The 57,204-nt window shown below is 44.5% G+C and overlaps 1 protein-coding gene and 1 long non-coding RNA gene across 3 annotated transcripts; one reads left to right on the forward strand and one right to left on the reverse strand.

Annotated features, from left to right (window-relative positions):
• Positions 1-10,192: 10,192 nt before the first annotated feature.
• On the reverse strand, positions 10,193-52,182 carry LOC140896875 (uncharacterized). 2 transcript variants are annotated; one of them, XR_012154630.1, is made up of 3 exons: positions 51,895-52,182; positions 48,665-48,786; positions 10,193-10,397 (listed from the first exon to the last, which is right to left on the reverse strand). It is a non-coding gene; the product is annotated as an uncharacterized lncRNA (long non-coding RNA). The 2 variants fall into 2 exon arrangements; XR_012154629.1 differs by lacking the exon at positions 10,193-10,397 and adding an exon at positions 11,442-12,024.
• HRH3 (histamine receptor H3) lies at positions 35,305-40,158 on the forward strand. The gene is made up of 3 exons (XM_073309185.1): positions 35,305-35,557; positions 37,997-38,163; positions 39,262-40,158. The coding sequence occupies exons 1-3, from the start codon at positions 35,305-35,307 to the stop codon at positions 40,156-40,158; spliced, it is 1,317 nt and encodes a 438-aa protein (XP_073165286.1).
• Positions 52,183-57,204: the final 5,022 nt, after the last annotated feature.

A 57,204-nucleotide genomic window follows, 5' to 3' on the forward strand; every position in this document is an offset into this window, starting at 1 on the left:
CATTGAGAGGTAGGTGGGTGCCATTATCCCTGTTTATACAAATAGGGGAAGTGAGGCAGGAAGATGTCAAGGCCAAAAGTTTCTAAGCTGGCTGCCTAAAGCTTGTCACCTAAAAAAATCCATAGTTAAGCACCTAAATTAAAGTGGTCACATTTTTAGGGGTGCTGTGCACACTCCACTCCCACTGGGTTTCAGTGAAGGAGACGTCAGTGGAAATTGCAGATCCTCAAAAACTCTCAAAACCAGGTCTGTTATTTAGGTACTTACGTTCAGGCACCCAAGTTTTAAAATTTTGGCTCCCTGACTTGCCCAGGATCATGGAATATAACCCAGGAGTCCTGCTGACTCCTACCTATGTCCTCTACAAAGATGGGGCGGGGCGGTGATATTTCCAGCTGGGCCCAATTAGGGCTTGGCTACACTTGCGAGTTAGAGTGCATTAAAGCAGCCCCGGGTGCCCTAGCTCACTACCCGTCCACATTGGCAAGGCACATAGAGCACTCTGACTCCGCGGCTAGAATGCTCCTGGTACTCCACCTCGTCGAGAAGATTAACGCTTGTTGTGCCTTGGCTGAAACACCCGTGCATCCGTGTGAACCAGGTGTTGCATTACTGCGCTCTGATCAGCCTCTGGAAACGTCCCATAATCCCCTTAAGTCAAGTGGCCACTCTTGTCATTGTTTTGCTGCAGGAATGTGGATATGCCCTTTGAAAGCTCTATTTCTGACAGCTGGCATGGTTATCTGCTCCGAGACAAAGCAACCATTACTGTGGAATGCTGTGTGTGAGAGAGAGGAGGCGGGGGGGGGGGTGTCTGCTGCTGTCTGAACTTACAAGGCAGCATGGTGACATGCTCTCAGCCCCCCCAAAAACCCACTCTCTCTCCCCGCACATACACACAACACTCCCTGTCACAATCCACCCCACCCCCACCCCCCATTTGAAAAGCACGTTGCAGCCACTTGCATGCTGGGATAGCTGCCACAATGCACTGCTCTCTGTGGCCGTTGCAAGAGCTGCTAATGTGGCCATGCCAGTGCGCTTGTAACTGTCAGTGTGGACAGATTGCAGCACTTTCCCTACTGAGCTCTACAAAGGCTGGTTTCACTCAAAGCGCTCTACATTTGCAAGTGTAGCCATGCCCTTAAGCTAGGAGTGGGTTCAAGGTTGGACTCAACCGCACCAAAGTCTAGCAAGCTGCTCTTCTGAGATTTTGGCCCCAAACACTAGATATCCCATCAGAACCATTCTAACAGTATTTCTGCAAGCTCAACGTTCCAACCACTTCTGAGCCAGAATTGGAAAATAGGCATCTTTGGTTTGGGGCCCAACCTGGAGCTAAAATTACACAAACAGGGGCAGCTGTGGAGATTTGAGTCAGAAAAAGCACACACACATGCACACGTACCCCCAAAGGGGTTTGGAGTCAAGGTTCCAGTTTCAATCCATCTCTCGTCCCCAAGACCCTCTTTAGGGCAGGAGTCCCTGAAGTTGCTCCTATCCTACCACAGGAGAATAATGCTTCTGTAGCGAAACATGCATTCTGGGGCGTGGGTATGCCTACCAGGCCGGTAATCAGCATTACCAGTGGAAATGTGGTTTTGCTTGGGTGCCAAATGATTCAAACCAATATACCATTAATGTAGCATCTTTGACCACATGCCAGGTTTACCTACAGTAAACAACTCTCTGCCCACCAAGTGGTTCCCTGTGTTACTTTCTATGGGGTATCATGGTGAGGGGCATTTCCCTTTACCACACACCTGTCCTTTGAATGACAACCTCTCTGCTTGCTGCACAGCTCCTTTCTTATCCCGTGGTTACTCGCTGAAGCATCTGGGAGCTTGCCTTGGATTAATTAGTAATTGAAGAAGCATGGTTCTATTATATTCCTACAATCCCAGTTGTGCAGTGGGACCTGGCCTGGAAAGCTTAGAAGGCACGGGGTTGTTTATTGATGCTGCGCCAGTTAAATGTCTTTAGTCAGCGAGGTTATAGAAGGCACGTTGTGAGCAAGGAATTTGTTAACTATTTTTTCACCTTGTTCCACAGACTGGGGCTGGAGCCCAGAAGTCAGGATTCCTGGTTCTATTCCCAGCTGTGCCACAACTCTCAGGGTGCAAAGTTCAACCCTGAATTCAGTTCTAAACTTCTCAGAAGTTCAGGGTCAGAGGTTTTGGCCTTTTATAGATACAGACCTGTTGCAAATTTAAGATCCAGATGCAAACTACTCCAGAGTGCTTAAATATAGGGGTCCAATCGTTCCCCTGCAGAATACAGTAACTCCTATGGGAGTAACTAAAGTAATATCCGGGGGTGAGGGGGAAGAGCCTTTGCACTTCATTCATCAACACTGCATATTACCCTGCTCAGTGTGTATAACATCCCATGCAGTGCAGAATGTGGAACTTAAACATTGCAACGTAAGAGTCAAATACAGCTGCTAAAGGCTGTGCCTTTGGTTAGTTGGCAAATAGATTTCTTCTTCATCCTGTTTCAGATATTTCATCACTGTGACTCCCTAGGAAAACATCATGATTATGAAAATAAGAGGGGAGACACATAGATGGATTATCGTAAAGAGGACAAGCGGAAGAGACCAGTGGCAGAGCTAAAACTCAGCTGGCTTCCAGTCACTGTCATTGTCCCCAAAGGGTATGTCTAGACTGAAGTCACTGGCTGTGATTGCAGTTCAAGACAAGTTGATATAACTGAGCTAGCTTTAACCTAGCTAGTTTGAGTCCTGGAGCAGCAAAGCCATGATAGGGCAAACTTCAGAATGGATTAGCCTCAAGAGTGATTAGCAAGGGTTCTGGGCAGGTTTGTATAGCCTAACACAGAAGCTCATGCAGTCAGCTTCACTGGTCCAGGACTCAAGATAGCTTTATAATCGAGCTAGCTCAAATAGGTTAGTTCAAGCTGCAACCACACCCAGTGATTGCTGTCGAGATATGTCCAAAGCCTTTGGAACAGATAAATCACAGAGCTGAATGCTGCAGGAAACAGGGTGATAGTTTCTTTGTGCATCGGCTCTTCCTGCTGGCTGGCTTGTGCAAAGACCATGTGGCCAAATGATTCACACTGAAATCAACAAAGTTACACTGGGGTGAATTTAGTTTATGATGTCATTCTCCCAGAGGGCAGCTTGTCCACCCTACTTCTTGGAGAACAAGTGACCATTGTTCATCTCTTGAACAGACAAAGAGGGATTTATGGGTGTGGGGGAGTCATGTATTCTAGGTAGAGTTGCCAACTTTCTAATTATAGAAAACCAAACACCCTTGCCCCTTCTCCGAGACCCCACCATGTCTCTGAAGCCCTTGCTCTGATCACTCCATCTCCCCTCCCTCCGTCACTCACTTTCCTCCATCCTCGCTCACTTTCACCAGGCTGGGGCGGGACGTTGGGGTGCAGGAGGGGGTGAGGGCTCCAGCTGGGGGTATGGGCTCTGGGGTGGAGACAGGGATGAAGGGTTTGGGGTGCAAGAGGGGGCTCTAGGCTGGGGCATGGGATAGGGTTGGGATGTGGGAGGGGACCTTAGGCAGCTCCCAGGAAGTGGCCAGCATGTCTCTCTGACTCCTAGGTGGAGAGGTAGCCAGGGGGATCTGCGCACTGCCCGGGAGCCATGCAGAGCCAGGTACAGAGCCTGCCTGCCCTGCTGAGGCCAACTGAACTTTTAGCAGCCCAGGCAGCTGGGCTGACCAGAGCTACCGGGCTCCCTTGTCAACTGAGCATTCCAAAGTGGGGTTCAGGATGGGGTTCAGGGATGGGGCAGTGGTTTGGGCTGTGGAAGGTGGTGTGGCTCTGGGCAGTGCTGACCTCAGGCAGCTCCTGGAACAAGGCCAGCATGTCCACCCAGCTCCTAGGTGGAGGGGTGGCCAGGGGCTCCAACGCTGCCCCCACCCACAGGCATCACCCCTGCAGCTCCCATTGGCTAGAGTTTCTGGCCAATGGGAGCTGCCGAGCTAGTGCTCGGGGCAGCACCTGTGGGCAGGGGCAGCATGTGGAGCCCCCTGGCTGCCCCTCCGCCTAGGAGCTGGAGAGACATGCTGGCTGCTTCCCGGGAGCCAGACACTGAGTCTGCCTGCCCTGCTGTGGTCAACCAGACTTTTAGTGGCACAGTCAGCTGTGCTGACCGGAGCTACCAGGGTTCCTTTTTGACCAGTAGTCCGGTCAAAAACTGGACACCTGGCAACCCTAATTCTAGGGTCTCTTTAGAACTTCTCAATGGGATGTTAGCTTCTAATTCACAGTTGTCGTTGTTTATTCTAGGTAGCTGTAACTGGGCCAGAGCCCTCCTGAGCACTCCCACATGGCCAGAGGTCACTCTGCAGTAACCTGACTCTTTAGTAAGCAGGTTGGCAAGGCCCAGGCCCACTATCCAGTAAGCAGCAAAGTTCCCCTGTTGCAGTACCTTATGGAAAAATCCTATAGACTGAATAGGGATAAAACCAATTCAGTTATATAAAAATTTAATAGGGTTTCAGAGAAGTTAATTGGAGTTTTATAGAAATTAACATAGAAAGGTATAGTGCTCTATAATTTTTCTAATAGTTCAAGATTTATTTAAAAAAAATCAGTGGGTCAGAGCTTGCCTTAGCCAACTCCTTTAAAACTCTTGGGTACATGATTTAAAATGTTTATCCCTGATAGAGGCAGTCTAACACCTTGCTCAGTTACTAATGAACTATAAAGTACTTTATCATCCCCATGTGATATGAGTCCAACATCCTCCTTTCCAGATACAGAACAGAAATATTTATTGAATATTTCTGCCTTTTCTGCATTATTAACAAGTTTACTATCTCAATTTAGTAATGGGCCTACACCATTGCCAAGATGTCTTTGGTTCCTAATATACTTAAACTCCTTATTGTCTTTAGCTCTACTCGCTACCGATTTTTCCCTGAACTCTTCAGCTATCCTTATCAGTATTTTGTCCTTCACAAATTCTAATTTATTTTGATTGCTATTTCCACCTTTTTCTATTTATTATATACTGTTTTTCTGTTTTGAATTTCTGCCTTCCCTTCCCCTCTGAACCATAATGGGCTTTTAGCTAAAGTTGTCCTCTTTTTTTATGTGGCATTATGGCTTTTTGGCCACCTAAAACTTTTCCTAAAGAACTCCCAATTTGCATTCCCATTTTTTTGTCTACATTTTTTCTCCTAATCAGTTTCGCTTAAAATTTTCCTCATCTTGGGGAAATTAGCACTTTAGAAGCACCAAGTATATTTACTGCTGGTTGGGATTGTCTTCTGTTTGCCCATATTGCATCTAATGAGGTCATGATCAATGATCTCGGGGCAACCAGTGACTTCCAGTCCAATGATTAACTCATCTTTATTCATCAAAATGAGGTCCAAAATAGAGTTACCTTGTGTTGCGTGCACTACTCTTTGTGTTAGAAAATTATCTAGAATTTTTAGAAATTCTAATGTTAATAATTCTACAGGCTGGTTTTTTAAAAAAAAACCTCAAGGAAAGTTCTCATTGTTAAATTCTACAGGATTTTTTTCATGAGAGCAGATAGAAAAATAGACAGGAAATATGGGCGTGAACAAAAATCCCAGATTCAGTCTCTCTCTTACTTGAAGTTTGGATCCAGATCTGAAGTTTGGTGCATGCACCAATTCTTCTTCTTCAATTTTAGTTTCTGTGTTACAGCGGACTGTATTTACTTTTAGCCCAACAAGGAAGTTTGGAGCAGAAGGAAAAGAAAAACCTTCATTGATATTCACAATGATGTCTCACAAGTCCAGTATTATTTTTGTCTAAGTGAGTTGCTTTTAGAAAATGTGAGAAAACAAGTTATTAGGTAGAAGAATGGCTGTCAGAAGTGAAGAAACAACTCTTTGGAGAGGGGGTATTACTGTTTTAGTTAAACTATCAGGAGCCATTTAGATTGCCATGTGTGTATCTGGTGACTGAAAAGTGAAATTGACTGAGCCAGGTCACCATAGGAAAATGTAATTTGGAATCTTAGCTACATTAAATGCAGAATTAAATCTCTAGTAATCAAGGCAGGTAGATTGATTTTGTAGTTGACAAATATGTAACAGCTTCCTTTATACTGACACTGAATGAACAATCAAATCCTCTTTGTCCTCCATTTTCAAGCCAACTAAAACTTCCCCCTGCACCTGAATGCCCCAATAAAATCCCTTGATCCCCTAAACTCTATTTCTGAAAATGCATTCAACATTCATTAAGCTACGGTCACCAGGCTTTACAAGGATATCATCACCCTAGTGTCTACATGGCTGGATTCAAAGCAAAAATATTTCCTCAAGTTTTGGGTACAAATACACCATCATTCCAGGCAGCATCACTGTCCCAACTTTAAAAGCTGAGACAGGAGAATGCCTTGCCAGTTGGCTGTGCGCTAGGGGTATCCAGTAGCGAAAAGCCTGAACAAAGGTGTGTTTTACAACACTGTCTGAATGTGGCCAGCTTCAGGTTTAGAAATATTCTTGGTAGGAGCTAACTCAACAGGGTGGGGGGAGATTAGATTTGTTTTTTGTTTTTTAAATCAAACAAGCCAGAGTTTTTTCTCACCTCAGCCTCTATGGTGGCATAACATGCATACATTTATCACACATACAGTTCTGGAAGCTCGTTTTGAAAGTATATGCTCCTCAGTTACAGAGAATAGGGATTCTTCCTGGATGATGGAGGTCGAGATTTTGGCTTAAAGCGTGTTGTTTATGTGAAAGTGATTAATGTTTGACAATACACAATTCACAGCAAGCCACTAATTGACCACAGTGTGATTCAGTTTCAGGCCTGCATTCTCTGAATTAAAACATCATTAAACAAAATAAAAGATTTGGAAAGCAAATGCCTTGGTGACCAACCTCCCACTAGGGAGAAGGCTGGTGCTTAGGTTGCAGACAGCAGCATTTTCAATGCTCTTACAGCTACATTGTGCTTGTGTGATAGCAATGAACTGACGTAGGCCTTTACCTGGGCTTAGAGGAAACAGCACCATGGGCTACTACTGCATTCTGTATACTACTACTCAGCCTGGGGGGCGGACTGTCAAAACTCATTTTTCAAGTAAATGGTCTCTAGTTGGGAAAATCAGTGACTGGTGAGGAAGTGACTCCACAATGCAGTCAGTGAGGATTTCCAGCAACGGGGAGACAAGTCAGGGATTGCTCCATTGAGGGGAACCCCTTCCCCCCTCTCCCCCCTGAAAATAAATACTTTGTAAACAGCTAGAGCTAGATCCAGCACAGCTTAGGGATGCAGAACCCAGGAGGGGCCATGGCTTATGCCATTTGTCCTTTTCATCTTCAGGTTTCTGGGCTGGTCCAGGGGCCGGTGCAGTTCCCAGCACAAGTGGAGCATTTGTCAAACATGTAACAGCTTCCCACTGCTACCAGTGTGCTTCACTGCAAGTCAGAAAAGCTGGAGTACAAAATATTCTGGCTGCTCCCATTCCTATTCTTGGATGCCCCCAGCTGGTGACTGCATGGGAATGGTGCAGGGCTATCTATACCTGCCTTGTGCCACTCCATATGCCAGGCGTTATTCCCCAGGGACCAGTCAAGCCAAGTCTGAGACCTCTTTACTGTGAGATCACAGTACTCAGATGTTATTTACCTGTGACTCTTCCTTTAAGATTTAGTGGATCACTCTTGTAGTTTGTCTGACAGACACTAATACTGTTTGTTCAAACTGCGGATTAAACTACTGTTCTGATCTAGTCTAGGTTCTTATCTCTTAGGCTCATCTCCCCGGGATCTGTATTTCCATGCTTTGACAAGGTGCCTGGACACCTGTACTGAGAAATCAAGCCTGCCTTTTTTAGTTATATAAACAACACATGTATTTAAGCACGTATCAGTCACACAGTATAATGTAGAACTGAGAGCAGTAACTAGAATCCATTTAATTTTTATAGGCAAGAGCCTCAAGGCCAGGCTTGCCCTCAATTGGATGCCAAGTTTTTCTGTGCCAGTCTCAGACAGAGACAGGACTACCTCAGTCAGCTTCTCCTGAGGAATAAATCATTAAAGGACAATCACAAGCAGACCCCAGAGTGGGAGTTCCAGTCTAGGCTAATTGAAATCTAGTTATTCCCCTACATGTTATTTTAGTGGTTGTTGTTGTAAAGAGATCTGACACCATCAGGCTTTGAAGGTGATCAGAGATCAAAGCTTGCAGAAAGACTTTGTTTGCTATGTGTTTGCCGGACCTGAACTTTACTGGCATGAGTTCTGTCTTTTCATGTGGCTGACTGACTGACTGCATATACAGACACACAACAGCAGAGGTGTAACAAAAGGCAAATGAGATATGGCAGATGCTTAGGTAGCACCTGATCAGCAAGGTTGGGAGAAAATAGGCCTTTAAGAGGAGAAATGAGCCAAGACACAGAATCCAGATCTGGATTTCTAGACTCCATGTGTTGAGATATTGGGTGGCAGAGAGTGTGTGTGTAATTACTAGTGACCAGTGACTTCACTTTCCTCTCAGGTAAAAGGTAAATAGAACTTGTGTCAGATTTCCCTTTGTTGTGCCTGGTTCAGTTCATTGAATGTTTGACCCTGAAAGGGGGAAATACCCAATATGTGATGCTGCAGCTTTATTATATTATATATTTAGGGCTCTCAAGCAATTTAAAAAAATAATCGCGATTAGTCACACTGTTAAACAAGAATAGAATACCATTTATTTAAATATTTTTGGATGTTTTCTACATGTTCAAATATATTGATTTCAGTTACAACACAGAATACAAAGTGTACAGTGCTCACTTTATATTTATTTTTCATTACAAATATTTGCACTGTAAAAAAGAAATTGTATATTTCCATTCACCTAATACAAGTACTGTAGTTAGTTGAACTTACAAATGTAGAATTATGTACTACAAAAAAAACTGCATTCAAAAATAAAACAATGTAAAACTTTAGAACCTACAAGTCCACTCAGTCCCACTTCAGCCAATCGCTCAGACAAACAAGCATTATCTGAAGGAGATAATGCTGCCCACTTCTTGTTTACAATGTCACCTGAAAGTGAGAACAGGCATTTGTGTGGCACTGTTGTAGCCAGCAACATAAGATATTTATGTGCCAGATGCGCTAAAGATTCATATGTCCCTTCATGCTTCAACCACCATTCCAGAAGACATGAGTCCATGCTGACGATGGGTTCTACTTGATAACAATCCAAACCAGTGTGGACTGACGCATGTTCATTTTCATCATCTGAGTCAGATGCCACCAGCAGAAAGTTGATTTTCTTTTTTGGTAGTTTGGGTTCTGTAGTTTCCGCATCAGACTGTTGTGCTTTTAAGACATCTGAAAGCATTCTGCACACCTCGTCCCTCTCAGATTTTGAAAGTCACTTCAGATTCTTAAACCTTGGGTCGAGTGCTGTATCTAGCCTTAGAAATCTCACATTGGTACCTTCTTTGTGTTTTGTCAAATCTGCTGTGAAAGTGTTCTTAAAATGAGTATGTGCTGGGTCATCATCTAAGATGGCTATAACATGAAATATATGGAAGGTAAAACAGAACAGGAGACATACAATTCTCCCCCAAGGAGTTCAGTCACAAATTTAATTAGTGCATTTTTTTTAAACGAGCATTATCAGCCTTATCGCATTATCCTCTGGAATGGTGGCCAAAGCATGAAGGGGCATATGAATGTTTAGCATATCTGGCACGTAAATACTTTGCAATGCCAGCTACAAAAGTGCCGTGCGAACTCTCTTCTCACTTTCAGGTGACATTGTAAATAAGAAGCAGTCAGCAGTATCTCCTATAAATGTAAACAAACGTGTTTGTCTTAGCAATTGGCTGAACAAGAAGTAGGACTGAGTGGACTTGTAGGCTCTAAAGTTTTACATTGTTTTGTTTTTGAGTGCAGTTACGTAACAAAACAATCTACATTTGTAAGTTACACTTTCACAATAAAGAGATTGCACTACAGTACTTGTATGAGGTTAATTGAAAAATCTATTTATTTTGTTTATCATTTTTACAGTGCAAATATTTGTAATAAAAATAGTATAAAGTGAGCACTGTACACTTTGTATTCTGTGTTGTAATAGAAATATTTGAAAATGTAGAAGACACCATTTATTTAAATATTTTTGGGCTATTCTATTCATTTTTTTAATCGCGCGATTCATTTTTTTTAATCGCTTGACAGCCCTGATATATATATACACACACACATACACACAGAAGACAGGTGCAAACTTTGTTGAAATAACTCTGGACCAGCTTTCCCATTCTTGATTCTCAAATACCTTCCCATCCAGGGCTTGTGTCTCAAATGCTTTGTTCTCCGTTAGGTGATTTCCTGCACTGGAGTTCAAGTGTATGTGTCAATTTCTTCCGAGAGCAGTTTCCTTTCTGCCTGCTATGTGCCCCCAGGCTGCAAGAACAAGGCATATGAAAGACAGCAAAGTTCTTATATACTCAAAGAAAAATTCTGGCAGGCAGGTTTATCCAGCTTGCTGTTGTGTTATACAGGTCAGACCAGACTTCTGAGGTTGGTTTTTATGAACTGTGTACTTTCCATAGCAAACATCTCATCATGTCAGACATTCATCAGGCTGCCATATGACCCACAGCAGGTTCTTTAGCTCTGATAACTTCAATACAAAGTACTTATACAATTCCCATTTCAATGCACATTTCTCTTCCTGTCAGCCCACTGACTTAAAGATCTGCCATGCAGGACAAGCACTGATACCCAGCTCTGGAATAAAGAGATGAAATAATTGCAGTGTGGATTTCAATGTTTCTCACATGGTTTAAAGGAATGTGTTAAATCACAGGTGGGCCTGAGTTGCAGAATTCATAGCTGGGCCTGTGCCTTCTCAGAGCTTGGGGGAATTTGGTTCTAATACTTGGTTCTGTGCATTACAGAGATAAGGGACAGCAGTAAAGATTGGGTCTGGAGACAATCTGAACTTTTTCAGCTCTGGGGGGTTTGGGTTCAGCCCATTAAGAGCAGAAGAGGCCATTTGTAAAATCCCAAAGTGGGCTCAAACAGCCCCAGAGCCCACGGCTGCTCACATCCAAGGTCTTGGGTCAGGCCCTGAACCAAAGTGCGATTAATGTCCCTTATAACAGGATTGCTATTTTAGGGTCTGCTCTCTACAGATGTCACCCTATTTTGAGGGCCTTTATGTGTTTCCTGAATTTGTCATAATTGATTGCCGTGGAAGGAGAGGGATGATAGATTGGACTTCAGTGGCTACTAGGTGCGGAGTACCTGAACCTCCAATTTACAGCATTGGGCCCTATATCCTGCAGCCGTCTTCTCTGCTACCTGCTGCTGATCCAATGCAAAAAGCATTAGTGAAACTATTGGTGTCAGGATAGGGCAAACGTCGTCGCAGAGTACATGTTCAACAAGAATAGAGATTATCTCCCCCCACCCACCCACCCACCCTCAACAGCAGCCTTCTAAGATTGCACCTGTTCCTGCTGCCCCAGGGAAGCAGAGCATGGGAGGGCTTTTCTCTCCTTTCGTAAGTGCAGCCATTATTTCATGTAAAAGTGCTTACCCGAAAACAGAAACGCCACCACCTGGGTAATTTTATAACGATCCAGGTCTTAAATTATTAAAAAGTGATACTCAGTAGCACAGCTAGAGTTAAGGATGGGCTATTATTCTCATGACAAGAGACTTGTCTTAGGGCTTTCAAACTTTGCCTCAAATTTTTGCTACAGGTAAAAGTGGAGCTTGTTTGTTCTTTTGCCTTGAATGTTGTAACTAGTCAAACAGCAGCTTTTTTGCACTCCCATTGCTGGAAGGAAAGAAAAATACCGGCACCAGGATAATTGCTTGCCTAATGTGTTTGCTCGGAGACCGAAAGGAAGTGATGCAAGCCGTCGTTTCCTCTGATGACAGCCTCTGGCTGGGAACTAAACAGTCTGAGAGCAGTTGTACAGCTCTGAGGTCTAGAGGGCTCAGGAAAGTTCTCCAAATTTGCAGATGAAACAGTATTGTTTATTCCCATTAGCTGTTTTCCTCTTCTGTTTTTCTTGATCTGTGTGGAGGGGGGTGAAGTAAGGGGGTGTTAATGTGACATTTTGATGTTTTATGTTGTCTTTTCTGGTGTGATACATATAGGTGATTTAAAGTATCAGAAACAAAAACACAAATTGAATAAGATCAGCCACAATAGGAAAGCATGAGGGGCAGCATTTCACAGGGGAGTAACTGTGCCCTTACAGTCAGATCCCACTATCTGGGACTTCTCCAGCCCAGAGCACGCTGCAGTGTACTGGGAGAGGAAGAGTGTTGCCAAGAGGGCTTGGAGTTTTGGCTGTTTGAGGCTGCTGGGCAGTCCCAAGATGGCATATGCCCCAAGGGCTGTTCAGCTTATGCCAGAGGGCAGTCAGGCCCATATCATCCAAGCCCAGAATTCAGGACATGCCAAGGTAGGATAATGTCACCCCCCAATCTATACAACATGGAACAAATATCTGCAGGAGCATGAGGAAGTCAGGAATATGCCATGTTTGCCCAGAACAAATGTTTCACAGAAAGGCTTTTACCTGCCATAAGAATAACCCTAGGCCAGGGAGGCCCTACCAGCCTCAACCATAGGCCTTGGCAGAGGAATCTTATTGGCTGTAGTCCAAACACTTGACCTCCAAACCCTCCTACCCCTACCCTAACAACAAACCTTAGAGCCCAACCAGCCTGCAACCTGAGTACTAGGCCAGGAAGTGTCACCAGCTGCAATCATAGAATATCAGAGTTGGAAGAAGGGATCTCAGGAGGTCATCTAGTCCAACCCCCTGCTCAAAGCAGGACCAATCCCCAATTTTTGCCCCAGATCCCTAAATGGCCCCCTCAAGGATTGAACTCACAACCCTGGGTTTAGCAGGCTGATGCTCAAACCACTGAGCTATCTCTCCCCTCCTCCTTCTCCTCCTAACTCTGAGCCAAGAAGCCCTCCAGGTCCCAACCCTAACCAAGATCAGATTCATCTGCCTGCTCCCATGTCCCCATCTGTCAACATAAGGAAAATAACATTGACTCATCTCCTAACATTACTAATAAAGCAGATATTTGAACCGCTCTGCATAAGAGCTAAGTATTGTTCCTATGCAGCTGAATACCATAGATTTTGTTTCTGTATAATTTCATATAACACTTTGCACTAGCTCTGGTTCCCCTCTTCTGCCCCCCACCCTCCCACAGTCCTGGAACTATTCTACCAAAGATGGACCTTAATTTCCTTATTTCTATAATTGTCCTTCCCCTGATGTCATCAGCCTGCAGTTGTGCTTGAAATATAAAGATTAAGGAGAACGGAAATGCAATTTCTTTTAAAAAATGACTTCATTTTCAACCAGCAGCAACAAAAATTACGTGAAGATCAAAGGGAAAGGACACTGTACTTTGGAACAATTTAAAAAGAAAATTGACAGTTGATGCACTATTCCACAATGTAAAATATTGCTGTACCATGGTACAGCTCCCCCCATCTGTGCCAGAGTAATGGTGGATAATATTAGTCTAGCAAAACCTAGCTGAATGCCTGGGTAAAGTTAGATCGAAGGCTTTCGCAAACAGCCCCCCAATGCACGTAATTGATCTTACATCTAAAGCATTTATTGAAAAATAGACTATGCTTTTTAAATCTAATCAACTATTAAGGATTCCGGTCTCCTCAGTCCATAAGTTCTTAGCATTTTTTTTTTTTAAGGCTAGGTAAATAAACAAAGCTCCCATTATAACTTGCTTAATGATTATTCTGGACACGCTGACAAAATCCTAGATGCGAAGCAAAGCAGAATTTTGTTATTTTGCTGTGGCTGTTCTTTAATGCCAATACATCACAATTTGGTGCACAATGCTAAGTTCATTCACATAATCAAGGTATTGTCCATTATCTGGACATAGCTGCGATATACATGTGCTGCAGAGATTAGCCCACTTCAAAGCGGTCCCTAAGGACTTCCTTTACCTTTACCTGCTTTTATGTACCCGTTCCTTTTCTGTTACAGATGCAGAAGTGTTTCTATCTGCTGAGCAGCAATGCAGAGTACCCATCTATGGGGATTTACTGGCATCAAGATTTCACTTGTTCAGAATGGTAACAAATAGCAAAATACCATGAAACTAGAAAACCAAGACTAGGAGAGTGCAGCTCACACATGGGCATAAATCAGTTCATTGTAGTTCTTTTATTCCTGTTGGATTCTCTGAGGACAAGGTGTCCAGATCCTAGACAGTCTGTGAAGTCTACAAGCTTCATTTTATTTTCATGGTATTTCCAATACCACTGAGTGCCATTAAAGCTCACAAGAGCAAAGGATTTATAGTCCCATCTTGGGCCCGACAGACGAGGAGGGCCTCGGGGAAGTCTCTTACTCTCTGCCAAAGCACATCTCCAGCACAAATTGCTGACCTATCCCAGGCCTGGGCCCCTCCTCAACCCACAGGGTTACTCAGGCCAAACAGAGCAGCATTTTTGTGCTATTCAGTCCTGTGGACTAAGATGAGTCTATCTCCTTCATGTCACTTGTGACACAAGCACAGCTTGGGGCTCCAGCAGGTGGTGGGAGACTTGGAGAGTTCAATCTCCAGTTGTCTGCTGGATCTAGTGAAGAATCTCTGCACCTGGTCATCCACAGCTGAACTACACTTAAGAGGAGTGGAACTGGCAGCCAACCTAAGCGTTAGAGCGAGGTTGTTTATCCTGCCTAAGAGGTGTGTACCTTGGAGGCTGGCTCTGGGGAGGAGCTTTGGGCAGGGTGGCAGATACTTGTTCCGGATAGGCCTAGGCACTGCTGTATATTTTGCAGTGTTTTGAAAAGTGCTCCCTCCCCCCAAGGTCCCTGAGGCACAGTGGAGCTGGCATAGTGCCATCCTCGAATGAGCCCTGCTGCTGTTTTGGATGCTGGTGGCAGAATTTCGGGACTGCCTGCTTTTGCATCTCCCTACCTGCCAAGGGGAAGAGGGGGCAGCAGAGTCCTGGGGTAACACAAAGCAGTGGGAAAGATATCCTTAGTGGCAGCTAGGAATGCTGCTGCTTTAGGGGATTCTCCAGTTGGTGTAAAGATAATGTAGCCAGTGTGATGCCACTCACAGTTGGCACAGCCAAACACTCTGATAATGGCCCCGCTCTCACCTGTGCTGGGGAGGCTAATCTGGCCCCAGTTTGCAGGGAATGAAAAGCTGATGTTAAAAGCTATTTTTTATCACTCCCTTGGTTGCTGTAGTGAACGGCGCTCAGCTGGACCCAAGACTCCATGTAACTACAGGTCTGAATCTCAGCAGGATCAGCTCAATCTTTCATCACCAATCAGCTCAGTTTAATGTGTGGGGCTTTTTTAGATGAAGCCTTTACATCAGAGATTCTGAGTTGCTAATGTTCATATGCAGTAAGCATGGGACTTCTTAGAAGAGAAGGGTTTCTCCATGTCCTTGTCCCCCCACATCCCCACCCCAAAAAAACAACCCCCCCGAGTGTTGTGCAGACATTCGCAATCGTGAATGTCCATTTGCCCATACAATTACTGTGGCTGTACATTTCATACTTACAAGGTAAGGTATGGTAAGGTAACTCCCTTCCCTTCATGTGCCAATATATATTTATGCCTGTATCTGCAATTTTCACCTCATGCATCTGAAGAAGTGGGTTTTTTACCCACGAAAGTTTATGCCCACATAAATCGGTTAGTCTTTAAAAGTGCCATCGGACTCCTCGTTGTTTTTGTGGATAACAAAACAAAAACTAACACGGCTACCCCTCTGAAACATTTAAGTGTTACAAATTAAATATTTTCCCCAACTCCATGCTAATTCAATGCACAACAGCAGATAATTACAGCTGAGCAATTACAGGCACAATCCTCTCTCTCTCTCTCTCTCTCTGTTGTTCCTTATCCCCATTTTTCACCTGCAAGAGGCTTGCCGTGAGTCTCTGACATGGGATGACCCTAAGAGTAAACACAATGAAAAATGCCACCAAAGAGATGCTTCAAGCACGTCCCATGAAACCTTTATCAAAGAAACAATGCCATAAGCACCAGGCCATGAGGAATTTTCATATTCACTGCGGAGGCTCCTGAATGACTGCAGTGCTACAGCAGGGTCAAGGGAGTCAGTTTAATCTAGCTAACGCTATTAAAATTAATTTCATTTTTTTAATCTCCCTCATGCTGCTTGAATGAAAATGGAACATTCTGTCTTCTTTCAAACAGAGTCAGTGACTGGTTGAACTTTTTCAAATTCTTGCCTCTCCGCGTGGCAACTATGGCTTTTGTTGAACTAAACTCCCACACCAGTTTCATTCTTTTTCACGTTCTGCCTTAGCCTTTGGAGTAGACTGCATTAGGACTGTCAAACACAGTTGCGATATTTGACTCCGGGGTGCCAGCATTTCAAGGGTGCAAGAAGCAATCCCTATATCGATAAAGGGATCACAAAGCATTTTGTAAATCTCCGTTGACAAGTGCTACTGAAAGAGCCAGTGGGTGACCTGCTCCGTTGATCATAGGGATAGAGCCAGAATCTCCTCTGTTCTTATTCCACTAAATCACAAGGGTGGACTTGAGCCATGTTTTCCAAAAGTGGCCACTGATTTTGGGGCCTTATCTTTAGACATCGTGGGTCGGATCTGCAGAAATGCTAAGCGCTCAGAATGCCAGTGGAAGTCAATGGGAGCTCTGCACCTGTGAAAGTTAGGCCAAACATATCACGTTGGATACCCAAAAGCTGAGGCACTCAAAAATCAGTAGCCACTGTTGGAAGCATTGATTCTAACCTGTGTCCACACCGCCCCCCACAGCAAAACTAATGATACCCACCTCAAAAGGATGCTCCCAGAATTATACAGTTTAGATCGAATTTTCAATAAAAGGTGCACTTTTACACAGCTAATTTGGATATACAAATTTCCCTGAGCAAGTGCGTGCATACACACCCTGACTTAGGTGTGCAAATTCCCCTGATGTGCATGCACAAGGCAAATGTGTGCAAAGGGATGAGCACACTTTCGTATGTGAAAACCTGCTCCTGACTTAGGGTGTGCACTTTGGAACGATTAGAGTACGGTAAAACAGCAAAGCAATATTATTAAGTCTTAAATAACATTTCGTAGATTATCACAGCTCCGTGTCCTCAACCTGTCTGCATACACAAGAGGGAGCTGAAATTGCCAGTCTTGGGCATTGGAAATATTAGCTCTTCAAAGCTCTCTCCATAATTCATTACTAGCAACCACAATTATAGATGTTATTTCAAATAACCTCTCGGAACAGATCCTGCTGCCTCCAGCAGCCTGTCACTCTGCCTGTTTGCAGAGTGACAGCTTGTAAATTGATTCAGACAATTCAGCTTGTACCTGAACAAACAAAATTAGTCTTGATGCTCTGCATTTCCTATTATGTTACACTGTGGTGTGGGACAATGGTGAACACAGTACAACACAAAGTGGGGAAAATGTCATCTAATATTGCAGATAGAGGCCTTCTAAAGAAGCCATATGCTTTATCAACTTAAAAATTATACCAAAGCAAAGGGAAATTTAGAAGAGGAGTCAAGAGAGGAGAATATTTACAGCTGACATTTGAAATCAAATGGAGGGCAAAATTCATAGATGCTCTGCATGGTGGCAAAAGCTGCACAGTGGTAAGTGGGTGGAGAAGATAAAGCTGCAGCAGGAACAGAATACATAAAGGTTTATTGTCTGAAAGTAGCCTTCTAACCCCCTGGTAGCCGCTTTTCCTGCTACAACCCCCATCCTTTCCACATCCTCAGCATGTGGATCATCCACAAGCCAAGCTGTAACTCATATCATTTGCTTCACGGCTAAATTTTACCTAGAGAATTCATATAAAGATGTGAATTACAAGGAGACTTTTCCGGGTAATAAGAGCAGAAAGGAGAAGTGGCAGGACTCTGTGGAGACACCAAGAGGCAGCAGATGCTAGATCCTGCACCCACTGAAGTCAATAGCAAAGCTCTCATTGACCTCAGTGGCATGGGATCTGGGCCTAGATAAGCAGAGGGAGCAAGGAGGGCAGTGAAGATACCAGGGTTATGAGGTCGGCTGGAGTAGGTCAATGCAGGGCTTTAGAAGCCAAGGAGGGCAGCTGGTTCCCTGCATTGTCTGCGATAGGCAGGAACTGACAAACTTCATTTAGCTAGAGACATACACATGCTGCATTCAGAAGGTTTGTTCGTTCTTTCATCTCCTCTTACACTCTTGGTAGTGGTCTCCTTCTAGAGCTCTCCAGCCATCATTGTTAGAAGAATGGGATGAATTCAGGGGAAGGGAAGTATGTCATCTGAGGTCACCAACCTCTGACTTGTCCTGCTTTCACCTAGGCCTATTCACGACCAATGTCTTCACACTCAGTCCCATGTCCTACAGCACTGGGGCACACGCCTACGCCAAGGAGCATGGCTTGGGCATTAAAGCCTCCATAGGTAGTAACCCAAGTATTCTGTCCCTCCTGGAGCTCCAGCGATTCTGTCCTACAACAGCCCTTCATTTCTCAGTCTTCTAGAGAGCCACCAAAGCTTGTCTTGGGAAAGGGGAAGCAGCAGCCTGCTGGTCTCATCACTACCTTCTAGCCTACTCCCCCATTCCTGTACAGCCTGCTCATGGCAGGGCCATTCCCATGCCAGGGAAGAATGGCTGGGGTTTTTTGCAAGCCATATTTCCCGTTTATTATTCCCTCACAAAAAGGTTTTTAACCATCTGTGAAATATCACATGTGATCTGGAGACCAGGGCAAGCCTGCTTCCCTCCCCATAGGGCCACTCTGGGTGTGCTTCCCAGGTTTGGCTCAGAACCTGCAGCAGCCACTATTTGTTATTGTTTATCTTTTTAATGACATGTTTCACGTGGCAATATTCTAAGGGCCACCCAGCAGACAGTGACTCCCTGCCTCCCCTGGCTCTCATCAGTGCTGCAGCAACAGCAAAACCTGCATTTTCATAATTGCCAAATGGGACTTTGAAGGCTGCCCTGGAGCCAGGAGATACTGATATCAAGCCAGAGAATTGGAAAAAAGCAATCAAGAAGCAGGTCTTCGACTGATTCCAACCCAGGCTATTCTCGTCTATTTCCCAAGTGACTTATCAAGCCAAAGGAATTCTTTACCAGCCTGACACTGATCCAGCCTTCATTAGTTGATGCAGCCAATGTAAATTGTGCACCTGAGTTTTGTGTCTGTATGATATTAATTCCAAGCCTGCCCTTGTCTCATGTGTCCTGTGGAAGAAAGGAAAGAAGAACAAAAGAGACAAGTGGGGAATTATTTCCAAACTCACCATTCACTACTAATAGGCAATGTTCCACACAGCGCTGTCAAAGCTGAGACATAAGTGAAATGACAAAATAAGCGGAACTTGTTTATCATGGCCACAATCTTTACAATAGGTGACTGGCATCACTGACGACTGGCCTGTATCTGCTGGGATGTTGGGATAGGATACTGCACATCCTCATTGTCTGCTGAGAGTACAGGTAAGGATGATGACCCTCTTGCATTTCAGCTAAAAGTAACCTTAAAGCTCTTTACTTTGGTTACCAATGGCTGGACAAACTGGCCCAATCTTGTTCCCATTCAGTTTCCCTTGAGCTCAATGGCAGCAGGATCAGGCCCTATACCTATAATAACTGCTTTATCTGCCATGGAATAACTCCATACATTTTAATATTTGCATTCGCTGCCTTCACCTTGCCTACTGCATCAAATCATTGGGCCAGGGAGAAAGTGGCATGCAGACTGTGAGAGAGTCTCCTTTCCTTTTTAATGGAAGGGACGGGTTCCACTGGAAAATGCCTTTGCTCTCCTAGGATTTGTGTGTCATTCAGTCCCTTCATCACACTACAGATTCAAACAGTCTCTTTTCAGAAAACAATGCTGCCCCATGACCGGTCATTCGGGGGAAGAAGGAAAACAACAGGCCTAGGGCTGCTTATCTCCAGACCACCCCCATCCTGGCCAAGGGAGAAGGACGTCAGCAGTCACTTCCAAACCCAGATCCCCAACATGACAGCATAGCTTACTGTGGCCTGGCCAGTGGGCTAGCAGATTTCCTCCATTTTGGTAGCCAAACTGTGTGGGCTGGTTGAGATACTGAATGTTTGCAAAGCAGTTGGACTGACAGGTTACCAAGCACAGCAAATGTCTTTTTAGGCCTTGTCTGCAGCACTCAGATTTCAGCCACCAGCATAGCTGCTCCAGAGCAAGCCTCTAGCATAGACTGAGTAACGTGAATTTTACACCAGCGTAAGAATCAGCTGCCTCCTGAGCATCCCCTCGCAGCCAGAGATCATGTGGCAACACCTTGCTTCTGTTTCCACCTAGGGGCCCCTTATTGCACACAGGCTTCTCTCTGGGTTACCATCACCCCGGCCTGGGGCTGGCTTAATAACAGAAATTCTGCCTCTTCGTATCCGCACAATCAGTTAATGAAATCTAGGCCAAGGGTGCAGCATGTCAGTGGAGCATTAACTCCAAGCCAGATTATCAAAAGAGCTCAGTCTGTGGGGCCCAGGAGTCTTAAAGACTCTGGGTGAGAGGGAAGGTAGAGTCCTTCTAGGAAGATCTGGAGCGGGGGGGGGGGGGGGAGGGGGGGGATTCTTAGTATGAAAAACAATGCCATTGCATGCTAGCTGATGCTTCTGATAAACACCCTTTTTACCTTCAGCATGCATGTTATTTAAGAGCCAGGGAGCATCCAGAAAGGGAGCTGACCCTCCTCTCCACCGCGCCCCACACATGGTACTTGCCCCTCCCCCAGACAGGTGCACTCCAATCCAAACACAAGTAAATCAGAGGTGGCCTGTGCAGTGTCTAGAGAAAGAGGAATTTGGTTGCTCTTTACAGCAGCATCCACTGCTGGCTGGCAGTGAGATAACAGGACTATCATTACTTCATAGCAAGCAGGGGATGTGTTGTTCCCAGTGGAAGGAGGGCTTCTAGGAAACCAGAAGAAAGCATCCATCAGCATGGACTAAAATATTCAGTAAATTGTGCTGGCTTTGCCTGCATTGAGCTGAGGTTTCCAACTGCCTGTCTGCATCTTGTCACCAGGTCCTTGTTATTTCCTCTCTAGCACGCTTTTGTAGCTAGAAACCTGGCACTCTCTGTATTAGTCTCTGCACCATGCCATAAACATCAAAGGAAAGTCTGAGTAGATGAGGAATCAAAGATCATGACACAGAGCAATAGCTAATAGAAAAGAATCCATTAGCCGGGCAGAGGCTCAATGAAATCATTATCCATCTGTCTTTATTAGATAGATCTAAAGGCAGCTTTGTATGGTCATTAGCTGGTTGAGAAAGGCACTTGTTTAGAGAAGCTAGCAGGCAGGAAAATCCTTGGTTGGCCAGGGTTTGGTTTTTAAGCTAAATGGATTCAGACGACAGAAGAAAACAAGGAGCTGTTCATGTTCCATGCAAGGAAGGGAAAGTGACTTGATTACAGTCCCACACACAGTACAAGCAGGTTTGCCTTCTGAGAAGGGATGCAAGGCATGAAGCCAGGATCACAAAGCGAATCACTTAGAGGTGGAAGAGATATGGAATTCAATGGAATCAACAGGGATTGAAATAATAGACATTTTAATGCTACATAGGAGTTTTTTCTCATAGTAGAAATTTGCTTTGCCAAGGAACCATAAGCGTGCATTGACTGTCATTTTCCAAAGAGCCCACGTCAGCTGACTTGGGCTCGGGCTATGCCTGCAGGGCTATAAAATGGCAGTGTAGATGTTCAGGCTCAAGCTGGAACCAGGGTTCTGGGAACCTCCCCTCTCAGAGCCCCGAAGCCCAAGCTACAGTCTGAACATCTACACTGCCATTCTATAGCCCCACAGCCCGAGCCCAAGTCAGCTGACATGGGCCAGCCAGCTGCTGCTGCTGCATTGCAGCGTAGACATACCAAGAACAATCAGTCAGGGAAGTCCTATTGAGCTGCATGGCAACTCGGAGCTCCTGCAGCTATTTGACAATTACATCAAGCAGCCTCTTTAGTGACTACCATCTTACATGCATGCTGGTTCAGAAAATAGGAAACCTGTATCTAACCTCTGGAATTATAAGACACACGTCTTATAAAAGATCTTGGCTGCAGTCCAGGGACTAAAGCCCACAGCACTACTCCGGGGGGCAGGGGTGGGTGGAAAGGCAGCTGTAACAGCAGCACCAGGGTTGTCCAGTGTCAGGGAGCACTCACAACCTCTATTTTCCTTCCGTTCCCTTTCTATCAGGACAGCGGATTCAGAGTTTGTTGGTATTTTGCCCTCCCCCTCGGAGGCAAGACAAATAATTCTTCAGCACTCCCCCAACAGCAACAGGCCTTTCCCCCCTCAGTCCAGGGGTTTCCACACCACCTCCCTCATTGCACTAAAGGGACCGGTACCCTAAATTGTGGGCAGCAGTCTACTCTAAACCAGGATTACCCCAGCTTTATTCTCTCTTTTGGCTACTTCCTACAGTGCCTGTCACTAACCAGGGGTTCTCCCCTAGCACCTGCCTATACAACCGCTTCCCCAGGCTCCTTTGATAGAACCCCTCTAGGCCCCCTTCCCAGGCCTGCTTTCACACAGTTCTTCCTAGGCTCTGTCAGCAAGGAGACAGCACCAGTCCACCCCCAGACCATGGCTCCTGTAAGGGCTTCCAGTAAACAGCTTCACCTTCTCCCGATAGCTCTTACCCCATGAGAACATGCTTTCTTTTATTCCCTGGCTAGCCTGTCTTTCAGTCACATGCTGTGAAAGGTTGGGAGGGACCCAAGCACAGCTCCGAGTTGGGGCTCTTGGGGACTCCAGGCTCATCTTACCCTCCGACAGTAACATTAAGCCAGTTTAAGACTCCTAATTCAACCAGACTTGGGCTCTGTCAGCATCCAGCTCCAGGGGGAGCACAAGTTAACAGTGGGTGAAATCTTTAAGTCTATGCAGAGAGTTTAGCCTGTGATCGGAGTAAGGACTTCAAGATTTAGACCAACGTGCCAGCAGACTCCTAGACGTCACCCACACATCACATGCCCCGGTAGCAGCTTACCCCCATAGTGGAATTTGAAAGGTAGGTTATTGTCCATTCCTGAAATGGTTTCAGAGCCACCACTCTCAGAGAGAGTCCAAACTAGGGCTGGGTCCATGACGCATCAGTTAACCCCTTCCTGGCTGCAGTAAAGATCGAAGCCTATTCCTAGCGTAAGTACTCGGCTCGAGGGTATAGCTAGAGCTAGCAGGGGGTTCAAACTCCTCCCCCCACCAAGCTAGGTAAGTTGTCAGAGGTTCACTCACGGGGGGGGGGGGCGGGGGCAGTGACCATCTCATAGCTGGGCACAGCATAGCAGCCCCTCTGTCTGTCAGGCACAGCTCAGGCCACTCAGCCATCTTTTATTTCTTGGCCCTCAGCCCTCCAGGCAGGTTGCTTGGAGTCACACCCCTTCCAGGTGAACAGGAAAGGAAAACAAAAAGCCTGAAGTTCGCTGCCCTGACACCAGGTCTTTGCTCTCAGTCCGGCCACAATAGTCCTTGCTTCTTTGCTCTCAAGGTTTGCACACACACACCCCACAAGGGGAGGGGCAGTAGGAAACCCAGACCCATGTTTCCCTCTGGGATCCAGCCCAAGGCCCTTGAACCAGATAGCTAGGGTCCATTTCTTACACTCCCTCACTGATTCTCTGGGCAGCTTCTAACTTTGGCCTATTGGCAGGCACCTCTTGCAGAAGTCCATTCTCTAGTCCTCTCTCCCTGGAGGTTCAGTTCTCCATGCAGCTTTCTCAGCCCTTTTAGCAGAGAGTTTGCTCAGTTGGAGTTATAGCCTTTTATCCAAGCTGTGGTTGATCTGTCAGTTAGTCACAGCTGAGGAGGTAACTGGCTGGTCTAATAACCCCTTCCTGGTTGCCACAGTGTGGGGTCTATATCCTGGGTAGCAGGGAAACCATCTCCTGAGCTAGCTTGCTTGCTTTCTCACCTAGAGAGCTCTGCAATCCCTTTGGTGCTCCCTGCTGCTCTTTTGTAGGAGGCTCAAGTGATCCTTCCCAGGTATGCCTGTTTTGTGCCTGTATAGTATGGGCTGGCCTCAGGCACTTCAAGGGGTAAGTCACCCTGTTCAAATGTTCACAGAAATGAACTGAATTGACAGCCCTGGAGACTTCAGTCTTTTGTTTATCTACAGAATAGGTGGCAACGCAGGCTTCTGTACACCACCCTGACTCTGCACCGCATTCCTGATCTGCAGAGACCATCTCTGTGTGTATGAAGAAAGCAGCTCTGTTTCCATGTTCATTCAATCCTTGCTCTTTCTACTGTGACTGCCAGCAAGGATGGTGGATTTTGCAATGTAGATAGCTGTCCACGAGGAACTGAATAGATTCTCATCAACTTGTTTCACATAGACCTCTAGATTGTTGGCATATTGCTCCTCTATTTCCATCTCAAATTCAACCTGTAAAGCAAGTGCCTCATGGTCCTCTCATATGGTATACACTGGGATAGGTCAATAGAGTTGCACCACTGTATGTGAGATGAGAATTTGGTCCACAGATTTGATTGGCAGCAATAAATTAATCTGAGTTAAATTTTCATATGTATAAGAGATACATGAGTAAATGTAGCAAATAATATGTTTAATTAGTTCAGGAAGTCCTTTAAATATTTTATGAGGCTACAGATGAGCTCTCTGCTCCGGGGCCTCTATGGTATCAGAACCAGCAGGAAGGTGGGGAGGTGACATTTGCAATATTTCTCCCATACGTACTTTCTACTGGTACTAAAGAAAACTTCCAATTACATATATGGGAGTTAAACTGCAGCCCCCTAACTGTTGAGTGACATTGGATTTTGTGAGCTTTGTATTAAACATTGAGGGACAGATTCTGCTCCTGCTTTCAGCAGTGTCAATCCCGAGTAACTCCACTGACATCAGCATGAGAGCAAAATCTTCTGAGCTCAGAATCTATTTATTCCTGCTAAAACTCCCCTATTTAGCCTCTAACCCACATAGCTTAGCCTCACTTGGAGTACCAGAAATCTATCCTGGCTTTGCTTTTTTAAATGGATCCTAAGTGAAATAACTGGTGTAACTAGAAACTGTTTAAATAGAAATGGGAAGTTTGCTCCCTCGGCATGGTTACCTGAATCTGGCATCGTTTTCAGGAGCAGGAAGTGGCCACTATGCTTTGTTATTCAGCCTTGCCTTCCCTTTTTGAGAACATTGTTGGGCTTAGCGGCTGACACAAAATCCTTCCAAATTGATGGCTACACAGAGGATATTATTGTTACTGTTGTTATGCTCTAAACTGTGTGTTTCAAAATGCAGAGCTGATCTGGCCTTGACTAGTGCCACCACTAGCAAAAGATACTGTTCAGTATATCCCCATAACAAACCATCCCACATCCTAGCACATCCTGTCCTGTGGAGTTTGCCTGCTCCAGAGATTTTGAACAGCATATTTTGCAGCATATTAATAACAGCGCACTTTGTTCGCAAGAAACAAGAAATGTGACCCTACCTGAAGACAAGTTGATTTGTAATTTTAAAGTTTTAGTTTCCAAAAGGCATAATCCCAAGCCCACTGACATCAAAGGAAAGATTCCCACTGGACTTCAATGGGCTTTAGATTGGGCCCAAACACAAACAATCTTTCTGTGCCAAATGGTACATTTCTTGACATTTTTTTGTGTCCAGATTTTTCAGGTTACAGCCAAAACTAGGATCAGGTTTTTTTTTATCTCTGTGGCCTTCACCATCATTTTCTACAGCCACACCCTACACCTCAACTTCTTCCGGTGTGGCTGCTCAGTGTATCTACTGCAGCTGTAGGAATCCTCCCATTGGAATTCAACTCATACACACTAGTCTGTTGGGGATGGAGAAGTTTATGTGTCCTCAACTCTTTGCTTCTTCATAGCTCAGATCTCCCCAGCTGTCTCTTCTTCAAAACATAATCACCATCACCTGATCCTTCTTCCTATGAAACTACCTGGCTGCTATGACACAGAGTTCTATAATTGCATGTCCTGAAATGCGCATGCTGGATTTCCAGGTACGATTACTGCAAGGATTCATACAGACGTGGTAATGGCTTGTGAATGGTTTACATATACAGGCAGTTATGGAAATCTGGACCAGGCTTTGGGCCACTCGGTGGTCAGCCCTGGCCACAGAAAAAAGACTCTGAAAAGGAAGACAACAGCATGGGTTTGATCCCCCTGCATCTGAGGGTATGTAAAGGCCTTGCAAGTAATGGAAGACTCAAGCCTTGTGACATTTAATTCTAGACTTGGCAAAACACTAGGAAATAGGGTAAGTGATAAACTTGCAATAAGAGGGGGATGGATGAATAATAATACCATATGCACTTACATAAGAATTTCCATTGGTAGATCTCAAAGCGCTTTACAAAGAAAGCTAAGTAGCATTAGCTCCACTGCACACAAAGGAAACTGAGGCACAGAGCAGTGAAGTGACTTGCCTACGTTCAGTTCAGTGGCAGACCTGAGAATGGAACCCAGAGCTTCTGGGCCAATGCTGTATGCACTGGACCATACTGCCTGGCTTGCCACTGCTACACCTCTATGACTAAATCAGCAGGCCTCATTAGACAGTCAGTCCCGGTTTGAAGGTGTTAAAAATACCACTGATGTGCCAGGATAGGAGACCATGTCCTGGCCTGGGTATCGATATTCCTGATTAGGCGTACATAGGTTATACCACTGTGTGGTGCTGCATGTTACATCTGCGCCTCTGGGTGAGGTGCTGGTTGGATGCATACAGGTAAGTGCTATTCTTAGATTCACAACATGAGACATCATAATTTTGAATACCCAACCCACAGAGAAGTTTGTTGTATTTCATGAAGGGCTGCTCTTGTCATTGCCACTTTTGTCAAGTGCTAACCTTACTGTAGAGAGTACCTTGGAACTTGGCAAGGAAAAAACACATTCTGAAGCTAATAGAAGTTGTTCTGACACCTGGCTGAAGCAGAGAACGAAGCGTGTCCAATGGCTGATTTCATTGCGTTCCATCAGTGTTTGGATTGTCATACTGTTTCCCTTACAATTTTTCAATCCTAATCAATCTTCAAAGCGCCGTGCTCAGCAGCCATCTTTTAAAAAGGGAGAGACATTCAAGAAGAGACATTTCTCTGGAAAAGGCTGTAACATAAAGGGAGATCTTCCACTAGCATTTCCTCCTGTTGCATCCTATTCTCTGATGCTATATTTAAAAGACCCTTTTTTCACACTTTGATTCTCTGTTTGTGCAGGAGCAGAAGCACAATGACCTGGCAAAGCCGCAACTATAGGGTTCCTCTTAGCTTCTCATTCTGCTGTAGCTCTGGGGGTGCTTGACCTATTCCAGTCACACGTGCTTCTTAGCATGTGGCTGATAGCTTGTTCAGATGGCTGCCAAGATATCTGAATTTCTTAGAACCAAACAAATTCAGACAACGATGAAGGGCAAAATAGCTCGTTGTTTGAAAAAGGAAGAAAAACAGGATGAGATTCATAAGTATGTGTGCAGGTGTAGTTTGAACTTCCACCACTAGCAAAAGAAGCACAAATGTTTTCTTGTAACCATGTCTTGCTTTAAAGTTTGCTTCACGCACACCCCGTCTTCTCAGGAGACAGATAAGGAACAGTAAAACTACCGCTCACTGATCGCAAGGGGAACCCCTCTCTTTTGTTTTGAGCAGAGATGGCTCTGCTCTAAACAAAATGTGCTTTGTGGCTTACCGTCCATGTGGTTTACACTCAGGGCCCAATCCTGCACACCGTTAATCACCTGAGTAGTACCATAGCAGCAGGGTACTCTTCAAATGAGCAAGGGTTTGCAGGATCAGACTCGAGGTTAGAGGCAGGGAAGACACTCATCAAGGAGAGTGACTCCAAGAACATCTTAATAGGCCTTTGAAAGTACCATTGATGCTAACACCCCTTGATGATTCTCATGTGCATTATATTGGTTTCAGGATGTTGTACAGGGCTCCAAGCACATCAGCAAGTGCTCGCTGTATAAATGCAATTATTATTATTATTGGACCAAATCCCACTTCCTGTGCGCAGCCCAAATAACAAGGCTATACACACAGGGGAGTTCTGCTGGGCAGTCCAGAATCTTGCCTTCCCCAAGCTATAGAGCTGCAGCAGGGTTGTACGGACATTGCTACGGCAGCCTCAGGGCTGCCATAGCCTCTAAAGCTACTGAGCTGGCAGGACCATCCCTTCCCCTGCCCTATTGCACAGAAGGGGAAAGGTTGGCTGGTGGATCCACTTAGTCACGGACCCACTCTCCACACCCTACTCCTTCCCCATCAGCCAATGGCTCTGTGTGCTAGGGTGCGTGGGCTCTCCCATGGAGCCCAGCTCTGTAGCAGGCAAGGGGGTCGCCCTCCCAGCAAAGACATCGGAGATCCTCCTCCCACACAACCGAACGACTGCATTTTCCCTACCTCTTCAGCAGTCTATGTCTATGGCGGAGGGAGGGTTTCCACTGGTTGTTATAATGATCACGGCCTTCACCATGCATTTTCTAGAGGACTGCTTCAACTTTAAATAATGGCAACAAGTCTCTCCCACTCTGAACTGGGGCACACTTTCACTAATTAAATGTGGCCCATTGTTTTGGTTTTGGCGACTCATAACTGCCAGATATTGAGTTTGATTGGCTGTGATCCCATGCTTGTTTGTAACAAGCCAAACACCATAAAACTGGAATCAGTTTTTAAACTGGCAACAAAATTTAGTTCTATGAACATTTATCAACAGATGAATTTAGAGTGGCAGGCGGTGCTCAAATGAAGTCAATATCATGCCCCTTACTTGCTTCAAACACACTTCCTCCTGCTTAATAAATCAGCAAGCCAACGTGTAAACTCACTAATGAAAGGAATGCTGACAGCTGTTCAGAGAGAACTGCTTTACTTTTACCTGTACTAATTTGGAGCAGCTGCCTTTTTAGAGCCTTGTTCAGTTTATGTACTGCTCTGTGTTCCGTTACTGCAGGAGTAGGAGGAGTTTCAATCTCTCTTTGAAGGTCTCTCCCATTTATTCATTCATGAAGGGGGAAAGGACACCACCACTAGCGGCTGGACTATACTCGTCTACACATTTACTGCTATAAATTGGTTAGTCTCTAAGGTGCCACAAGTACTCCTTTTCTTTTTGCTATAACTGTGTTAGGTTTCAGAGTAGCAGCCGTGTTAATCTGTATTTGCAAAAAGAAAAGGAGGACTTGTGGCACCTTAGAGACTAACCAATTTATTTGAGCATAAGCTTTCGTGAGCTACAGCTCACTTCATCGGATGCATCCAATGAAGTTAGCTGTAGGTCATGAAAGCTTATGCTCAGATAAATTGGTTAGTCTCTAAGGTGCCACAAGTCCTCCTTTTCTTTTTGTGTTAGTTAGGGGTGTGATTTTTCCTGACACTGTTATGCCAGTAAAAGTCTTAGTGTGGATGCAGTCATATTGGTATAAAGGTGCCTTATACCCACAGATCTTATTTTGATTCCCTAACTGGAAAAAGCTATACCAGAATAAACACTTTTAAGCATGGACAAGCCCTCCAAAAATGGAATAAAATACAGGGATGAAGTTAAGCTGCAAAGTTCTGACCCAGTTCCATTACTTCTCCACACTGCAAAGTTTGGGGTTGTTTGGATCTAGAATTTTGGTTCAGACCCATTTCTAATTGTTTGGGTTGTGATGAATATGTGAGTGTGAGAGGTTTCAGCTCACACATTCTTTAAGAAAAACTGCCTGGAGAATATGCATACTAAGATGAAATCAGAAGTGGCTTTAGTGATCAAAGCAGGGCTATCATATTGTCATTTGTAGGAGAAGCTGTACATTTAAACAACACTACTTGAGCCATCAAGATAACAAGAGAGGCCTTTCAGCTCTATGATTATTGTGCATAATAGATATCTCAGAGCAAACATGATGCTGTCTGGACTTTAGGAACAGTCCCTTATCTATTCCTCAGAATGAAAAAGGGTCTCTCAGTGAATAAAGTCTAAGTAGATTGTATAAATATGATTGATATAAGTTCCACTTGAAGTCAATGAACACCAGAAGAATATTTTATTGGATCCTAAAGATAATCACAATCCAAAACCCTGGACCTGAATTTCTTAGATGGTCCCTATCTTTTTAACGAACCTAACAAAATCTCAGGTGCTTGTCCCTTAACTTGGGATATTGAGATTCTGCAGACAGGTTTCACAGCATGAACCCATCTCTGTATCTGACATCTTGGCACTGGTAAACATTCTGCCAGAAATCTTCATGAATTGCAAATAAATGAAGAAGATAACAAACAGCACCGAGATGCAATAGAGGCATGTATGATGGGCTCCGAAACCTGGTATGCGTGACTGCATAGAGCCTGTAACCTGAATGGCTTCCTCAAGTGATACTATGACAATAATATTATCTATGAGACTCAGGAGAAAGATGGGGGTTAAATGGGACTCCAAGATGCTAAACTCTGGAAACAGGAAGAATAAGAAGCACAATCAAAGAATCAACCCTGCAGGGGAGAAGAGATTTCCACCAGGAAGGATAGATAAGCAGGATGGATAATCAACACTGCCTCAGAGGATAATCAGTCAGTCACTTTTTTATCTGAACAGGAATTGTGTTAAGCACAAGAGCAACTGCAGTGCCTGCCATGCCCAGCACATATGTCTGTGTGCAAGTCACAGCAGAGACCATGAACATGATTGATGCTGAGCAGAGGAAGCATGTCAAAGGCAACTTAAAATTAGTCCCTGCAGGATGTGGGAACAAATACAGAAAACAATGGAAACAGAGAGGCAGATGGCAATAAGCTATGTGCAAAACGATGAGAGTGCCATGTGCGAGGGCCTGACTACAGGTTCCCAACCACAACCCCAAAGGCCCATGGTTGTCAATACCAAACAGCGAGCGAAGAACAGCAGTGTTCAATGAAACTAAAATTTAGACATGAGCCTAAGCCACAGATTTGGGATCAGTATGTTGGTCCAAACACTCCCAAAGTTTGGGGGTTGGATCCAGGACTTTGATTTGTCCCAGTCTAAAGATAGGGGCCAGTTGCTACATTCAATGTTAAACTTCCATAAAAATCAGGGGAGTTGGGAAGCCATTTCTCATTTATACTAAGGGCTTGTCTACATGGGTAAATTAACTGCAGTAGCTATTCCTCAATAGCTCCCCAGATGGACCTTCTTATTTCAGAATTCCAGCACTTTAAATTCATATCTTAAACCCTATCTTAATCCAAAATAACTTTCAAGTGTAACAGGGCTTAGAGGCTTGTCTACACTGCACTTTTAGTGTAAAGCTATCTTAAAGGGCACACACATTACATTTACACCCTCTTTAAAAATAGGTGCCAGCTGCAAAGCTCATATCCAGAATGAGAACTGAGCTCAGGGGAGTTGCTATCGGAGTTAGGGCTCATGTCCATCTGACAGGGTAGCAAATTCAAAATGGATAGAAGTATAAAATAATTCTTTGACTTGTGGAACTCACCCCTTAGGGAAAATTTATTTAAAGGGGTTAAATATTTATTGGTGAGATGTACCACTGTGCAGAAGGCCCACACAAGGAAGGCCCTATTCATCCCTTAAGTCCAATTGGACATTTGAGCATAAGTGGGACTTAAGTGGTATATAAGCCCCAAAGGACTAAGTGGCACTTAAATCATGCATAGGACTGGCATGGACCTTCTGAACAGTGTTGAATTTCACCCTATATATACATGTCTATGATATGCACTCGATGGGCAGGTAGGTCAGAAAGCTAGAAGTTCTATTAACCCTCATGCTTCAGGGTTTAATCTGATCACCTGTGGGGGTCAGGAGGGAATTTTTCTCCTACTGCCAAGATATTGCACCGTTGTCCCAAGCACATTTTTAGACATTTTTTACCTTACACTGAAGTAGGAGATAAAGGTCATTGCTAGGGCAAAATACTGAACTACACTGATAGTCTGCGCTACTATGGCAAGTGTCATGTAATTAACACTGCAGGGAGACTTAGTCAGGGCTAGCCATCGTCATTAAGAATTTAGGCCATATTTCAATTAGCAAATCGCTTGTAACCATCTTAAATTACCTTAGTCACCGGGTACTGTTTCTGCTTCCAATTGGATGATGGAAACTTTGTGTGCAGGAGAATACCAAGTGATGAATGGTCAATAGTGAATAACTACTAATAGATCATGAATAATGCATTCACAGACCCAGAATCACTGGAAGATCGTAAACATTTTCATGAATACCCAGTGGCTGCCTGAATATTTACAAGTGATGAATCATATGACCCCTCAAAGGGCAGCAAAGTGAAGCTGACCTGTTTGTTCATTAATCAGTTTATGATCAAACACTCACAGAAGTCTGAAAAGCCACTCCCATTAGTGCCAAGAGAACACCCAGCATAGAAGAGGCGATCACCTGTTCTAAAGATAGCAGCAGATCTATTGGAATATACTGATATTCATTCAAGCTTATCATTAAATCTGGTCTCCTCATAGCTTCCCTGTAGAAATGCATGAAGTTATTTGGATAACGAATGCACAAATAGCCACCTTACCTGCAGCCCTTGACTATTTCAGGTAGAAATATTTTTATCTCACATATGGTGCATTTTCTCTGTATTTTTTCCACTTTGCTTTTAATCTTATTTATTCAGTTTCTTGTGCTGGTGGTGACAAGCACACAGTGACATCCTCTGTCATGTCTGTGAAATGACTCTGGGCAGAACCCTTCTGTTCTCAGGCTTTGTGGTACTGAGTTGAATCATTACTTCCTATGCATATGAGGAAGCTTCTCTCACTACTGCAAATCCCACAACATTTTGTTCACTGATGAACACTGAAGATGTTTTGTCTAATATCCTTGATCTGCCTTTCCCAATCTGTTTTTTAAATACAGTCTACATTGTATGCAAAGTCCAAACTTTATCCTCCAGTTTGTTTTTTAAATGCAGAAAACAATCGTAACATAAACTGTGACCCAACAGAGATTTTAAGCTTGCAGATAGTCCCAGTAATATTAAAGGGAAACACATAATTAAGTTCTGTGCTGGACTGGGGCCATTACAATCAGCTTGAGCCTTCTTCCTAGGTTTGGCTGCTCCAAAGGGTTCCTCCCACAAGACTGCTCAGCCCACACCCTCAATTTGCTTTCTTCAGAGAGCTACTTCCACCTTCATTATATCCAGGCCAAGCAATGAGTCACAGTGTCAGCAGAACCTCCTTAGTCCTTTCCCAGCAAGATCAACCACTGCTAATAAGGTGGTGGTGGGTTCCCAGGTGAACTCCACCGCCAGTTACACATCACTATGTGAAAATATGTTTTGGAGTTATGAGAATTCCACAGGTCTCCTACAACATTAGAATCATGCATGTTTTAGGGTTCATGATGTTTTCTAGTCTTAGTCCTTCATCGCTACTCTCTAACAATTTACATAATATTTCATAGTTAAGAATTTTTCTATAGAATAAGTGTTTGTCCAGGGTCTTCAGCCCATCATTTCCTGCCTCCTCTGCAGCATGTTAGTTGCCTCTCTTGTGGGCATCCTCTCCCCCAGATGTGGCTGCATTTTAGTGGGCCCAATCCAATTCCCCACTGAAGTAAATGTCAGTGGAAAGACTCCTAATGGGAACTGGATCCGGTCCTTTGCAAATAGGTTTTAGGGTCCTTGGTGATTCTCTAGGATGAAGATAACAGATAGTAGACAGTAGCAGAGTAAAGATTATTCTTATTAGAAAGTGAAGAGTGTAACCTGGAGGAATGATGGAGCATTAGCTTCTATCTTTCTAATGCCTTGCATAATGACAGGTTTCAGAGGAGCAGCCGTGTTAGTCTGTATCCGCAAAAAGAAAAGGAGGACTTGTGGCACCTTAGAGACTAACAAATGTATTTGAGCATAAGCTTTCGTGAGCTCACTTCTGAAGTCCTCAAGTCCTTCTTATCTTTCTAATGAAAACGGACCTTCTCAGAATGTTCCAAACTTGGTTTTAGAAAGATTGAGAATAGCCAGCAACACAGCATCCAGTATCACAGGAAGCTTAATGTCCTTCTCTCCTGCTGTGTGGGTAATGCTTGAGTGGCTAATTCTACTCATTCCAGAGGAGTTACTCCTGATTTACACCTAATTAAGAGAAGAATCAGGCTGCATTGTCACTACACCTTATTGTGGGCAAGAGCATGGTGGGATTCAAAACAACATGGGATCTTTCTGTGGCTATTGTGGGCATCCACATTTACATTCGATTGCATTAAAACATTAGAAGGGTAATAAAGCCTCCTGCTTCTGGACATTAGACAACCATTAACTGAGAGGGGCAAATTATTTCATCATTGTCCAGCCTTCTTGAACCTTCCTCTGAAACAGGTGATAGCCACTGTCGGAAAAAGGATACTATACTGGAGGGACCATGGGTCTGATCTGGTACAGCAATTCCTATGCATATTGTATACAGAAAATCCCATTAAAACCCTGGTGTTTACTGCACCCTGGCAGGTACCTGTCTCCTACTATTTGCTCGATTCCCTGTATTTATAGTGTGGGACCCTGTGGATCCCGCTGTAACTTCACCCACGGTGAGTGGGAAGGTTCAGGTAGCATGTCCAGTATCACCGATCCTCCAAATTCTTAGTGGATTATTTCTAAGTCTGGATCCGTTCCTCATTAAAATGCGGCCAGTTGTTTCATCCGCGCACAGAAGCATTGTCTCCTGGCGGGGAGCTCTCAGACCCAGGGACACGGAGTCGGAAAGGGGGGGGGAAACAGCTGGCGGGCGAGAGACTGAACACTCCAGCCAGTGACCGCGCGGCCTCCCGCTGGGTCTTCCTCTCTGCAGAAGCCGTGGAGCGTTTATACTGGGAGCAGCGCTTCGCTAACCCGGAGTGGCTGCGGTGTGATTCCTGCCTCCCACCGCCTGGTCTGCACACCACCCCGCCCGGTGGGACTCGGCAGCCAGCGGGGGCACACGGAGGTTTAGGCTGGTCAGAGGCATGAAGCCACTCAGGGGAGCGGCGGACACCGAGCCCATCCCGGTGGGGAGAGATCAGGTACTAACCCCTCGGGAGTGAGACCCCTTTGCTCCTTCCCAGTCCTGGCAAGCTGAGCGCGGCGGCCAGAAGCGCTTCGGTTCCCTCTGGCTGGTGCCTCTCAGGGTCTTCCGAGAAGCGGGGGGAACCAGGCAGCCGCCGCTGCCTATTGGGCTGCGTGTGACTCTGCCCAAGAATCAGGCCCCGCTGGCAAACTGGATCAGCCCCTGCCACGGGCATGGTGCGGACCAGCGCTACCGCCTGAATCGCGGAGCGGCGTGGTGCTGAAATGGACAGCAGCCTGCAAGACTGGCCCCTCAGCGCCCCAGCGGCCGAAGGCAAAGGAGCCGGGGACCAGCTGCTGGGGCCGGGCAGGTTCGGGGCCACGTGGACCATCGCGTTGGCCGCGCTCATGGCTCTGCTGATCGTGACCACCGTGGTTGGGAACGCGCTGGTCATGCTGGCTTTCGTGGTGGACTCCAGCCTGCGGACCCAGAACAATTACTTCCTCCTCAACCTGGCCATCTCAGATTTCCTAGTAGGTAAAGTACCACGTCGGTTTCACTTTTCCCAGCTCGGGTTCCCGGGGCCAGCAGACTCAGTAATAGCAACTCGGACACAAGGTTTCCCCGCTGGGCTGAAAGTTGCGTGTGTTTAAAAGGTAGCAGCAAAGATCCCAGGAGCTGGGCTTTATGTTAGGGGCTGCGTTATCAGCCACTCCAGAGAGAAATAGGGGGCTCGATCCAGTCATTTCCCTGTGGCTCAGGTAAAAATGGTCTTCCAGGCAATCTCTGCAAATGCGTGAGCTCCTGCTGTTCCCTTGCAAAGGGTTGTCACCCACAGCTAACCGGGATCAAAAATCAGAACAAATTTTACTGTAATAATATGGGCAATATAAAACATGGGTTATTTCCCCTCTAAGTACTGGACTTCACACGGAGATTATCTATCACCGCATCTTCCTTCCACAGCATACTCTAGATACGGCTGTACACACCGATGGATAAGGCAGATCCGTTTACACGGCACACGCACTTGCCTCTGCAGTCTATTCTGGAAAGAAGATGCAGTTTGAAGTCCAGTTATTTACACGTTTGGCGATGCCCAGTTAACATAGCAACATTGATATCAGGCCGGCCACAAGGACATGCTATTCTGTGAGACGTGCATTGTAAAAAAAAACAAAAAAAACCCAAGAGCCCAAGTTGGAGATTTGTTTTGTTAGTTACGTCCGAGGGGGTGGACAGCAAAATGAGCCCTGCAGGAACTGATCCCTTTTTTTGTCTTGCAAGGGGTTATTTAATAGTGATGCACGTGCAGTGGGAGTAACTGCGCAGACTTGTAGCTTGCCAGAAGTTTTGAGAACAAGTTGCATGCCTCACTGAAGGAGAAGGGTGCACCGTCCCATTTCTCCTACTCAGTCAGGGAGCCCTGCTTTGTGAAGCTGAAACCAAAGGGCTGAGTTCAGATTGGCTCTGAATGCAGCCCTGACCAATCCCTAGAGCCAAAGATTAATAGCTGCAACACGCATCTCCGCGGGAGGGGGATTATGCAGGAGGAAGGGTGTGGGTTTCTTTATTGACGTTTAGCTAGGAATGGATAATGGTCCCAACTCCCAGGAAGGATTATAGGCCATCAAACCAGTGAGAGATTGCTTTAGCTGCCACACAAACACACACACACACAAAAACACATACACCAGCCAGCCAGCCACCCACCACCCTTCAGACTTACACTTCGGAGACCCAAGAGCAGCTTTTGCTGTCACAGTCACACCGATAAGCAAGGACATTATTAATGTCTCAAATACAAAAATAGGAAGCCAGAGTTACTGAACTGTGCTTCTATGTGCTTCAGAATGTTAGACAAATTAAGTAGAGCCTCTGAACAGCCCCTGGTTTAGAGCTAAGCTGCAAAGCCCAGCAAAACCTTGATTCAGTCTTTCCCTGCTTCTCTGATATACAGGTGAGCTCAGTGATAGGTTTCAAAATTGATTTGTATCTTGACAGAACTACCAAGCCCTCACCTCTGGCATGTTGCTGGAGAATCTGGGCAAAATCACTGGAGGGTTTGGGTATGTTAACAGTGATAAGGCAGTACATTGAGATTCAGCTTTCCCTGTGTGCCAATTGCAGGGGGAGCATACTCATCTTCCCCTCCCCTTCATTTAGGGAGCAGAGAAAGCAGCAGCTCAGGTTGCAGCCTGAGCACCTAGTTCTGCAAACACACATGCACTGGAGTCAACTAGCCACCCTGTGTAAGCTTTTGTAGGATCAGGCCTTCAGCTGAGAGCACTGGTGAGCCCCTCCAAAGGAACTGACCTGGGCCGTCCAGCAAAGAGGAGCTCAGGTCAAAATACAAGCCAAGGAAGCTTTGATTTTTAAAGGGAGAATTGGGAGTCTCTCTTTATGCATCACCATGAGGCAGTAATGGATAAAAATCCAAATTGTTACCTTGCTTTACAGTTTTCCTTTAAAACTCCAATTTCAAGCTTTTCCTGGGGCATTTCGGCACCCAACTCCCATTAATTTTCATAGGAGTCATGCAACCAAAGCCCAGATCCTCAAAGGTATATAGGTGCCTATCCCCCACTGAAATCAATGGGAGCTAGGCACCAATGTCTTCAAGGATCCAGGCCCCAAATCTTTTAGGCCACTTTGAAAATCACAGCCTGGATGTTCATGAGCCAGAATTCTCATCTAATGGGCTCCTTTCTACCTTGCCAGCCTATGCTGCTGCTGATGTGTCACAGATTAGCTTTTGAAGAGACTCTCACTGGCAAATCACAAACAGTGACCCAACCAACACCAGCCACAAGCTGGCCCATACACAACATGGCCATCCAAGGCCACTGAGCAGACTTGCAAATGACATCACATACACCAACAGTTATTCTCAGCGTTCATTTGAGAGAGTTACTTTTTACAAGCACGTGCGCATGGTGCAGAAGCCCTTTCAAATATAAACACCTCTCATTACAGGTGCCTTTTGTATTCCCTTGTATGTGCCCTATGTGCTGACAGGAAGATGGGCCTTTGGGAAAAGCTTCTGCAAGCTCTGGCTGGTAATTGATTATCTGCTCTGCACCTCTTCAGTCTTCAACATTGTACTGATTAGCTATGACAGATTCCTCTCTGTGACAAGAGCGGTAAGTACTGACATGTCAGAGATGAGAAAAGCCTTTCCCCTCATTTTATTGTCTGGAGTCATCTGTGCTAAATAAAAGCTGTTTCATTCCTTGGGAAATTATGAATCTTTTAGCCAGGGGAAAGACAAATTCCTGGGAAATATACAATTCACTTGCAAGCCTTGACTTCAGGTGTGTGTTTTTTTAAACAATCAAATCCTTTGAGTTTCAGAACCCATGAAGCAGATTGTCCCTCAAACGCTGTCTGTGAAGAAGGTGTTTGAGTGACAACCAGTCAATCTGAGTGAGGTAAACAGTTTATTACCAACTTGAATGGTTATTTCCAGAGTAAACAAACTGATTTTAGTGAGAGTTACAGTCAGTCTCACTCAGGAACTGGCGCACAGGTTGCAGTGGAATCTTGCAAGGTGCCAAGTGTCCTAAATGCACAATTATTACAATGGGAATTGAGGGTGCTCAGCACCTTACAGGAGGTGAACAGCAACTCACAAGCTAGAAGGGTTCCAAATACAGAACAAAATATCTACAGAGGGGCCCAATGCATAAAGTTCAGAGATCCGGGGCCAAATTGCAACAAAGCTCACATGTGTTGGACACACGAGTTTGGCGTGGGCCCTTCTAACAATTTCAAAGTGCATTCAGGGAAAGCATAGGCATATGGCTAGGGTAGCAGACTAGACATTGAGGCTCCCTGGATTCTATTCCCAGCTCTACCACTGACTCAAGGTGCAGCCTTGGACAAATACCAATCTCTCTCTGCCTCATTTTACCCATCTATGAAATGGGGTTAAAAAGCAGATACCAAATTGGGGCTATGTATCAAGAATGATTCATTGACATAAACGGTGAATATCTCCTTGAAATGTATTCTAAGCCAATCATGAGCCAAGTATGTTTTGGAGTTAAAGGACCAGGTCCTAGCTCTTTTCTGTGGGAGTGTGATTTATGTAGTGATTGGGTCTGCTGTCTCCAGCACATGTATTTTTTACACTGCAGAGATATTGCATAGCAACTTTGCCAGAAATTTTACAATTTGTAAAACAGTCTAAGCCAGTTAATGTATTTGGTCATATCTAAGAAAAGATTTTTCCCCTCCAGGTCACATACCGAGCTCAGCAAGGTAATACCAAGCAAGCAGTGCTGAAGATGGTAATGGTGTGGGTCTTAGCTTTCCTGCTCTATGGACCTGCAATTATCAGCTGGGAATATGTAACAGGCCAGAGCATCATACCTGATGGGGAATGCTATGCTGAATTTTTCTACAACTGGTATTTTCTCATGACGGCCTCCACACTGGAGTTTTTCACCCCTTTCATCAGTGTATTGTTTTTCAACTTGAGCATTTACCTGAACATTCAGAAACGCACCAAAATCCGCCTAGACATCTTCCACGAAGTACAAAGCCAGTCGTTCATGGAAGAGATGGAAATGAGCCCGGAAGGAAAGCTTTCCCTAAAATGCTGTAAGTGGGACCAGAAAGAGCCAGGTGAAACCCTAGACCTTCCTAAATGTGAAACACAACAAGGAGCTGCCAATGCCAGTCAGAGTGTGAAAGACTCACAGATATCAAACTCAAAGAGCTCTGGGCCCTTTGGTGAGAAATCAAGGTCTTTCAACAAGAGGGGCTATAAACACTCAGCATCTACAATGTCTTTAGAGAAACGGATGAAGATGGTCTCCCAGAGCATCACACAGCGTTTCAGGCTCTCCAGAGACAAGAAGGTGGCAAAATCACTGGCAGTTATAGTGAGCATTTTTGGGCTTTGCTGGGCACCATACACCCTCCTCATGATCATCCGAGCTGCTTGCCATGGCCACTGCATCCCTGATTACTGGTATGAGATTTCCTTCTGGCTCCTGTGGATCAACTCTGCTGTTAATCCTGTCCTGTATCCCCTCTGCCACTACAGTTTTAGAAGAGCTTTCATTAAACTCCTGTGCCCCAAGAAGCTAAAGATCCAACCTCACAATTCCCTCCAACACTGCTGGAAGTGAGTCAATCCACCCATGTATTTGAGGAGCTGTCTTATCTCTTTGTCGTATTTTGCAAAACCACCGTAATTCATTTCCCTTGAAGAATGTGATGATAGTCCTTTCAGGGGGTAAGGGTGTTCAGTATTAACTTCTCATGCTCTCTCATGGGGGGCTAAATGGAGAGATGTGTGTTAATCCCATGGCACTTACGTCTGTATTCACCCTCCTACACATGCCCAGAAGAGCTCTACTGGCACTTAGAGAGCCAAAATGGGATTGGTACATATTACAAAAAAGAAACCCAAAATGTAAATCATAGAATCATAGACTTTAAGGTCAGAAGGGTTCATTATGATCCTCTAGTCTGACCTCCTGCACAACTCAGGCCATGGAATCTCACCCACTAACTCCTGTAACAAACCCCTAACTTATGCCTGAGCTACTGAAGTCCTCAAATCATGGTTTAAAGACTTTAAAGTGCAGAGAACCTAATCTTGCCCACTGTAAGTAATATATAGTTTAACCCAGAGGTTCTCGAACAGTGGTCCGTGGACCACCAGTGGTCCGCAAGCTCCATTCAGGTGGTCCGCGGATAGTTCCCTCTAAGATGGGCACCTGGGTGGCCACACACAAGAGAATGAAGGGCCACCCACCTAATGAGTGGAGGCTCCACTAGCAGGCGCGGCTCCACTAATTAGGTGCCTGGACCCTGGAGAAGACGCATATGTAAGGTGAGGTGGTGGCCCTTGGGGGGAATAGGGGGTAGGTGGGAGGGGGCAGTGGGGTGAGAAGAGGGGATGGGAGGAATTTGGGATGTGCAGGGCTGCGGTGGCCAGAGAAAAGGTGACTTGCCCCAGCTCCAGGGCTGCAGCTGCCGGGGAGAGACGGCCCTCCTTCCCAGCTTCAGCTCTGCGGATGCTATGGCGGAGGAGAGCCCCCCCCCTCCTTCCCACTGCCAGCTCTGGGGCTGCCATGGCAGGGGAGAAAAGGCTTCACAATAGTTAGCTAATGGTACAAACAACATTTGGAAAGCTCATTAAGTGGTCCGCTGAGACCCTCGGCAATTTTCAAGTGGTCCGTGGGAAAAAAAAGTTTGAGAATCACTGGATATTTGCCATGAGTGTGAGGTTCTCTTCTCATAGCCAGTGTACTACACATGCATGAGAAGGTGCAAACCTTTCAAACATCTCCCATTTATAATTATTCGTATTGTGATAGCGCCTTGGGAACCCTCTGACAGAGCAGGACCCCACCGTGCTGGGCATTGTATACACACAAAACAAAAAGACCTTCTCTGTCCCAAAGAGCTTACAATCTAAGTCTCAGACAAGACAAGACAAAACAGATGTGAGGAGCACAAGGAAGCAATGAGACAATATTAGCATGAAAAGCAGTGACCACAGTACTCCAGCTGCCTATTGTAAGTAGAAAGTATGTCTCACTCTTAGAATGGTTAATGGACAAAATTAGCCCCACTGAAGTTCACATGAACAGAACAGACTACATTCACACATCAGGTTGCTATTGTCCTATTAGTCTTGTGTGATTCTTGCTGAAAAACTGACAGAATTTCTCCACCTACAGCTATGATTGACTCCATTGGCCTGGAGCCTCTCTGCTCTGAGCCCTCCGGCATCCTCTGCTCCTTCAAATCCCTCCATAAAACTCACCGCTACAGGAAATCCTTCCTCTTTTTTTCTCCCCCTACAACCACTGCTCCTGAAGTGCTGCCCTGTGTCTGTCTTTTCTTATGTAAGCTCTTTGGCTATATCACACCTCTGTTTACAAAGCACCATGTTGATTTACAGGTGCGATCTATAATAACCTTCATAATAGACTTGCACAACAGTAATGAGAATACAACAAGATCACGGATTGTTGTGGGACTGGGGGACTCAGGTCAGCCTGGTGGGAACTGGGCAGTACCTCTATACTTTTTCATTGAACTATAGCACGAGTCAGACACTAACCTCTCCACACTCACAGCCCCTCTGGCATTACACTGTTGGGTGAGGCCCAGTGAATGGCTTAAGCCTCTTCTCCAAGTTTTTAGAAATACTTTTAGGAATTGATTTATAGAGTGGCAACCCCTGGAATAAGGGAGTTCAATGGTCTTCCATTTCAGTAAGTCCCAGCCTGCAGCCCCCGGCCAGGATCACCCATCACCCACCTGAACAGAAATCCTGGCTCAGCTGTTGCAAGGAACAAATGTAAGCATTGAAGAACTTTCTGTGTGGTCTTGTGGTTCAGTGACTACAGCACTATTTTCAAGAAACCCAGACAAATCTTTTCCCAGCCTGGTGCGTGACCTTTGCCAAGTCACTTTGCCTCTGCTTTCCCATCCTATCTGTTGTCATTCTTCCCTGTTTAGATGGTAATATTTTTGAGGACAGGGATTGTATAGTTTGTGTGGTACCTCCTGATCCCAGGCGGGGCCTCTTGGTATGATCATAATAACTAATTACCACAGTAAGAGCTCAGATTTAACAGGACTGTAGAAAGGAACTAGAGTTCAGGACCCTGAAACCTACATTTTCAAATAGGAACCCAAAATGTTGAAAAGTAGCCCTAAAAAATCCCTGACATTGTGATTCCCAGTTAGACTTAGCTGCTGTAAAGATAACTGTGTCTCTTGGCCTTTGCTAAGAATAAAAGAAATGATATAATCCAATCATTCCAGTGACATTTGTTGATTAGATAAATAGTGCCGTTTCAAGTCAATTTTTATTGACGATGTTCTGTTTTGTGTCTACAGTATTTGGATCTGTAATAGCCTCAGTTAAGTGACTATTACATACTTGTTAAAAATGTATCTTTCAATCAACATAACAAGTGTACTAAGTCCGGTAGGGTTGCGTATTGTGAAGTCTACTTGTAGCTTTCCTTGTGCTGCAGAGAAACTCAATAAAAGTTATTTTTATATAAAGTGTGCTGAATGCTCTATAGAAAACAAGGTGTTAGTAAAAAGTACAGAACATATTTGAAAAGCAATGAGTGTGCAGTGATCTGCCTGGGGAGACAATTAAGCCCAGATGTATCATAGGAGAGACAGCTCCTGAAACAGCCAGATTTCTTTTGCCAAATATTAACAGGAATTGGAGAACACATAAGGTCCATAGCGTGAGCACACCGTACAATTCTTTTTGAAGTCCAGCTATTTTACAGCTCTGGTTTCATGAAATCCTGGTCTGAAAAGATTCCATTAACATTATCTCTCCTGGTCAAATCAAAAACTGCACTGGAGAGAAAGTACCGGTGTGAACAAAGTTACTAGCCTGCAGCTGTGATCACCTTATCCATGATATTTTAGAAACTCTGCTATAACTTAAGGGAGAAAAGGGAGGACTGTTTTGTTTTTCTGTTTATATTTCATGGTATCAAAAGATTGCCTAGATTTCCCCCACTTCCTTCTCCTGCCTCCCAAAAAAGAGTTTTTGTTTTCTTCTTTTTTAATCTTAGAAATATTGGGAGTGTCATGTCTGATCTACCCTGGCTTTGCTGGAGGACTCATTGGGGTTCTCTGCTGCAGAACATGAGATCTCCCCTCAGAAAAGATGTCCTTTTCTCCCTCCTCCCACTGTAGCAATTTAGTACATTTGCATTTTCATGCAAATAGGTGGTAGAGTGAAATTCACAAGCATCTTGTTCTCTATGGGAATTCCAGAGGAAGAATCATGAATATATGGTGCCTGCTCACAAGAATCAGACATAACAAGGGCATGTCACACAGCCTCCAGACAAGCGCCATCCAAGTGACTGGAAGCCTTCTGCTCAGAAGGCAGCAATGGGACCCAATGCGGGACAGAAAAGCCTTAGAAGGGGGCGCTGCTGTTGATCCATTTGAAAAACCATGTGCATTCGGTGGCAAAAGCAGCAAAGGGTCAAGACCTGATGTATAGCCTTGTCTCCAGTGTGACGCAGATGATGTAGCTAAGGTTGTTCAGAAAGAAAGAATGGGCTGAAGGCAGCCCCGAATAGCACCAGAAGGCAAATTATCCTCACTCATGGTGTGGTGATAGTCACCAATATTGAAATGTTCAGCATAGGAATGACAGCCAGGACAACAGCTTCCTTTCCTTGTGGCTGTCTCCTACCTGACTGCTACCTTTTTAACCATGCTGCTCCTCCTTCTGCTCCAGAAGATGATGATGATGCTGACAATGAGGCCGAGCTAATTCCTTACTATGGTAGGCAGGGTCAAATCAAGCAGAGAATCTAAAACACTGTGATAAAGAATCTCTGATTATGGCTCCTTCAGCCCCAGTACGGAGTTTAGAAACCTGGACTTTTTGGACTGACTAATATGTCAGACCAAGTGACAATTAAAATACTGCTAAACTGGTTACAAAACAGAACTCATAGGCCCTCACTTCAGCTGGCCTCCACTCAAACAAAAGATGACACTTTCCAAGAAGCTTCAGCCAGGATCCTAAAATAGTTCCCACAGCTTTTGTGCATACATCCCCCATATTCGCAAACACAAAAGGGCATTTTCTTGCACAAGTGGGATAAATAGCCATCTGATGGCCTGATTTCTACACACAAACCCCCATTCCCAAGTGCAAATGTATGTTTCCTGCATGCAAACTATTGTGCACCAAAATGGACAAGTTAGAAGCTATTTATGAAAGCTTGGTCCATGCATTTACTAATAAATAGCTTTTGCCAATGACATCTAACTCAAAACAGCCAGTAGTTATGGAATTTAACACAACCTAACACAACTGTAGTGCATAACATCCCAGGTAGCGCTCCTCACTGTCACACTTTACCGATTTCTACATTCAGGGATGGGTTTGTGTAGAAAGTGTAAGCTGAGCAACATTTTTCTTGGCATAGATGTTTCATCTCCCAGATCTTTAAACAGAGAGGAAAACTAGGACAAAGGATATACAAACAAGCTGTCTCATCTGCTTGTGGTCAATAGATAAACCTCCTGCAAATTAATTAGGTGCATGAGATTGCTTCCCCCACTGTATTTCTGTTATTGCTAAGTGGGTAAATATAGGACAGACTCAGGGAACACTGAATAGAGTGCTTCCTGGTCTTTTCATCCTACAAAGTCTCTGAGCCTGAATAAAAGTTGTGGGATCAATGGGACTTTGCCTGAGCCAGTGTGGCAGGATTGGGCTATCTATTAAAAAAAATAAAGAGCCAAGAGAGATTTTTTCCTGCACCATACAGATGCTCCCTGACTTATCTGGATTTTGCGTAAGTCGGAAACGTATACCCGACTGTTATGCAAAAAAAAAACAACCCAAAAAAACAAACAAAAAAACCCCTTCTATTTCTATCTTACGGAACTTTTTCCATAAATGCGGATTTGCGTAAGTCAGGTCTTGCGTAACCCAGGGAGTGTCTGTATTCCCAGATGTGCCAGACACATTAGAAGGTTATTAGGCAAGATCCAGAGCATAGGAACAGGGAACATAAATAAGTCACTTAAGGATTCTTCTTCTGTAAACTGCCCCTTCCTGGGGGTTTGAATTTATTGAGCTTCTATTGAATCAAATAAAAAGCATTAATGTTGTGAATCCCAGAGCCATTCAGTTACCTACTACAACTGACAAACTAAGCAACAAGTCAGTTAAATAGAAGCTAAGTCTGTACTTAGAGTAGGAATAAATGATCAGTTTTCAATGTGCAGAGAACTAAATAGTGGCATCCCTCAAGGATCTGTACTGGGACCTGTGCTGTTCAACATATTCCTAAATTATCTGGAAAAGGGAGTGAACAATGAAGTGGCAAAATTTGCAGATCATACAAAATTACTCAGAATAGTGAAGTCCAAAGCTGACTGCAAAGACTTACAAAGACATCTCACTAAACTGGGCAACAGATGAAATTCAATGTTGATAAGTGCAAAGTAATGCACTTGGAAAAATAATCCCAACTACACATACAAAATAATGGGGTCTAAATTAGCTGTTACCATTCAAGAAAAAAATCTTGGCATCATCATTCTCTAAAAACATTTGCTCAATGTGCAGTGGCAGTCAAAAAAGCTAACAATGTTAGGAACCATTAGGAAAGAGATAGATACTAAAACAGAAACTATCATAATGCCACTATATAAATCCCATGGTACGGCTATGCCTTGAATACTGCATGCAGTTCTGGTAACCCCAACTCAAAAAACATATATTAAAATTGGTGTAGAGAAAGGCAACAAAAATAAATAAGGATTTGGAACAGCTTCCACATAAGGAGAGATTAAAAAGACCGGGACTATTCTGCAAAGAGATGACTAAGGGAGATATGACAGAGGTCTACACAATCAAGAATGGTGTGGACATGGGCGGTACATGAACCATTGGTTTGGTGTGGCTAGCCTCTGGCCCCACCCCTTCAGCCTGAGGCCCTGCCCCCAGCAGAGCCCCACCACCACAATGGCCACTGCCAGCCCCAGGCTGCCCAAGCACCCTAGCCCCGGAACGTGGGGCAGGCAGGAGGCATGGCCCCCCTAGTGCAGAGTGGGTGCTTCTGCCTGAGCCCCAAAGCAATTCAGGAATGGGGGAAGATGGGCATTTGGCCACCTAAGTCACATGCAGGGCCTGATCCAGTAGGCGTGCTCAGAGGCTGCCTACTGGATTGGACTCCTCAGGCAAGTGCACACAAAACAGGCCGGGGGGATGCCATTTCTCAACTGAGTGCCCTACCACTTGGCTATAGAGCAACTAACTCTTTTGCTAGCCCAATTAATATTTAATTAAAGTGGAACAACTTCAACAGAAGAGATTGAGGATGCTCCGCATCAGAATATTCCATAGCCCAATGGTTAAGCACTCATCTGAGAGGTGGCCGATCCCTGTTCAACTTGCTTCTGCCCCACAGGAGGAGAGGAGACTTGAACAGGAGGTCTCCTATATCGTGGGTGAACACACCACACAGTAGGCTAAAGGTTATAAGGGAGGTTCCCCACCCCCCTCCGGCTCCCTGGTTGTTTTGTTTTGGGCCTGGAATGTGTCTTAGGGTTTTGACTGCCTATCTTCTCATTTTATGGATTGCAAGCAAAGATAGATGCCTTCCTGCAGCCTGGTCTATACTAGAATATTAGGTTAGCATAACTACATCACTCATAAGCGTAAAAAATCCATCCCCCATGCAGCATAGTTAAGCCAACTTAAGTCCTCGTGGAGACAGTGCTAGGGCAATGGAAGAATTCTTCCATCGACTTAGTTATTGCCTCTCAGGGAGATTGATTACCTACACAATGGGAGAATCCCTCTGTGACAGGTGCTGGGCAAAGGGTTGCAGATTCAGCCCTCTGTCATGCCTGCTCCTCATTAGGGGAACCAATTAAAGTGGGCTGGAGATAACTCTGGCCCTAATTGGGAAGGTGAAGACAGCTGTTACCTAATTAGCCTGGGGCTGCATAAAAGCCTGAGGGGAAGGAAGCCAGGGAAGAGCAGGAGGAAAGGAAAAAGGCAGGGAATGGAAGCAGGGCGATATCTCCTCCTGCCTGCAGATGGTGAATGGTGGTGAGAACAAGCCTAAGAATAAAGCGCACCAGTGGTTACAAAACCCAGGGTCTCAGTGTGACTTTGTGAACCTAGCAAGGGGGCCCTGCCACACCCTCCCATCAGAGTAGGTAGTGTTTACACTGAAGCACTGCAATGGTTCAGCTGTGCTGCTGTAGGTTCTGTGTGTAGACAAGTGCTGAGGCTCTGAACCTAGAGGGGTTGGGGCTTAAGACACATGCTTTTGGTCATCATCTCCCATTGGCTGGTTTAGGCAGCTCCCTGCCTAGCATGCTGGCATTTGTAGAGGGCATTCCACAAATTGGAGAGGGAGTCTAGGTGCCTAACTTAGGCTTTGTGGTTCACAGTTTTGTTCCTGTGATTTTCTAGCCACCTAAAAGTTAGGCACCACGGCACACAGCACTGCAACACCAAAGTTCCTTGTGGATCCCACCCTAGGTGGGCTCATTTGGTCCTTGGACATGCCTGGAGAGGCTCTGAATGGAAGCCTCTGGGAAGGTTGAGAATGGTCTGGAGCACATGTTCCCCTGTTCTCCATTTTCACAGCTGCCAGGATGAATCGCCTCTCTGGAGTTATCCTGTCTGCGTTATCTGAGTGTTAAATAAAGTTGTGGCCAGCTGGCCAAAAATTGCAGATATCAGTCTGCATGCTCCTGCTCCATGCCATTCACAAGGACAAGTGAAGTAAACATAAGGAAATGCTGCTTCACATCATCTATTGTCAGCCTTCAGAATTCACTGCCACAAGATGTCAAATACTGTAAATGGAGTTTGACATGGCTATGATCAGTAATAATTGTAGTTATGCTGGCTAATAGGTCCAGTAAAATATGCTTCAGGGTGTGAGCTGTTCACCAGGAAACCATGTCCCCATTACACATACAGAATTGCACAATTAGGCGGGGATATTATAATGTATGGGGAGAGGTTTTTGCATCTGTTTTTGATCATTGCCAGTGGCAAGGTCTCAAACTATATGGTCTGATCCAGTGAAGCAAACTCTTCTACTGATTCTCCCCATCCCAGTGTTGCAGTTGATAAGTTACCTTGTCCTAGCGAGCCTAAGCCTGATCCATAAGCTTCACTTATCCAAAGCTTTCAAGAAGCTTCACACTGCATGTAGCCCAGGGAAGGTGTATGTCCAGGGGAGAATCTCTCAGTAGCACATCTGTTGGAAGGACAAAATGTACAAATGGATTCAAATTGTAATCACTAACCCTCTGCTTTCTGGTCCTCCTTGTGTGAGCACCAACCAAAAATATGATTCGTTAGCATAACTTGTCTGTGTAACTAGTTCCTGCTGGTTCACTGTGGTACCAGGATGGGGAGTGTATAAAGTAAACCAAAGCCCTGAAACACCCTCCCAATTAGTCATTCAATCCCATACACTAGTGCAGGGAACATTTTGAAACAATTTTGCTTGCAATCTCCTATAAACCACAGGTATCATCCCTCTTTCCTCCTCACTGTGGAAAGTGGGCTAGGGTCATTTCCAAATAAGCATTGTTGGGGAGATGGCCTTTATTTTTATTCGTCCATAATAAAATGAAGAGTGAAGACCAGGGACATGAAGTAAAGGAATCCTGTAACTACATTTAAAGAGAAGAATGCAGAGACGCTGCCTTCCTCGTATAGATGGAGGCAACAATTTAATTTTTTCTGTGAATCTTCAGAAAACTTAGTCCCAAATCTAATATAAATTTTCAAAAGTATGAAAAAATGAGAAAAGTATCATTTCTCTCTAATGTAGTTTCCAGGGAAAAAATGAGAAAAGTATCATTTCTCTCTAACGTAGTTTCCAGGGAAACATGATTTTCAGGACTTTTGGCATGCTGCAGCATACATGCACTCCACCGGGATATAAGCAAAAAAGACTGACAGTGTGTGTGTGTGGAAATAAACCTGACTTAATGCAATCATGCTGCATTATAAGAAATTAGAAGTTTTAACATATTAAATGCAAAAAGCAGACAAGTGAGTCCATTGGGCTGAGCCCACCATCCCTGATCTCTATGGGAGATGGCATTAAGGCCCAACTTTTGAATCTTATTCCAAACATCCCAAAGACTGGTGTGTTCTAATCCAGGGGTTTGGTTCTATTTGGTCATACAGAAAGGGCCTTTGTTGCCTGGAGCTGGGTTTGGATTTTGAGTACCCCAAGGTTCGGGGCAACAAACCCTTAGATAGTAAAGGAAGAGTTCCTGAAGAGATCAGATCTCAGCTTCTGCATGATGATGCAACACACATGGAATGTTCTAGGGGCTCGGTCAACCATATCAGGAGAGGAATGAGCTTGAAAAAACACACTGTTTAATATTTTGTGGTGTTTGTTTTCTAAAAAATTATCGCTCCCCAATTAAGCTTTTAAACACATGCGTAAGTACATCCCTATTCAACAAGGCATGTGAGCAGGTGCTTAAAGCCAAGCAGTTGCTTAAGCACTTTATGCATTGGAATCCTCAATTCAGCAAAGTTTCAGAGTAGCAGCCATGTTAGTCTGTATTCGCAAAAAGAAAAGGAGGACTTGTGGCACCTTAGAGACTAACCAATTTATTTGAGCATAAGCTAGTCTCTAAGGTTAGTCTCTAAGGTGCCACAAGTCCTCCTTTTCTTTTTGCAATTCAACAAAGAAAATCCTCACCTATTTTGAATAAGGGGATTAAAAAAATAAAATTATTGTTCTTAGTTCTAGACCAGAATTTATAATCATACTATTTAGAACATGAAAATTAACCCTCTCCCCCAAATAGAGCGTGCATAAAATACAAAAGCAGGTCCTGGAACCTTAAAGATAAACAGAATCATGTTTTGAATTGGTCTGACTCTTGCATGCCTAATTGGCAGTTGGATGCCTAATTTATACTTGCAGTTAGCTGGCTGGCATGTGCACTCACAGTAAATGAACACACAATTCATATAATAGTTCTGGAGGTGGAGTGTACACAGTCAGTGTTAATTCCCCCTCTTGTTCCCCCCGCTCACACACACATAAGGCCTATAGACTTCTTCCCAAGAAATTCTGAAATGAGTGTTCCTCATTCCCAAATGTTGTGTTAAAACCAACTCAGGTTGGAGCTAGGCCTCCAGAAGCACCCTTTACAACAATGTGAGAGAAAGGAAATTTTAGTTAGCACCTAGGGAAAATTCTCTCTTGCAGAAAATGTCATGAGCTCTTTAATAATAAATATTTGTTTTTATGGATTTGTCAGAAAGATCCACACATAGTAAACAAGGAATTTAATTCCTCTACCTAGCAAGCTGGAAGGAGTGAGTCAACTCTGCTGAGATTTTACCCAGTAATTCCTGGTTAGTTAGGTGTTTTATAGCTACTGCTCAGATCTAAGTTACCTCCTCTGGCATCTGAACAGACTGGGAGGAGGAGGACAGGTCAGGTTGGATAATCTAGTATTGACTTTCAACCAGAACAGTTCTTGCTTCAGGCTGGAAAAAAAAATACTTTGGGGGGAAAATACAGCCCTAAACTTTGCCTTTCAGGAAAAACTCCTTTTCTAGCAGGATTTCACAGTTCTGAGGTCACTTCTGATTAATTACAGTGGCTAAGGTTGAAAAGTGTTTCAGTCATTGATAGACTGTGTGGGGAATGTGCTTACACTGCTTCCTGCCTGCAGTGCAAGTTAATACATTGCAGAAATAAAGGAAAAACAGCTCTTCGTGCATGTATCTCAAGTCAAACTCGAGCCCCGGTTTTTGACTCAAACAAGTGTCATGAGAGATGCAGCTGTGCTTGAAGCTTCCTTCAAAGTGGCCGATGACTAATGCAAAAATGCCCTCAAGGGCTACGTACCATTATGCTGGATTTTAGTGTTTAGAAGATACTATGACAAAGTTCCTCCTCTGCCTTGGTGGGTCCTGTGCTTATTGGTGGATTTTCTCGCCTCAGAGGTTCACAGCAGCCCTCAGTTTGGCCACTTTCGTGGCTCAAATCTGCTGTTCACTCAGTTAGCCTCATCACTGGCCAGCATCGGGAAAGGAAGAAGAACAATCCCCGCAGTCTCTGCTGATCCACCTAGTGGATCGGGGAACAGGCCAGAGACCTTCCCCTCGGGTGGAACCCACAGTCCAGTTCAACTCTGCCGGTATCAAGTAGGGAGTTGGGGGGATGGAGGGAACCCGGGCCCGCCCTCTACTCTGGGTTCCAGCTCAGGGCCCTGTGGATTGCAGCTGTCTACAGTGGCTCCTGTAACAGCTGTGTGACAGCTACAACTCCCTGGGCTACTTCCCCATGGCCTCCTCCCAACACCTTCTTTATTCTCACCACAGGACCTTCCTCCTGAGGTCTGATAATGCTTGTACTCCTCAGTCTTCCAGTCATACATCTTCTCACTCTCAGCTTCTTGCGCCTCTTGCTCCCAGCTCCTTGCACGTGCACCACAAATTGAAGTGAGCTCCTTTTTAAACCCAGGTGCCCTGATTAGCCTGCCTTAATTGATTCTAGCAGCTTCTTGATTGGCTGTAGGTGTTCTAATCAGCCTGTCTGCCTTAATTGTTTCCAGAAAGTTCCTGGTTGTTCTGGAACTTTCCCTGTTACCTTATCCAGGGAAAAGGGACCTACTTAACCTGGGGCTAATATATCTGCCTTCTATCACTCTTCTGTAGCCATCTGGCCTGACCCTGTCACAATACACGTCTGTCTGAGTCTGACTGGCAGAAAACACAGAGTGGTCGGAACCAAGGAGCCTTCTCCATACACCATAGATGGATCTGAGGAAATAAAATAATAATTACTTATAGGCTAGTAAAGCATACTCATCAATTAGTTTCATAGAATTTTAGGGGCTGACCCTCAACCTTCATTCATGCAAGTAGCTCTTGCAAACATGATTCATCCTACTGTCCTCTGCAGATTTACTCATATGAACAGGGTACAAAAATGGTCTCAGGATTACACCCTGGCACTTTATACATACCAGCTAATCTTTGTCACCCACTTGTGAAAAAGGTATTCCCGTTTCTATTTTATAGAGGGGAAAACTGAGGCCCAGAGGGCCTGGTTTTCAAAAACATGTGCGAGGAGTTGCCATGATGGCATGCATAAGCCAGATATTTGTGCAAGCACACAGCCAGCCAGCTAAACAATTCTTTTCATGCAGAAGTATCCAGGTTGTGCAGCCAGTGTTGGCAAACACACAGACATTTCTGCAACCATGAAATGTGCATATGCATTTTTACAAAGAATCAGGCCCTAAATGAATTACCCCAGGGAAGTAGTGGCAATCCTTTTCACTAACTACAAACACTACAGGATGTAAAAGCCACAGTAATGAGATCTCAGTCTGATCCTTTCACTGAGCAGCGCCTGCATATTAACAAGCTATCAAACAACAGTTTTAAAACACAGCAACTTTTTTCCCCCCTAGTGCTGGAATACTTCCTCCCTATCACTGATAATGAGATGTCTCTGCTCAGAGAGAGAGAGGAGCTTTGCCCCTGCAGCCCCTCTTTAATGCCCTTCTCTAGTCATGATTCCTTACTTGTGCTGTCCTAACCTGGGGTTATGTAAATTGCTCCATTATTCCAAATATATCACTGAGGCTTCATTAGCTCAAGCAGAAGGCAGCAGAAAGGGCAACAAATGAGCGAGCTTCTGTTGAAAAACACCTGTCTGGGATAATTAAGGAGACCTGCCAAGCAGGATGTTCTTTGAAATCAGGAAGATGTGATTATATTTTGATTTGTCAGGATGCCGAATGGCTCCCTTCCTTGTCTGCAAATGAACATTGGTTTTACATCACAGAACTAGGACGGAAGGACACTAGAGTAGAGTCAACTTGTCACTTCTCAGTGATTCTCAGGCTGAAACTGACAAACCCAAATGTTTTTTTTAAAATCTAGGCTGGATCCTGCATGCTTTACTCTGCTCACTTCAAGGGGTTTTTCCCCCCAGGTACGAACTGAGTATGGATTGCAGGACTTGTCCTTTAAATGTTAACACATGACTTATCCCAAGGATACGAAGAGCCACCCAGTTTACTGCACGTAGCTCCTTTTTTTTTTAGGATTTGCATTAGGATAGTGCCTAGACACCCCACCGGAGCTTGGGACCCCATTGTGCTAAGGACTGTACATACATTATAGATAGTAAGAGATCATCCCTGCTGCAAAGATCTTCCCATCTCAACAGACAAGACAAAAAATAGCAGTATCCCCACTTAAAGATGGGGAGTGGAGGCATAGAACAAGTCAATGATTTGCCCAAGATCACAAAGGAAGACTATAGCAGAGGTAGGGGAAAGGCCCCACCTAGTCTTGAGTCCCAATCCACCTTATAAACCCATCCTTTCTCTCAAAGTTTCAGAGAAGACTTTATTGGTAGTAAGGAGCCCAAGTTTGCCATTGGATTAAATCTCCCTTTTCCCCCTGCTGTTATACAGCCAATTTTTCCACCATCCTCATTATGAGAAGTGGCTGCATTTCGGTACTGGATTAAGTGATTCCTGTATGTGAAGAAGCTTTTAGGGAGCCTCCAAGATGAACATCTAAAATGTATCGTCATTAATCCTTTGTATTGTGATATCATATTGAAACTATCATTCCACAGTTGGATTCAAACAAAGTCTTTTGATGTCAGTAGGAGGGAGTCATGTACATACTTGTCCCTAAATGTTGTTTTGATTGAAAGCTCCTTGGGGCAGGGACTGTCTCTTTGTTCTGTGTTTGTACTGTGCCTAGCACAGTGCAGTGCTGGTCCACCACTGGTGCTCCTAGGAACTATGGTAATACAAATATATTATAATATAATCAATAATAATAATACAGGAATTGAAGGTAGAGGACCTAAATCCAACTGGAATATACTTGGGAGTTTCTCTTCCTTCTGCAAAGTAAGGAATCCACATTATCCATGAGATCAGCACCACTTTTATTGCCGTAGTTCAGGGTACATCAGTAGTTCCATTGTGGCCTTTTGTTCTCAGGAATTTATGGGCAGACTATATGGTTTTTGTTCTGTAATTTACAAGCCACTTGCAAGGTCCGGGTCTGTGACAAAATGGGACTGTTCTTAATGTTTCCTCTGAATACTGTAGGGGTGCCTCAGTTTCCCCTATGCATTTCTCAAGTCTCTAGGTGGTGGGATAAGGGGGTGTAATTGTTGCAGAGCAAAGGGCCAGTGTACATAAATGGCTGACACTCTGTCTCCTGGCAACTGATGGCCTGGGCCCTTCCCCCCTGCAAGGTGTTAGCTAAAGGATTGGAGAACAAAGGAATCAGGTGACCTCCTGGCCCAGGAAAGGGACAAAGCCCAGAGGAGGAGGGGCTGGAGGGTGAGTGCAGACATGGTTGTCTGGCTCACTGCCCCCCAAAATGGACCCGGCTGAGGAGTCCTGTTCTCTGTACCTACAAACTCTGTTTTAGTGTTCCTGTCATCTAATAAACCTCTGTTTTACTGGCTGGCTAAAGAGTCACGTCTGACTGCAAAGTTGGGGTGCAGGACCCTCTGGCTTCCCCAGGACCCCACCTGGGCGGACTCGTGGTGGGAAGCGCACGGAGGGGCAGAGGATGCTGAATGCTCCAACGTCAGACCCAGGAAGGTGGAAGCTGTGTGAGCTTTTTGCCCTTAAGACAGGCTGCTCACAGAGAGGAGATTTCACCAGAGTCCTGACTGGCTTTGTAGGGAGCAGTTTCAGAGCAGCACCTAGGGACTCCATGACAGGGTCCAATAGGGAATTAATATTTTAATCCAATTTATGAATAAATAGTATAGATTTGGCTATGTATGTCTACATTTGTGAAGTTGGGAAAAATAGGATAGTATTTTTGCTGTTGGTTGTTTTGCATTTGTAAAATTTTGGAACCTGCTTCAGTTTAAAAATGTGCCAAGTAGTAGTTAAGGCTGTAGTATTAAGAGGAAAAAAAAACACACTTGGAAAAACTCATCTGAAGTTAATCATACTTTGTAAGTATATAGCACTATTCACCCACACGTCTTGAAGTGCTTTTTTGAGGTTGGTAAGAATTACTACTCCATTTTGTAGATGGGGTAATTGAGGCATAAAGAGCTGAAGAGATCTGCCCAAGATCACACAGTAAGTCAGCAGCAATCAGGAATAGAAGCCAGAGTCACTCATACCAGAGCTAAGGGTTTAAAGTACCTGCTGTGCAAGTGTGGTTAGGAGAAAATTTTCATCTGTAGACGGAATGGGTGCAACCACATAAATGAATGGACACCCTTTTCACAAAGAAAAATAATGTAATTGCAGAATAGAGAATGCAATATACACTCAACAATATTTGAGCATATTGCAATAATGTACAATCATACACCAAAGATAACAAGAAGTGAGATCTGGATGGGTAAATGTAGTCCATGTGTGTACAAACAATGCACAGGCACCCATTATGTGCATGAACATACCCATTTCAAATGTACGTCTGGATCCCTCACCTGGATATTTGGCCTTATTTTAACACACCTCATTTGGATTTTTAACAGGCTTTGGACTAATTTTTTAGTGTGATACCTGAGGATTTAGCAATGCAAATCCCACTGAACAAAATGAAAGGTTTTTATTTAATGATATTTATACTCAAGATAGCCACAGCATTTCACAAAACAAGCAGCTCTCTGCTAGAAGAAAAGCAGCTGTTCTGGTAAACACTTTAACCATTAAGAGTTAAGCAAAAGCTCATACACAGCATTGGGTATTAGAGTCTGTTTACTTAACAATAAATAACAGGAATTGCATGCGTAATTCCCTGATCATCGGGTTGCATATGCACCCTGCAGCTTTCATGAATTGATGGAGGACTGACAAAATGGAGTCATTACTGTCTATTGAGAAAATAATTTACACACCAACAAGCACAAATGTAATAGACCATTGCCGCTAAAGTGCTATTTAATAGGTTTGGTGCAACAGTGGTTTTAAATAGACTGGGATAAAATAGTAGTACCTATGCTACTGGGTCTTGAAATCTAAATTGTACCTTCTGGAAACATAACCCTCAGCCATTACTCAAGAGATGTTACACAAGTCAGGTCCAGGGCACACCTTTGGTTTTTTTTGTTTTGGCGATTCATTTTGTATCGATTTTCATAAAGAAACAGAGACTGAAAAGTGCAAACTGGTCAATGACTTAAAGCTTTATGTGTTTCAGACGAGCAGCCGTGTTAGTCTGTATTCGCAAAAAGAAAAGGAGGACTTGTGGCACCTTAGAGACTAACCAATTTATTTGAGCATAAGCTTAGCTTTATGTGTGTTTCCCAATACTGCACACTTCCTGGGATCACCAAGAAAATTATTCAATTACACAATTTTACAACTTGTCAGAGCTGCAAGACCAGATAATAGCGCAGACATTACACATGTGTTTGTGTGTGTGGGGGGGGAGTAACAGTAATAAAATAAGAGAAGACACACAAGAATAGGAAGAGGCGGGAAGGAGGAGACTGGAAAGGGAAACAAAGAGGAGGGGGGTATGTGAAATGGAGGTCAAATATTCTTTGAGCCATCTCAATACTTTTCAGAGTAGCAGCAGTGTTAGTCTGTATCTGCAAAAAGAAAAAGGAGTACTTGTGGCACCTTAGAGACTAACAAATTTATTTGATCAAAAGCTTTCGTGAGCT

Source organism: Lepidochelys kempii, chromosome 13, assembly GCF_965140265.1.
Source record: "Lepidochelys kempii isolate rLepKem1 chromosome 13, rLepKem1.hap2, whole genome shotgun sequence".
Taxonomy (NCBI): domain Eukaryota; kingdom Metazoa; phylum Chordata; order Testudines; family Cheloniidae; genus Lepidochelys; species Lepidochelys kempii.

Coding starts and splice junctions, on each gene's coding strand:
- HRH3 (XM_073309185.1), top strand. CDS start 35,305: ATGGACAGCAGCCTGCAAGACTGGCCCCTCAGCGCCCCAGCGGCCGAA. Junction 35,558..37,996: donor CATCTCAGATTTCCTAGTAG/GTAAAGTACCAC, acceptor CTCTCATTACAG/GTGCCTTTTGTATTCCCTTG. Junction 38,164..39,261: donor TCCTCTCTGTGACAAGAGCG/GTAAGTACTGAC, acceptor TTTCCCCTCCAG/GTCACATACCGAGCTCAGCA.